The 72,089-nt window shown below is 34.1% G+C and overlaps 1 protein-coding gene across 1 annotated transcript; it reads left to right on the forward strand.

Moving 5' to 3' along the window:
- The first annotated feature begins 9,466 nt into the window (after nucleotides 1–9,466).
- Nucleotides 9,467–9,908, forward strand: LOC150007532 (dynein light chain 1, cytoplasmic). Its single transcript, XM_090280568.1, has one exon. The coding sequence runs from the start codon at nucleotides 9,573–9,575 to the stop codon at nucleotides 9,840–9,842; it is 270 nt and encodes an 89-aa protein (XP_090136694.1). The 5' UTR covers nucleotides 9,467–9,572; the 3' UTR covers nucleotides 9,843–9,908.
- The last annotated feature ends 62,181 nt before the right edge of the window (nucleotides 9,909–72,089 follow it).

A 72,089-nucleotide genomic window follows, 5' to 3' on the forward strand; every position in this document is an offset into this window, starting at 1 on the left:
ACTTTGTTTGGGAAGCACTTCATCTGCCCTTCCATTCTAAGTGATAGCTTTCTTCTACAGAGTAGTCTTGGTTGTAGGTCCTTGCTTTTCATCACCTTGAATACTGCTTGCCAGTACCTTCTCATCTGCAAAGTTTCTTTTGCAAAATCAGCTGATAGTCTTATAGGCACCCCTTTGTAGATAACTCTCTGCTCTTCTCTTGCTGCTTTTAAAATTCTCTCTTTATCTTTCACATTTTGCATTTTAATTATGATGTGTCTTGATGTGGTCTTCCTTGGGTCTAGCTTGTTTGGACTTCCTGTGCTTCCTGGACTTGTATGTCTATTTCCTTGACCACATTTGGGAAATTTTCCTCTATTAATTTTTCACATAAGCTTTCAATTTCTTGCTCTTCCTTTTCTCCCTCTGTCACCCCTATGATTTGGATGTTGGTATATTTAAAGCTGTCCCAGAGGTTCCTAAACCTCTCCTCATTTTTTTTCAATTCTTGTCTCCTTATTCTGTACTGGTTAACTGTTTTTTCACTCCTTATGTTCCAAATCATTGATTTGAATCCCGATTTCCTTCCATTCACCATTGGTTTTGTGTGGATTTTCCTTAATTTATTTTAGCATAGCCTTCACTTCCTCTCTTATGAGTTTGCCATATTCAAGCATATCTGTCAAGCCTGTGAGCATCTTTATCACCAGTGTTTTGAACTCAACATCTCTTAGGTTGGCTATTTCCTAATCGCTTAGTTCTTCCAGTGGAAACTTGATCTTTTCCCTCTTTTGGGCCTTACTTCTCTGTATCCTCATCTTGAAAGACTCCTGTTTTTGTTTGCCTCTGTGTCTTAGGTAAAGCTGTTGCTCCTGTTTTGTTGTAAGAGGTGGACCCTTAGGTATTTGTCAGTGCAGGGCAACCCTTTTCACCATATTGTGGCACTGTATGTGGGGGAGAAGTCTGAGAGGGAACAATGCTGCTTGCTCAGCACACTCCCCTTTTCCATGCACTTCTCCCACTTCTCTATGGGACTGGTGCCTCTCTAGCTGTTGCCGTGGTCATTGTTCCCAGAGTGGGTGGGTCTGCAGACATTATAGGACCATGGGGACTCTTTAAACAAGCAGATTCTGCTGAGAGACCGGCAGTTTCTTCCTCCACCCCAACCCCCACTGGTTTTCACAGTCAGAAGCAATGAGATTTTATTTTGAGCTTCATGGTCTGGTCTGGTGCTGGAAGCGCTCACCAGTTGTCCCTCTCTACTTTTTAAAATGTGTGACTGCACTTTCCACCAGCCTGCCACTGACACAGCTGCTGCCACCACCACACTGCATCCTCTCCACTCCGACTCTGCCTCTCCTACCTCTTTGGCTGAGTATTTCTTCTGTATATCTTTGTTTGTTGGACTTCCATGCAGCTCGGTTTTCTGGAACTTCTGGTTGTCTCTCATTTTGAGGTAGTTGTATCCCTTCTTAGTTGTGGAGAGAGATGTAGAGTGTCTATCTAGGCCTCCATCTTGGCTAGAAGTCTTTCCTCTAACTTGATTATACATGTGTGGGAGTGTTTATGCTGTGTATATATCCATTAGTGATATATATATATATATATATATATATATATATATGCACACATCACACTATCACAATAAATTAAGACTAGACAATTAGTACCTTGAAGCCTATATACCTGCAAGATTATTTTATTATCTAATGTTATATTACTCTGGACATTGCCCAACTCAGGTCTCAAGGCCTTGTATAATTCGATGATATGATGAGTATATTGTAAAAGTATTTTTGAATCTCTTGTTTACCTTTTTCCCAGTATAATTTCTGGGTATGAAATATATATTGCTAAACGTTTTGGCATCATAGATAGAACAGAAAAATGCTTTCAAGCACTTTATAACACTAGTACATTTATTATATGTTATATAAAAGCTGGTTGGTCTATTTTGTCTTTTTATATTATTATTTTACTGAAACCAATATAAGATCTAGTATCACTATAAGAAATGTCAATGTGACCCTCTCCTTTGATTTGCCTCTACAAAAGTGAAGCACTTACCACATTAATATTCAAGTCTGGTATAAGTCTTAGTGAATCTCTCAATCCATATTATTATTTTGTTCATACCCAGACTCTTGAAATGGACTTGACAGATAAGGCTAAGAAAGACAAAATAATAGATTTGTTTATGTAAAGATTATTTTAAGCTTGCTGGAAGCTGTAGAAACACCTCAGGGGAGGAAGTAAGAAGCAGACAGGCGATCTGCATGCCTCTCATGTTCCTAGAGATTATGTGTAAGAAGATTAGGAGGCAAAACAAAATTACAATTGAAAATCTTTCTAATGAAAACAAATTTACCATGTTTGATTGCTTATATTCCTCATCACTTTTTAACAACAGCATAATATTGAGAGATGATTCAATACAATAGAATTATTTGCTATATAAACAGTTTGTTTGGGACAGATTGACACAGTTAATGTTTTCATAACAGTTTTAAATGACTATTTTATTCTCCAAACATAATTTTAAGAAGAAATGACAAAAATAAAACATGGTTCCTAATAAATGCAGGCTATTGTTAGGTAATTAATTGTTTATAAACATTTGACATAAAAATATGCAGTGCAAAAATTTATGTATGTTAATCATCAATGACTAATTTTTTTTTCTGTGTACCTACATTACAAGCTACATGATGATATGTTTTTCTAAATTTTGCTTACTTCCAATTGATATTACAAGTAAATATGTGGGGAATGAGAATCAGTGAGTGTATAAAAGAATGAATGCAAAGAAAGAACTAGCTGTGTCTATTGTTTTAGGTACAGTCAAGACTCAGGGTATAACCTCTGTTGTGTTAAATCCGATGACCAGTAAACAATTTGCATTTTATTTGGAAGGTAAATAATACAGTGCCCATAAATCTCTGTTGTGGTAAGATGGTGATAAGAGAGAGAGAGATGGGTTCTAATCTATGTTCTTGCTTTTCTGCTCCATGCCCAGCTCTTCTTTCTGACTCTGGGTTTTCCTTTGATGTACAACAGCATCCACACTCCCAACCAGTGGAGTATACAGAACAACACATTCCCATAAACAACTGCACAAGCTCCTCAGATGCAGTCTGATTTTGACTGTGTGTTGTTGGCTTTCAGCTTTATCACAATAATGCGCTCACTCATGCATCATGTTTTGTTCAGTTTTTGGGTGAAACTTCAACTCGCTCAGGTGACTCAGGCCACCTATGGCTCAGATTTGGTGCCCTGTAACTTCTGGCTTTTCCCAAAACTAAAGTCACCTTTGAAAGAAAAGGGATTTCAGACTGTCAATGAGATTCAAGAAAATATGATGGGGCAGTCAATGGCGATTGGGAGAACTGTGTGAGGTCCCAAGGTGCCTACTTTGAAGGGAACTGAGGTGTCATTGTCTTATGTACAATGTTTCTTGCATTTTGTATCTTCTTCAATGAGTGTCTCTATTTTTTATAGTACATAGCTGCATACTTTCTGGACAGAGTACCTATCTATATCCTGATAATATAATTTCCATAAATTTAAATTGTCATGTTGTTTTAGGTTTCTCTTTATTTCACCAGCTTAGATTACTATGAATAGCACATTTTTATTTGCTAAGTAGTAACTGGAACTAAATAATTCATATCACTGAGCTATTCTATAGTATAATCATGCCTCTAGTGTCATAATTCAATTAACTTTTTTCAGAAGACCAATGTATTTAATATGCATTTTGTTATTGTAACTGTCAGCACCAGATCGATCCTTCTTTTGGTACTAGACCTTCTTTATTAGGTTTTAATTGGGTTCCGTCCCTTTAAATTACCTAAAGTTACTCAGTACCATACTTTTCATCAACATGTTCTAGTACTCTTTTGGTACATTGCATTGTCTTTAATACTTACATGGTATACAACATTGCAATAATTCCAAACTCAATATTTGTGTTTCTACCATTGTTTCAACTTTCAGAAACTTTTTTCCAGTTGGCCAGAATTATGAAAAGTTTGGTATGTTGGAAGGCCTATTCCTCAAACTTCAATTTTATGATTTGTGGATTATACTATAATTTCAATACTGATTTTTTTAGCATGGAAACACATAACGTAAGTAAGTCTATTTTATCTGAATTCAGTGAAATTTAATTGTTGAAGAATATTTTTAAAACTTAATTATAAATTTCAATTTTGTCATAAGAGGATCTACTCAATGCACAAAATTTTGCTAGACTTTGTGCCAAACAACACCTTATATAGATTTCTCCAAACTCAAAATTCAGAAAATAACTCATTTATTCATTTATGCTGATTTCTAAATTTGTGTTATAATTAGTGATAGTCTCTAGAGACAAAATTTTCATTAAATCATGGAATTTTCCTCATAAAATATGCATAATTTTGGGAATAACAGACATAAAAAAATATTACTCAACTTAGCATGTTAATTATCTGGGATTAATTTCTAGGAAAGTGAATTACATAGTTCTATTGAAGATGTCATCTTGATAGTTATAAAATAAGCAAGTGAAATAGATTACATGACTTACATGGACATATATATGCGATACAGCTAATAGCAAGTCAATATGAACTTGCATTAATGACACTGAACAGCAAGTTGGGATTCCACTGACCCCCACCTCTCTAGGCAAAATTCCAGAGACAGGGGTTTGGTGATAAAGGAAATGAATCTTTATTCAAATGCTTACAATTTTGGAATAACAGCTTTCCACGTGCATTAGTCACTAAAGTCTATCAATTAAGGCTATTCTCTAACACCTCAGTTCTCTCAGCATTCCTCCTATTAGTTATCATATTTCTACAGGGTTAGTTTACAAAGTAAAACAACATAAAATATAAAAGTTTGGAAGAATGGCAGGTTTGAGCCTCAAAGCTCATTCTGTCTAGGACACCAAGAGAATAAACCTGCCGCCCTCTGCCATGCCAGCCCAATGCTAGGCTGTGCCCACAGTTCCTCTCCATCTAAAGTGTTGTTCATTAGGAAATGCAGGCAGCTACAGCATGATCACCCAGGCATCCTTGAGGAAGAAGAGCCTGAGAGCCAGAGAGAGCCAGCCCAGGAGTCAGAGAGCCCACCCTTTTTATTTCCATGTGCTCTGAAGGCATTCAGCTTCTCTATCAATCCCATCCTAGATAGTTGACCAATACCTGGGCAAACTCTTCCTGTGGCCCTCCATACTTCTCCCCAGTGATCTGATCAAATCTCTCTGTATCACTAAGATACAAGAAAAGATTAAGTACCATAGCATAATTTTCAGCAATACAATGATGATATTATATGATGATCATCAATTGCAGTAGATAAATCAAGCACATAATCCATTAATTCATTCATCAAACCATTACAGAGAATTCACAGTGTGTAGACAGCATGCAAATACTGGGACACTGGATGGGAATGAAGGTCTTGTCTCTTTACATCCATGACCTTACTATTTACAAGCAGACTGTAAGGTGATGTAAGTGAATGTAAGGTGATGTGACCTGTAATAGGAGAATAATGGGGGGAAATTACCATTTTACTCAAGAGAAAGTTAGTTTAATTGATTTGTATTTTGGAAATACAGGTGAACATATTACCTGCTGAGCCTCTTAGGATGAATGAGAGTAATCCTTAGGATAATAAATGCAAGTGTGTTTCAGAAGAGAGAAAGAGCATTAATTAAATACGCATATGTGCACTATATGACAGAGTCAGGGAATTCAGAAGACTTAGTGTGTTGCTCAAAAGGCACCTGGGGATAAAGATGGGAAGGAGTAGAAACCTAGTTACAAAGGTGTCTGACTTTAGGTAATACTGTAGAGTGGTCAAGAGTGTAGTCATCATAGTTAGTTCAAAGGCAAGTCCCAACCAACACTTTTTCTTTGTAATCTAAGAAAAATTACTTAACTTCTTAAAAAGTGGTCTTCTTTTCTGTAACATGGGAGCATCATAATGTTTTCTTCATATGAATTTTGAAAGTTTAAATGAGATAATAGTTTCAATGAAATTAGCAGTGTTCACACTATGACTAGTGGTTATTATTAATATTAATATTTTCATACCTATTCTCTTCATCTCAGGACTCAGCTTGAGATAGTAAGAGAAACTACATTTTTCTACTGAATATTTTGGACTCTGTTCACAATTCAAATTCATTTTCAAAATTCTAAATTCAGTAAGCAATTTATTAAAGACTAAATAGTATTTCAAATAATAAAAGATTTGCCTGCATTTAATTTTAAATAGATTATGTGAATACAGCTACATTTGAACAAAACCACTAGTTTTACATGAAGCAAAGTTCACAAACTTTTTAATCTATATATGCTCTATTTTTTTTTAAAGATTGGCATGCATGTGTGTTGCATAGAAATAGACTCACATGAAAATTTATTTACCCAGTCTTCAATTTTTTTTTATTCTTTTTCTCCCTTTTGGTATCAACTTCTCAACAACATTGTTGCAATAGTTAAGGAGCCTATAGAAGCTTAGCACAATGCAACTATCTCAATATACAGATTCATATTCATAAGCAAAAATTGAAGGGAACTACTGTGTCACAGCATGTGAAACATTCTTTTACAACACAATGATATACATCAATCTCCTTTTAAGTAGCCAGAAATAAGCACTAAAAGCAGCATGTGGTCATTCTCTGAAATTCTCTTTGGACACAAAAGTGTCTTAGTCTCCGCTAACATGTATCACCTCATTGCATTCTACTACTGTAGGTTATGCATCAATGCACTTAATTTCGTTTTTGATTTTTAAATCAGGTAACCAAGGTCTACTTTACTAATGATTCTTGAATGCCTTTTTTATTTATGGTTTGAGGCTATTTGCGTGGCAGTCATTTAGCAAATTAATGTAGATGAAAAGCAATAATTTTACAGATGTTTGTTGTAATCATGCTGTCATCCCATATTTAAAATGCTAATCTATTGACTTCTCCTCATTAGAGATAGGCTCCACTTACTTTTTAACATTAGTAGTTTATAACCTGGGGTGTTTTAAAATAAGATGAAAGTCAAAATTTTAATCATCCCACTGAGAGTGTATTTTTAAAGGGTAAATGAATTTTATTCTTTATTACCTTAAAACTATTTCACCCCAAATAGCTATTGCATAGTCTTTGATTAACTCGTTGCACACTGTCCAACACTGAGTAGGTGTTTCTATTAATTTTGCATTTCAAGTGATAGAAAACTGACTAGCAACAGAAAAACTGGCATTCCATTGACTAACAAAATCCTCAGAAGGTTCAGCAGTTAAACTAGATGTGGTGGGGCCCAGAAAGGACTAGGATTAAAATTGAATGTCACCAGGATCTCTTTGTCCATGGTTAGAATATCTCTGTGTAAATCAGTTTTATTTTCCCCGGAGTTTTGATGCTGTTGTTTTTAGGAAACCTTAATACTCTTAGGAAGTGATTAATTTGTCCAGACTAGATCGAATGCACACTTCTGAACCAATCAAATGGGATGAAGTGAGAGGAGACATAAAATACTGTAGTTCACTCTGGAGCATTGAGATGGGTATACGTGGAGGTGGGGAATATTTCTCAGAAAGGAAATGCTACAGGAAAAGTCACAAAACTCAGTAAATATGAGGCACTAATTTATATAGAGCAGATCTTCATTTTCACATATGCTGTTTGAGATGCAGATGTCTCAGAATGATGCAGTGTTTTTACTTTCAAAATACATTTTGTTATTTTTAAAAACTAATGCATGATTATTATGCATTATCACAAACATTCCAACATGTGCATATATGCATACACACACTTACACATGTAAATATATCAATATTTATATAATTTTAGCTGTATGTAATTAGGAAATAAATATGTTTAAATTGGTACTCTTTTGGTGCTTTAAATATGGTACTTAATTTATAGGTTTGCTTAAAATATGTACTAATACAGTATTTATGTTTTTTTTCTTTAATTAATTGCATTTTCCTTTACATTCTTAAGTCTACCCATTTTGAGTCTGCAAAATTGGAGAGTGGGTAGATCAACATGGGGGAAGATGGAGAAGATGATAAATTTAGCAGTCAGGTAAATTGATATAAATACAATTTTAATTTTTAAGTTAGGCAAAAAAAAAAAAAAAATAACAAAAACCTACCTTGTTCTTTTTGACCACTGGAATACTATCTTGTATTTAATATGTGTTGATTTCTTTTTTTTTTTTATTATTTTATTTTATTTTTTATTTTTGGTTTTTCAATTACAGTTGTCCCATTTCCCCCCCATTTATCTCCCCCACCCAGCCCACCCCCTCTCCCGCAATCATATTGTGTTGATTTCTTTTGCCTGCCATTATGGAAAATTTTCTACATTAACACAAACTCTCATAATTGGTCTCTCCACTTTCTTTTATTTTTCTGACTAAATTTCCTGAAGCTTCTGTTTGTATTTGTTACCCTATTTTAACCATGAAGTCTTCAGCAATTCTGAATAGAGTTTAAGTTAAAACCCAGAACTCCTTAACTTGACTTGATATAACCTGTACAAACTTTTTTCTTGTCTATAGTTTAAACTATATTATAAATAAATTGAACTAAGCACCATAAGGCCAAGAAAACTTTTTCTCCAAATACACAATTCACATCATTGATGTTATAGGATGCAACAGTATTTACTGGTTATAATTCTAGCTCTTATTATACCTGAAATGCATGTTTTGCTGTCTGACACAATAAAAGCCAAATTCATGAGACAGGTACTGGTGCAATAGGAAATCCAGGTGTGTGCCACCTGGGAGAATAGAGAACACCTGTCTCAAAAACCACCCCTGCTTTCTGCTCAAGCCCACAGGCACTTATAGGGTTAGGGAGGGGAGGGCTTCTTTTTTTCTATCTGATTATCTTGCTAGCTTTAGCATGTTTGGGCCCTGTCTGTTCATCTTTCTAGCTTTTGGCAAGCTTGTACTTAGTGTAAAAACCTCCACCTATGCCATCTTGGCCAACTGGGAAGACACACCAGTGCTCCCTGTCTATGGTAAAATTATGTTTAACATTCCAAGGTTCAAGTCAGCCTTGGACACTTATTAACTGAAAACTTTGTTCATTTATTTGATTTTTCTATTTATTTGTCTTTCTTATCTGTATTAAAAATGGAAACAATAAAAACAGCAACTTAAATTTATCAGGGTTTGATCTATCATTTTGCTAGGCAAAATGCTGAGCACAATCTTGGAGTCTCTTTCTAAATTTCCTCCTCTTTTTCATGTTCTTCCTCCTTCTTCTTCTCCTTCTCCTTATGTTTCTTCTTTTCTTATTTTTTTCAACCATTATATATCTGCTGATTTCTGTTGGGGAAAACCATGCAGTAGAATTAATTAGTACCTTTTCAAATACACCTTAAGAACTAAGCCAAGCAAAGAAAGAAGAATACCATATGATATCACCTAATGCAGGGAACTAAAGAACAACATAAACAAATGAACTAAGATGCGCCACGGCTTCTGTAGCGACGGGTTCTCCCGCTGGTTGTGAGCTTCGCTAGGCCCTCCCCCAGGAGACAGTTGCAGTTGGCCAGCACCTGCTCCACTGTAACCATGTGCGACCGAAAGGCAGTGATCAAAAATGCCGATATGTCGGAGGAGATGCAACAGGACTCCGTGGAATGCGCTACTCAGGCGTTGGAGAAGTACAACATAGAGAAGGATATTGCGGCCCATATTAAGAAGGAGTTTGACAAGAAGTACAACCCCACCTGGCACTGCATCGTGGGGAGGAACTTCGGTAGTTATGTGACACACGAAACCAAACACTTCATCTACTTCTACCTGGGCCAAGTGGCCATTCTTCTGTTCAAATCTGGTTAAAAGTGGACTATACCACACACCCAGTGATCCATCCAAAAATAAGGATTGCGGCCTAAAATCCAAATACCAGAGACTGAAATCTTCAGCCTTGCTTAAAGGAACACCTTGATCTGGAACCTTTATTGTGTTGTTTTGTACAGGGCATTCTCTGTACTCATTTGTTGTGGTTATAAAACAATTAGCAGAGCAGCTTACATTTGTATTTATTTTCTATTCCATACCTCTGCTCCATGTTTTTCCTCCTCAAAATCCATTCCTTTACCCCCCAAATAAATCTGTTGGAAAAAAAAAATGAACTAAATAAGACACAGAGCAGAATAACAGTCAATAGGGGGGAGGGGGAGGGAGAGAATGGAGATAAGGAAGGGAAGGGTTTAGTCAAGGAACGTGTATAAATGACTCATGGACATGGACAACGGGGAGGGATATGATTGTGGGAAAAAGAGTGGGCTGGGTGGGGGGAGCAAAGGGGGAAAAATGAGACAACTGTAATAGAAAAACCAAAAAATAAAATTAAAAAAAAATTATTTCTGAAATAGTAATGAAATATTTCTCCTTGAGTTAAAACAATCTACTTTTTTTTCTGATTCTTTTATTTTTAGTTATTGACATTGCATAGGTAACATGCTGAGGAAAGAGTTATCTAAATGTTATGTTTCTAAATTTAGACAAGTGGACAAGCAAACAAACAAAGCCATATCTACATACATTCTCATTACCTGATTAAATGGAGAAAAATTTCCTCTTCCTGGAAAGTTTTCCTATAGGAAATTATCTTGATTCAATTTTTAATTCCTTGAAGTACAACAAATACTTAAGTAACATGAAATTCTTTAGATCTGTGAGTATTTGTGTGCACATTACTATTGTGAATAATAAAACCAATCTTTTTTAGTTTATTTCTTCCACATGCATACTCAGTTTCTCCATTTTCTTTTTATGACCATGAACAATATCTCTGATACTGTCTCCATATTTACAAAAAGCTTTCTTCCATGTTTCTCTGCTATATTTTCCCAGGAATATTCTTGGTAAATATTTTTATTGAGACCTTGAAGTTTTTTTCTCAAGCTCCATGATCTCTTCAGCACTAGTTTACTAATTCTTGGTCCTCTTAGAGAGCTGTTGCCTACTAAGAGGGATTTGTCTCAGAGTTCACAGATGCAAAATTTTAGATGTGCCAAATTTCACTCATTTTGTAGTCCACACTTCAACTAACTGATCCATGCTCTCTTCTAAAACAAAACTGGAAGAAAATCTCTCAACTCTGTATTATACATTGTCATCTGGACCACACGGCACCATTGTTTGTACCTTACTTGCCATATGTTCCCAACAGCTTTTCTGGATAAAACATAGTAATTCTTTATAATCCCCTCTTCTGCACTCATTTACTTATTAAGGGGCCAGTATGGGGAACCTATTTCATAGAATTTTTAAAATTTCCACTTTTCTCACAATTTTGCTCCCATGTGGTTTTGCACAAAATTTACATTCTTTCAAAACGTCTAAAAGTTTCTACTACTTAGCCTTCTGAATCCAAAGAGAGATTTAGCCAAGACCTACTAACTTGCTCCAGTAATTCATTATGTTATTACAAGACACAGGTGAAAGATTTAAATAACTAGCCCTTGCTTAAATAATGTGCTTGTTCAAAAATGCATCATCTCTTCAGCATTACCATATTTACAAAAATAGTTACTAGGATATTTCACTACCATGCCTTGTCAATTTCAAGGTGTTTTTTAAGTAGACTTTATATTTTAGAGAAGTTTTCAGTTTGCAGCAAAATTGGGTGGAAAATAAAGAGTTCTCACATACCTCCATCCACCAAATACGTAATTCCTCCACTACCAATATCCCCACAAGAGGGTTACATTTTAAAAGATCACTTGGCATATATTAACACATCATTATTACCCAAAATCCATAGATTACTTAGGATTCATTCTTGGTGCTGTGCCTTCTTTCGATTTTTACAAATGTATAACAACATGTGCCCACTATTATAGAATAAGATAGAATCATTTCACTTCTCTAAAACCCCTCTGTGTTCTGCTTACTTGTACCCCCCTATCCCCAAATCATGACAATCCTAATCTTTTTACTATCTCTGTAGTTTTGTCATCTCCAGAATACCATATAGTTGGAATCATACAGTATGCAGCCTTCTCTGACTGGCTTCTTTCACTTAGTAATATGCACTTAACATTCCTCTATCTCTTTTCATGGCTTGATAGCTCGTTTCTTAACACTGAATAATATTACAGTGGGTTAATGCATCCATTTACCTACCAAAGGACATTTTTGTTGCTTCATGTTTTGGAAATTATGAGTAAAGCTGCTATGAACAGTCATATGTAAATTTTTATGTAAACATAAATTTCAACTCATTTGAGTAAAAACCAAAGAATGTAATTTCTGGATCATATGGTAAGATTATGTTTAGTTTTGTAAGAAACTGCCAAACTTTTCCTGAGTAGCTGTACTATTTTGCATTTATACCAGCAATTAAAGAGATTTTCTGTTGCCTCAACCTCATCAATACTTGGTGTTGTCAGTGTTGTGGATTTTTGTTTTTCTAATAGAAATGTAGTGACATCTATTTGCATTTTTCTAATGGCATATGCTGTTGAACATCTTTTCACATGTTTACTTCCCAACCATATATTATTTTTGGTGAGGTGTCTGTTTAGAATATTTGTTCATTTTTAATGAGGTTGTAAAAATGTTTTCTATAAATAGACTTATTAATGATATAGTTTTATTTTTATTACCTTTGATGTTACCATGTAATAAATGTGACTTGTTATGACACATTAGAGAAATCAGAAAAGCCAGAAGGTTATTGCAAATACTAGAGCAACAGTAAAGAATAGTCCCATAATTTACTCTATAATTACAAAAATATCATCTTCATGCATTAAATAATTTTTATTGGATATTGTTGACCCTGAGAATATATCTTCCAAGAAGGATTTCTTGTGCTTAATTGAGCCCAAATTCATAACCCTAGTCTAGCAGCCATTGTTTACAGAGGCCTCGCATGTACACTGCACTTCAGCGAAAAGCCACAAACTGGGCTTCCAAGCCTCTTGCATGTGCTCCTGCAGGTTTAAGTCTATCCATATGAGAGAGCACCTAGGTTTGAAATTTGACAAGGAGGACTGAGAAATCTGGCATACAATTGGATCTGTGAAGCTATTTTCTTATTTGCATCTTCACCAACTGATCAAAGTGGCTCTACTCAAACAAACAGAACGGTGCTCTTTGCACCAAACTAGGAGATTCTGTAGTCTTCGTTTGCATGGAAACGGACCAATCAGGGAACATGGTTGGGAACTTCTCCCTATATAAGTGAACCACTCCTCTGTCTCTATCAAGTACACTTTTAGTTTTCATTGAATATTGTGTTTTTCCTGGTGGAGCTGTAACACCAGATCAGGAGATGTGACCCCAGAGATGAGTGGAGCTGTCTTGCCAAATGGAGCTGTGTCACTGGAGCTGAGCTGTGACACCAGAGCTGTAACCTCAGAGCTCCCTCTCCTGGGCTTCCTTTCCCAGGACGACTCACCTGAGTTGGTCCACAGCCATGCTATTTCACAACTGAGCTGTCTCACAGCTGAGGTCTTCCTCAGCCAAGCTATTTTACAATAAGGCTATTTTGATTGAATAAAGTCCCCCATTTCGCAGCATCCCAAATTCTTCAGTTGGCATTGAATTGGCAGTGACAGCCTTTAGTTGACAATATATACTATGTGCAGCCTTAGTTTGTGTCAGCAGTAACAGGTGGTGAAAAGATTAATATGTAATGTTAGTTAGTGAATTGCACTATGGAGAAAAATAAAGCAGAATACAGGGATAGATAGTCATAGGAATGTGCCATTTTAGACAGTAAAATTAGGAAATGTGTAACTAAAGAAATGTCTTTGGAATAAAGAAATGTTGTATACAATGTGTTAGATATCTAGATGTACAGATGAAGCATTTTCTACCAAACTGAAACAATAACTGAAAAGTCCTCTAGTAAAAGTGTTTGGTATGAGTTATAAGATCAGTAAGGAGTTCAGTGTGATAAGAAGACAGCGAGTCAAAAAGAAATTCTCCAGGCATTAGTTTTTGTGCAGCTTGCATATCAGAATAATTGGATTATATTTTCAATGTAATGAAAGTACTCAGATGTTTGGAGGATTTTTTACAAGGGAATGTAATGATATATACATTTTTCAAGAGTTATCTTGGCTGCTGTATGGAACATTTACCGTAGGAGTCTAAAAGTGGAAACAGTGCAATCATTTATTAAAGCATTAGAGTAAACCAGAATGCATTGATAATAGCTTGTGCAAGAGTGGTCATGATATTGGTGACAAAGTTTAGATTTAAGATGTGTATGTTAATTGGGTAGAACTATTTGTGGATATTTAGGGTTTAGGAAGTGAGAATAAAAAAAAAAATATATATATATATATATATATATACAGAGAAGGAAAACTCTGATTCCAAAAAACCTCCGCTGCCTTGCGGCATACCTCTTCAGGGGAAAGGCTAAGGGAGTAAACCCCGACAGAAAATCCGGAGCCGGAGTCCCTAAGGCGGTTTGACGTTGTAGTCAACACCGGCAACTCCTGCGGCGCACCTGAAGCCAAGCTGTATTGACTCCGTCTTTCCCTTGGATCCTTCAGCTGCGAAGAGAGGGGGGGTCTGCTGCATGGGCAACAGCAGACCCTCCATATCACCCTGCCCAGGCTCTGTAGCTTCAGCTTCACTGGAGAGGACACTCCAGCGTCATCGCAAGATGTCGATTCAACACGGGAGGAGACAGATACCGTGTCACTCCCGAGTCGGACTGCACAGCCATTTTCGGCGGTGCAGATAGACTCTTAAGAAGCTACACCATCGTCTCTCAAGACGGACGGCTGCCGACCGATATATATATATATATATATATATATATATACACTGAATGCAGAGGAAATACAAAATAAGAATGTAAGACAGTGGATACAGAATCTCACTAGCGATGCTTCAATTTCTTATGATGGTGCATGTATCAATATATTTAAACTGACAGGGCACAGTCTGCAGGGGATGAAGAACTTCCCAGGCTGGAGGAGCTGAGGAACCAGGAACTCTGGATTTTATAACATTAGAGAAGAAACACTCTCATTTGGTGCCTAAGGATGTAACTCATAACAAGAAGAGGAGTTACTCAGAGCTTCACAGTTACACCTTTCTATAATCCTGTGATCTTTTTCACAGAAAGCTATTGGATTTCCTGTCAGGGCATGCCATTAGTGTCACTTAAAAAAAAACCAGGTATATGTGGTGTTCCAAAAGTCAAGTAAGAATACTATTTTAAAGAAAAAGCTATTATTGAATCTTCCAAGAACTGTGGGAAATACATTTGACCATTTAAGTTGACAAATTGGAAAAATATATTGGGGATCTTCTAAATTCACAGTACTTTTACAACTTAATAGAAAAATTCTTCATTAAAAACTAACATTAAACACATATCACTCACTTGTATACATGTATTTGCACACACAGTTTAAAATACTGCTGGAACTAATTAATTTTTGAAACAAACTAGATAGAAAATGGAGAAGATGAAGTAATTTGGGTACAATTAGAATTTGTAAAATTATTGAAAATAGTTAATCATTAACATTTTAAGTGGTCTATTTCAAGTAAATGTTTAGCCATTATTTATCAAACATAAAACTAACACAAATATAATGAATGATTTTGGAGGAAAGGTAGAATAATTGAACATAAAATAGTAAATCCAAATAAACTTCATCTTGGAGATAAGAAATATTTTCAAATAAAAAGTTATAAACAATAAATATATTTTCAAATAAAAAGTTATAAACAATAAATATGCTTTATATTTACTTGGGTCTTATACATAAATAATATAATACATTCTATGTAGTACTGGCCCTAATAACAGATCAATCAACCCATAACTGAGTCACTAACAGTGGTATATCTGTTGCAAAATAAAATGAACATTTTACTTGCCTAGCTCTAATTTGTTTTAGTGAGTCAAACAAATATTTCAATTAAACAACCTTAAGTAACATGATGAAATGAAACTCAATAAAAGTTAATTACAAAAATAATGTGATAAAATTAAAATGCCTATATTAAATTAGAAAATGGCCAAAGGAGATACATGGCTTCGTAGTTAAAAAAAAAGAAAATTGATATTGTAATGACATTATGTCCTTTTTGGAAACCATTGGGCTTTAAAGAAAAAGTCTTGTAAGAGCCAATTGAACAATAAATATCTAAGATGCTCTTTAAATTATAGTCAGTAGATTGACACAAAGTTTCTTCTTCAAAAGTAAGAGATTTATACAATTTTAGATCTAGCTCTCAAAAAGAGCAGACATTTCTGTTAGTTTTTTTCACTGATGTATATACCAAATGCCAAGAACAATTGCTGGCACATAATAATGCCACTTAATAAATAAGTGGAGAATTCAAAAAATAAATGTTTCAAACAATAAATATGAAATGAAATAAACTTCTACATTCCCCAATAATGCTTAATGACTTATTCATGTATCTTTAATAGTTTGTTGGTATGCCTGTTTAGAACTATAAAAGAATATTGTTCTAAAAAATATACATTCAATTTATTGCCTCAAGTTTCTTGAAGTCTTATAAAGTCGATGAAATATTTAGCAATTAAATGGACAGCCCCAAAATGGAGAAATGACATTTTGGAATAAAAAAATTATAATTTCAATTTGAAATTTATGCATTTAAATATATTTAACATGTTAATGTCGATAAGTATATCATAACACATTATAATTTATTTATATCACATATTTATATTTTAATATATTCGTTTATATTTATATTATTTATGATTATCTTGAGATTCCATATCACTTTATTTAAATAAGCAACATTGCACAGTAAGCAGTAGGTATCTAAAAAGGTCTCCTTCCAGAACCCACAATCTTGACAAAATATGAAACCTCAGAAGAAAAGATATCACTTAAGGTGATTTTCATTATTATAAAATTATATTTATTTTCCATGTTCTACAATGTAGTTTGTATTAATTTCTTCATCTGAAAAATTCTTATATAAAATTGAAATTTCAAACTGAAAACTGCAATTTATGGCTGCGGTAGAAAAACTGACTTTTATGCTTGTACTAGGAAATTCTATTTTATGATAAAGTGTTACAAATGGTACTTCTTATTCACATAATTTATGCATTATATTTCTTTGGAAATAAGGTGTTTTAATAAAAGTTTAGGTACATTGCATATCTACTTCACAGATGAGTATACCTAGGGAAAACTAGAACAGTTATTAGTGATATTTATTAATTATATTAATATGTTACACCAATAAGTATATCAGTTATATTAATTAATTTATTGCACCACAGTCTATTAAATGCAGTCATCAAAAATTAAAACAGTAGTGTTACATATTTTTACTTTAATGCTGCAATCCAAATATTTACTATGTTAAATATTTTGGTTTCTTTTTAAAATATATATACCTGATTTTAACACTGATGTAACTACCTCTTTTTAACCTTTTTCATTATTTACATAGCTGTCAGAGAGATTTGTAGACTTGAGAGATTTGCAGATTTCTCTTTTAGAAATTCTACAAAGTCACTGTTTGCATCCCTTTCAAATTCATTAGCATGAGATTTATGGCCTAATATTTATTCAGGTCATTCTCCCATATTATTCCCTGCTTTAACCCTAGCTACAAACTTTACCAGCACCATATCAACAACTTACAGTTTTCCATAATATACAACCTTATTTTAAAAACTCTGCCACTCTAATAAACATAACATTTCCTCATTTACATATAAATTAATGCTCTTTTCCCTTCAAAATTCAGTCTAGTGTCACCTTTTCCTGAAAATATGATTTAATTGCCCAAATTTCATGCTTTTTCTGTCTATAAATACCTACATACAATTTTTATACATTTTATTACAATTATTCTATAATAATATATAAATCTTGTGCATTCGTTTTCTGATACCTAACATGTTGATATACCTACAGAGTCATCAAAATATTTGCTATTACTGAATAGAAGCATAAAAATCAATATGTTCCAAAGATTAAGCTCTGTAAGCCAAGAAAGAACTGTAACAAATAAATAAAACGGGTCTTGGTGAAAATAGATCTATTTGCATATGGTATTATTCTGAATAAAATTTAAATCTAAAAACAACAGAAACATTGCTAATTTCCTAATTATTAACCAATGCAAAAAATCCAGAGAATTAAGACATTTTTTCTAGCTGAACCATGCAATGCAGTTTTGTATACTGGGTCACAATAAGAAAATAAGAAGATAATGTGTGCATTTTTTAATGATCAATTTCTTCTTCTTTCACAGATTCACTAATGTACCTTCTGCTAAAGTAAATAAAACCCTTCGCTTTTAATATCCCTCATAAGGGAAAACATTTCTTCTAATTAAGCTTATAGAACGAGGTACTCTCATTTAGCTAGGAGATATAGCAGCTATTCATGTAGTGATATAACCAACAATTTTATTTTGTTGAGTAACATTAAACTTGGAATGTAAGTGTACATGTTAATTGGAACGTAAATGAAGATAGTTTGAGATTAACATAAGAGTTAGAAATCCCTCTCTCTATTTTGAATGTCTTTTCAAACGTTAAGTGTTTGTGGTTGTGATAATTTAATTATGGGTGCTTTGGCTTCCTTACACAAATCACGAATACTCTTCCAGAAAACAAGCCAACTCTGTGAAGGTGTGAATTCCCACATGTCCTAGAGTGCAATTATCTCTACTTCTCACCACACTGTGGCACCTGCAGACAATGAAGAAATCTGTTACAAGAACTATTTCCATAGCATGAATATGCAAACACCAGAATTAGTGTAATTCATTCAACTGTAGATCATCTAAACTCCAGCCACAATACATTTTATTGCCATGTGTCAGCTCACTGACAGCTTCATAAATCCTGCTCAATAAACATTAAGGGTTTGCTTTCATTGTCTAGCAAATAGAGAAGCCTTGGGAAAGTTTTCCAGGATACTGCTATGTAGTTTTGCATTCATACAACAATCAGAATACTTCTCACCTAAAGCTAGAAGTAGTTTATAAGTGTACACAGTTTAAATATTTGAAAGGAATTATTTGGAAAAACAAACTTCTAGCAGTATATAAAAGCTGCTCCTTAAGAAAGAAAGCTAATGTTATTATTTTCCCTAAAATATGAGTTTGAGGTCTGGGTCATAATTCAATATACATGTTGTAACAGACAAGAGAGAAAAAAAAACAAATACATATTAGCATATTTGATTTGAATCTTAACTATTTGTGATTAAATTTTACCTCAGGATGTTAAAACTGTTTCCCTGAGAATTGCTATTTTTACCTTGAAAGGCTTGAGTGCATTTTGTTAATTAATATACTAAAATTGAATGTGAATAAATTTTCTGTTCACAAATACCTCAAAATCAAATATAATGCAGTCTCCTATACTAATTCCTTCCAAAATGAGAAATAAATCTAGACATTAGCTTCAGCTGTGAGGCAGCTGAACAAATACTGGCTCTCTCATAGATTTATAGATGTTAATTTCTTGGATGACATAGTCTGTATGTAGGGCAACACTTATTGAGGCCTTTTCTTTGTGTCTTCCTTCAGACCTTGGTTTGTGTTCTATACAATGTTTCTGTGCTTTTATTCACCAGAACATAACTCTCTCTGTGAGTCCATGCAGAATAATTTGTCTTACTTTCCCATTTGAATTTCAGGAAAAACCTATAAATTACAAAACTGAATTGGGGTAGGGAAGTATAGTCTTCTGATCCCACGATGTTTTCTCATCAACTATACTGTGCCCTTTCTGGTCCTATTTTCAAAACAATGTGGCTCTCTCCCAAGTTGCTGATTCTCCTGCTTTTATAAAGGACATTCACCAGTTGATCACTTGGCAGAAACTTACTGTGAGAAGTGAGTTGTAGGTGGGGGACATGAATGTGTCTGCATGGCTTCATGCTCAGAAATGATTCTCCTTTCCATTTGTGTACCACCCAGGACTGTGAGAGTTAGAAGGAAAGAGTTTTGAGGCGTGAAAGGGAGAATTTTAATGCTAGGTCCGATGGTATTTCCCTTTTCTGAGTCTCCTTGAAGAAGTGATTGAAGCCACAGTCTTACATTTCTAAAATGATAATGTAAAGATGCAGTTAGCACATTTAAATCCAGATCATTAATCTAATGGACTCTCACGGACATTTCTAGAAAAAAACTAGCAAGCTCCCCTTCCAGTTAGTAACTCTCATTAACATATGTAAGTTAAGGAAGTATACATAGGGTATGTTTTCACAGTTCGGAAATGCCAGTTAAACTTCTCGCTTAAGGAAAAAATTGGAAAGCCACATACAAATGAATGAAACTAGACTACTGTTTGTCCCCGTATACAAAAACAAAAAACAAAAACAAAAAAAAAAAAACTGAATATGGACCAAAGACATAAGTATAACACCAGAAACAATAAATTACATAGAAGAAAACAAAACATATGTAGCAAACTATGGACCTAGGTCTTAGAGAGGATTTTGTGAATTTGGCCCTAAAGGCAAGGGAAGTAAAAGCAAAAATAAACAAATAGTGCTGCATCAAACTAAAAAGCCTCTACACAGAAAACAGAACAAACAAAACCAACCAAACAAACAAAAATGCTAGCAAAACAAAAAGCCAACCAATTGGGAGAAGATATTTGCAAACAACAGCTCTGAGAAGGGGTTAATATCAAAAATATACAAAAACTTATACAACTCAGAAACAAACAATCCAATTAAAAAATGGACAGATGACCTAAACAGACACTTCTCTCCAGAAGGCATACAAATGGTCAATAAATATGAAAAGATGTTCGGTTTCACTAGCTATTAGGGAAATGCAAATAACAAAAACAATGAGATAGCACCTTTCACCTGCTACAATGGCCATTCTATTACCAATAAGACAAGTAATATCAAGTGCTGAAAAGTTGTGGAAGGAAAGGAACCCCTTTCACTGCTGGTGGGAATGTAAACTGGTACAGCCACTGTAGAATATGGTATGGAGATTCCTCAAAAAATTGAGAACTGAGTTATCATATGACCCACCAAACCCTCTTCTGAGTATCTACCCTAAATTTTTGAAAATATTTATTTGCAGCATTATTCACAGTGGCCAAGACATGAAAATGACAAAAGTGTCCCTCAATAGGTAATTGGGTAAAGAAGACATGATACGTATTGAGGCCTGTCCAGAAAGTATCCATCCATGTACTATGAAAAATAGACATTCATTGAAGATGATATAAGATCCAAGAAACATTGGACAATGACATATCAGTCCCCTTCAAAGTAGACACCTTGAGACCTCACACAACTCTCCCAGTGTCTCTTCCACTCATCAAAACACTCTGAAAAATCCTTTTATGGAATAGCCATCAGCTGCCCTGTCGTATTTTCCTAATCTCACCCATTGTCTGAAATATCTTCCTTTTCTATGGTGATTTTTAGTTTTGGGAAAAGCCAGAAGTTCTAGGGCACTAAATCTGGACTGTAGGGTGGCTGAGTCACTTGGATGATTCGATGTTTTGGTAAAAAGCTCTGCACAAGACATGATACTCTAGTAGGTGCATTGTTGTGATGAAGCCATTGCCCATAGCTACAGCCTTCTGAATTATCTGAATAATTTCTGCAGAGGACTGTTCAAACAATGCAACATTTGATGCAGATTCATTTCTCTGCTCACTCAGTCATTTTGAATGCAACAGCCACACAGTGCATACACTTACCCAATGGCATCTACCACACCCACTGACTAGTACTGTAAAATTGTCATTATTCATGCATGCACATTCCAGTCCACTCTCCTTGGCTGACAGTTTACATCAATGTTGTGAAAACTGTTCTCATTATATTAACCATGACTGGACTTTTTCTAGACATACCTCATATGCAATGGAATACTACTCAGCTATAAGAAGATGAAATACTGCCATTTGTAACAACAGGATGGATCTTGAGAATATCATGCTTAAATAAGTCATACCGAAAAGGTTAAGAACCACATGATTTCACTCATATGTGGGATATATAACTGAAAGCAACAAATGAAAAAACAAGAAAAATAAATGAACAGGAACTTACAGACACAGACAACAGTATGGTGGTTACCAGAGGGAAGGGAGTAGGTGGTAGTAAAGGGTAAAGGGGATCAAATATATGGTGACAAAAGATTTAACTTTTGGTGGTATGCACACAATAAAATATACAGATTATGTATTATATAATTGTACACTTGAAACATATATAATTTTATTAACTAGTGTCACCCAATTAATTTAATGAAAAAATAAAGTTGTATTTAAGGTTTGATAGGAGTATCTTAACAACAATATGTGTAAGAAGAAAGACCTCTATTAGTTAAGGTTTTTTGATGCAAGTAAACAAAACTGGTTAATATAAACAAAAAAGAAAGTCAATAGAGGACAATGGATACATTCAGGATAAGAGAGGGCAGGGAAACTTTGTTAACAGTGAAACTGTCTCTAAGGAAGAAATATCAGGCTGATAAAGTAAAATTTAGTTGCAGTATTTATGTTGAAGAGAAACTTAAGATAGATTAAACAGAAGAGATTTGCTTCACAGAAAACAATAAAATTTCACAAAATCTCTTCTTTGGAAAATACAGTTTCAATGAACTCTGAAGATCTAAAGACTGAATAGGTTAAAATGAAAGAATATCAGTAACATTTGTGGTTCTTTGTAAAGACTGCTATTTAGAACACTAGTCAAGCTAGACAACATAAATTTGAAAATAACAATATATTAAAAATTCTGATGAAAACAAAAATTTTAAATAAAGAAAATATGAAGTTATCAAGAAAGAATTAGGTGATTAAAATAATTCACAAGGCATTAATAAAATACACAAAGCAAAATTTAGAAAGAAAATCCCAAAAAACAAAACAACTATTTCATAAATGATATGACTAGCAAACATGAAACAAACTTGGCAATTATTTGTAATAAATGTGTTGCACAAAATGGTAATTCTTAAATACACAAAATCTTAACACGTGGTATAAAAATAAACAATTTAATCACCCACACCAAGACCTATTATAATTAAAATGTAAAAATTAAAGGCAAGTAGCAAATATCAAAAGCAGCAAGAGAACACAACATGTATAAGGAAATTCCCATAAGTCTATAAGCAAAATTTTCAGCAGAAACTTTGCAGGCCAGAAACCAGTGACATGATATATTCAAAGTATTAAAAGAAGAAAACTTCCAATCAGCAATACTCTTCTCAGCAAAGCTATCATTCAGAATTAAAAGAATGATAGTTTTCCCAGACAGAGGAAAGCTAAAGGAGTCCATCACCACTAAACTGACTTTACAAGAAAGGTTAAAGGGGGTTCTTTAACGTGAAAATAAATGGTACTAATTAGTAACAAGAAAACATATGAAGGAATAAATTCCACAGGAAGGGTGAATATATAGCAATGGTAGTGTATTGATTACTTATAAACCTAGTCTGAAGGTTACAAGACAAAAGTGGTAAGAATAGCTAGGATTACAATAATTAGTTAAGGGAATACACAAAAGTATATAAATGTAATATTATCAACCACTTAAAATATGGGGTGGGGGGGAGGAGAATAGAAAATTTAGGTTTAAAATAGGATCCAATTTAAGCTGTTACCAACTTAAAATACACTGTTAAAGATACATGTTGTTATATATCTATTTATAGATGTGTGTTATATCATGGTAACTACAAAGGAAAAATCTATAATAAATACAGAAAAGATAAACAAAATGGAATATAAGAGTATCAGTAAAGAAAATCCTTAAAGTACAAAGGAAGAGAGCAAGAGAAGGAGAATGAAGAGAAGACATACAAACCAGTCAGAAAACAAATAGTTAACAAAATGGCAATAGGTACATACTGATCAACACTATCCTGAAGTGTAAATAAAATAAATTATCTAATTAAAAGACATAGTGGCTAAATAAATTTAAAAGAAATTAAAAAAAGATCCATTATAATTTACTTATAAGAGACTCACTTCAATTGTAAGGACATACAAAGACTGAAATTCAAAGGATGGAAAACTATATTCTATCCAAATGGAAACCAAAAGAAAGCTGGATCAGCTATACTCATATTAGACAAATAGACTTCAAAACACAACTGTAATAAGAGACAAAGATAAGAGTTACATAGTGATAAAGGGGCAACCAAAAAAAGGATATAATATTTATAAATATTAGTGCACCTAAGATGGAACACTAAAATGCATAAAGCAAATATTAACAGACCTAAAGGAGAAATAAACAGAAACACAGTAATAGTGGGGAACTTGAATGCCTCATTACGTTAATGTGTAGAGCATCCTGACACAAAATCAATTAGGAAACATTGGCCTTAAACGACACATTAGAGGAGATTATCTATCATCTAACTATCTATCTATCATCTATCTATCTATACATATATCTAAACATTCCACGCAAAAGCAACAAAATACACACTCTCTTCTCAAGTGAAAGTTGAACATTCCCCAGGATAGATCATATGTTATTCAAAAAACAAGTCTTGAATTTAAGAGGACTGAAATTGTGTCAAGGAAAATTTTTTTGACCTCAAAAGTATAAACCTAGAAAGCAATTACAGAAAAAAAAAAAGATAAATACACAAACACGAGGAGATCAAACAACATTCTACCATGAGCCAATGGGTCAGAGAAGAAATAACAAATAAATTTAAAAAGATTGGGTTGGCTAAAAAGTCCATTTAGGTTTTTTTTTTTTTTTTTTTTTTTTGTAAAATAAAGAACACATTTTCATTTTCATCTGTAATTTTATTGATTTGGATAATTTGAATATGTTGACTATCTCCAGCAAGGTATAACATTGATTATTCTCAGTTAATGTCTTGATTTGATCTCTATCAACTTCAACTTGTCTACCTGACCCTGGAATATCATGTGGTAAGAAATCACCATGAAACTTCACAAACCACTTTTGACACATTGAATCAGTCACAGTACCTTTTCCATACACTGCACGTCTTTTTTTTTTTTTTTTTTTTTTTGCATTTCAGTTGAGTTTTTATCTTTCTTGAAATAATAAATCATAATATACTGAAGATGTTGCATATTTTCTTTTTTAATTATATTTTATTGATTATGATATTACAGTTCTACTGATATTTCCCCCTTTGCACCACTCTTTGGGCAATCCCTACATTATTGGTCATGTTCATGGGTCATGTATATAAGTTCTTTGGCTACTTCTTTTCCTTTACTGTACTTTACATCCCCATGGCTATTCTGTAACTACCAGTTTGTACTTCTTAATCCCTTCACATCTTCACCCATTCCCCTACACTGCCGTCCCATATGGCAACCATCAAAACACTCTCTGTAGGGGGTTTGGAGGCTTACTAAGGCTGGCTGTTGCTTGTTTGATAAATTTAGGAAGTTGTGAAGCATGAGCCAAGACCACTCATTCATATGGAAAAATCACTAGGTAGGCCTGTAAGTTGGGTGGAACTGAGCCTTAGAGGATCTCCAGGGCAGAGAAAACAGTGTTAGCCAGGTTGATAAACTCTGAGATATGGAACCCAAATACTGGCGCTATGAGGATCTGTGTGGGGAGGACTTTAGAAAAGGGACAATAGTTTTTGCTCACCTTTCTGGGAGAAAGCTGTCCCCAGCTCCTGCCTTGATGCCAGCCATGTCAGTTCCTCCCTGTATACTATTGGTGCCTTTCAAGCTGCTACCCTGGTGCTGGAGCTTAGAGGGAGTGAGTTGAGTAAATCTATGTATGGATTCTTTAAGGGGAACTGCTTGGGACTCCAGAAGTTTCTTCTACTGACTCAGTCCCTGCTGGTATTTGTAGTCAGAAGTGATGGGGACTTATCTTCCTGGTACTGAAACCCTGGGCTGAGAGGCCTTTGTAGGGCTGGGACTCCTCCCTCCCAAGAGGTCCCTCCTTAATTTTTATCCAGCACATGTGGATCTGCAACCAGCCAATTCTACTTCTTTGCCCCTCTTACCAGTCTTAATGAATGTGGTTTCTTTAATTCTGTAGTTCTCAGACTTCCATTCAACTCTTTTTCTGATGGTTTTGAGTTTTGGTTATTCTATATTTTAGTTGTAATTTTGATATGGCTGTTGTGTATTTTCTTCCATCTTTGATATTAAAATGGCTACAAAAATTCACCAGTATTGATGAGATTTTTTTTTAATGTATGCTGATATGACAACTGTCACAGTAAAATCTACCAAAATTGTTTCAAGTGAAGTTAAAGACAACTAAGCACTAGAGCCATCTATGGAAAAAAAGAAACAAAACATGTACTTTTTGGCCAACACAATACCTTGAGACAAATTAAAGTTTTAATATAGCGCCAAAATTTCAGGATGCAGAAGAAGTGCTTGGGTTTCCTGACTCCACAGTCCTCTGACCGTGGATGAAGAAATTGACCCAGAGACAAATTGCCTTGGGGAGGAAGGGAGAGTGCCTCTCAGAGGAGGACACTGCTGAATATTTTTTAGGTCTGAGTTTTTGTTAGGATATCTATGCGCAGAAATGCATGACTTGAGGAGGCAGCCCTCCTCCTAACTATCATTAGCATGGACAAAGGGAAATATGAATCAACATATAGTAATAAGTGGTTCAGACTTTCAGGGCCAGAGTACATCACAAAAGTTTAGACCACACTCCTGGAGTTAGACATTCTGTTGATACAGATTTGGAGTTACACAAAGCAGAGCAGGCAGAGCAGGCTTTACCAGTGCCGAAGAGCACATTGCTTTCTTATCTATTTTCCTAAGACTCTCTGGAGAGTGGGAATGGTAGTGTGGCAATTGGGGCTTGCTAACCAGCTGTCTTTAAGGCGTATGGGCCCATATGCTGTTCCCGGCTCAAAGCAGCGGTCAGGTTCCAATACCATTCAGACCAGTCTCCCACATCTCTCTTTTTTTTGTTAACAGAGTGGGGTATGATAATCCCACTCTGCTACTTGCTTTTCATGGATGTTATCATGAGCAAACAGTTTACATAGGCATCTTAGTACACAGAGTATAACAAAGATTCGGATATATCCTACAGTTCCTATTGCCAAAATTCTTAGGTTTAGTCTATTAAACCAGTTCTTAGGATTGAACCAATGCAAGTTATCCTGCAGGGTTTGAAAAACCTTTTGTTCAGTCGATTTTTTAACGTTCTGTAGTTGCTAATGGAGTTCGAGCTGCAACTGAACAACTTAACCTTTGAGATTGGTGGAGAAGTCCCCCTTAAGATGATGTTGAACCACCTCCCATGCATGTTGGCTGGAGTTCCGTTTCATGGGAGTGACACAGACAATATAGGGACCAGTCTACTGTTCAGCTAGCAGCTGTTCAAGGCCTTGAGTCTTCCTAGTCTTCAGTAAGACTTGATCCCCTGACCAGAGTGGATGTAGGGGCTTGTCAACCTGCAATGAGCAAACTTGAGCAAAATGGTTAATTCACATAAAAACCAACAAGCTGGTTTTTGAGTCTGTAAGACTGTGGAGACACCCAGTTGCAGGGCCTTGGCTGGAATGAGAGCATTTTTGATGTTGTTACAAACCCAGTACTTTCTGTGTATAAAGCAGAGACAAGGCCACTTCTGTAAAATACCAGGGGAACATTAAGGGGTTAAACAGTGGCAGCTATTCCCTGGGAGGGAGCTGGGAGTGTAGAGTGCCCCTCCCTTCCTGCTCTGAGGCTAGAAAAAGATTTTTAAAAAATCGATGATTACTCTATTCCTTTAGTGTGTTTAAAAGTGGGCTGTTTTATTATCCTGTGACCTTGACAACTTTCACAGATGCTACAGAAGTAGCTTGAGAGATAGCAAGCTTGGCATGGCTTGTTCCTGGGACTACAGTTCCTAGGTCTAAAATTTACAATATTTCAAAGAATTATATGCTTACTTTTTTCTTTTTATTTCTTTTCCACTTCTATTTCCCTTCTTGAGTTACCTACTCTAATGTCCTTCCTTCCCATGCCATGCATGAATATGGCATGTATCTCTTTCCTCTATTCTTTTCTTCTCTTCTTCTTCTCAATTGTTCATTTTAATTATTTTTTCTCCTTCCTTTCCCTTCATTTTCTTAATTCCTTCTTTTTACCTTCTTTTAAAAAATTTATTATTAATATTTTAATTTACATGCACTATTTCTGACTTACATACTTAGATGCTTTGTAATATATGTAATTTTGCAATATAACATTCTAAAATAATTATTAAAATTATAAATAATTAAAACTTTGTAGACTTGGGGATTCTTGTAAAATTTTTTAATTGACAACAGTTTTCAAGTATTTCAAAATGTATTAAGCCTGGTTGGTCTAGAATTTTCTTTTTCGTAAGGAGAATATAATAAATCCTTGAGATATCTCAAGGGCCCTTTGAAATACCTCAAGGCTATAAGGAAGTCTTTACATTTTTAATTTTGAAAATTTTGTCAACTAAGGAAAATATATTATGAAATGATATTTGACTATTTAAAGTGATAAAGGTATATAACATTAATATAGGCTGACAAAAATTCAGCTCTTAATATTGGAAGACATGAATTTTTGAATATTAGTTGAGTATTTGAATAATATGCCACAATATATAATTATTTTACTAAATAGAACTTTAGTTTTTAGACAATTATAGGAAAAACTTTTTTATAGCCTTTTCGTTAAGGTTTGGGTCAGGCAGGAATAGGCAGACCTGTGTTAGTTGGTGGGGGTGGTAGTATGTAGCTTTAAGACCCCCAGAATGTCTTGTCTTTTTTTCCTAAGATCTTCTGGAGAGTGGGAACGGTAGTGTGGCATTTGGAGCATCTAACCAGCTGTCTTTAAGGCTTATAGGCCTATATGCTGTTCCTGGCTCAAAGCAGCGGTCACAGTTTCCAATACCATACAGACTGGTCTTCCACACAAAAGTACAGTATTCCATCTATTATCACAGGTATTATGTTCCAGACAACCCCCCCGCAAAGTAGGAATCTTACATTTATTCTACGGTCTTAAACCGATGTAACTTTAACAACATACGTATACAGTACCACAAAATCCCACTATATAGTGAAAAATACACAATAAATAATTAAATATAATATTTAAAAAAATCCCATGATACAGTGAGGCCATGATAAGTGAACCACAATATAGCGAGGGGCTACTGTAGTTCAAAGAGGGAAATCCATACCAATAAATGCCTACCTTAAGAAATAAGAAAAGTCCTAAATACACAATCTAATATTAGACCTCAGGGAACTAGAAAAGAAACAAAGCCCAATGTTAGTAGAAGGAAGGAAATAACAACGATTAGAGTAGACATAAATGAAGTAGAGACTAAGCATAAAATAGAGAGAAGATCAGTGAATATAAGAGCTATTTTTTTAAAAAGGCAAACAAAATTGACAAACTTTTAGCTAGACTCATCAAGGGAAAAAAAGAAAAAGAAAAAGCATTTAATAAAATCAGAAATAAAAAAGATAACAAAAAATAGAAAAGATCATAAGAGAATACTATGAGCAATTATATGCTAACATATTAGACAAGTTACAAAATACAGATAAATTCCTAGAAGCACACAACCTACCAAGACTTAACCCTCATGAAATAGAAAATCTGAATAGAAGGATTACTAGATAAGCTATTGAATTAGTAATTAAAAACCTTCCCCAGAACAAAAGTCCAGAACCAGACTACTTCATATTGAATTCTACCAAAAACTCAAAATTTTCTAAAACTCTTTAGAAAAATAGAAAAGGAGAGAACTTTTCTGAATTTATTTATGAAACCGGTATACCCTGGTACTAAGCCAGATAAGTACACCACAAGAAAAAAGTTATGTCAATATCTCTGATGAACTTGTTAAATAGTATTTTCAAAAAGTTAAGAGATAAGTTTTGGCAAGTGTGTGGAGGAAAGGGAACCCTTATGTATTATTGGTAGAAATATAAATTGATATAGCCACTATAGTAAACAATATGAAAAAAAATTTAAAAAGATAGAACTGCTATATGATCCAGCAATTCCACTTCCTGGTTTCATATGAAGGACATGAAAACACTTAACTCAAAAAGGTCTGCACCCTTATGTTCATAGCAGCACTATTTACAATTGCCAGGATGTGGAACCAACCTAAGTGTCTTTCCATGGATGAATTAATAAGAATCATGATATATGTATATAGTGGAATGTTATTCAACCATTAAAAAAAATGACATATTTCCATTTGCAACAACATGGATAACCTCAATGATGTTATGTTAACTTAAGTAAGTCAGACAGAGAAAAACACATACCATATGATCTCTCTCATATTTAGAATATAAAAAAAAATCCCCTCTCTATACACCCTCATCAGTACTTAGAATATATATTTTTAAATTTGCTGTTTAAAAAAACTAAAAAACAGTATCTTGTTTTATGGTTAAGAAAGTAAAAATTAAAAATTCAAGCAAGTGTATGAAGAGGGTAATCACAAGAAGAAAAAGACAAAAAACAACAGTACGTGAAAAAATATTACCCTTCATTAACAAACACATTGGGAACTGAAACAAACATGAATACATGTTTAGCTTATCAGATGGGAAAGAGGTAAATAATTGATTATAAGACATAAAAGTATATGATGTTACAAATTGAAGCACACAGTTTAGAAGCAATTTGAAGATACCTGTAAAAATAAAAAATGCACGTGTGATTTGACCAATTATTTCTGATCCTAAATATTTACCTTAGATACATTTGCAAAGTATATATAGTTTCAAATATGTTTATTGTTAATTTGATTGTAACAGAAAAACAGCAGAAATAAACTAAAAATCAAGCCATACAATAATTATAATGTGTCCATTCATGTGTTTGTACACATATCAGACATTTAGAAGTGTTATACAAGCATATGGTTATTTTTGAAAACTGAGTTTTGAACAAGAGCCTTTTTCTGTACTTCTGGAGATTTTTTTAAATTACTTTACAGCAGTACTCCATTATTTGCAGGGTATGCATTACGCTGGTTGCCAGAAACCAAGGATGTACCAAACTCCATATATATTATGTTTTTTCCCCTTATAGATAAATGCCTTCGATGATGTTTAATTTATAAATTAGGCAGAGTAGGAGATTAACAATAAAAATTAATAGTAAAATGGAACAATCCTAAAATAAAAATCATGTGAATGATATCACTATCTCTAAAAATATTTTATTGTACTGTATTCACCTTTTCACTTAAAGGAAGTATGTTACAGCTTCTCTTTGGCATATCTGAACTGCCAGTGTTACTACTTTTGCACTTGTAGACCATTATGAAGTAAAATAAGGTTGACATAAACACAAGCTCTGTGATACTGTGACAGTTGATCTGATTACTGAGATGGCTACTAAGTGATTAACAGGTGAGTAGAGTGTACAGTATGGATATGCTGGGCAAAGGATTGATTCATGTCCCAGGTGGGGTAAGGCATGATAGCATGACATTTCATCATGATACTAAGAACCATGCACAATTTAAAACTTATAAGCTGCTTATTTCTGAAATTTTCTCTTTAATATTTTCTGACTGCTGTTGATGTGGGTAACTGAAACCTTGGAAAGCAAAACTGCAGATAAGGTGGGACTAGAGTATTATAAAACGCAATGAGAAATAATGTTTCATATTCCCAATACAATTTTGAAGTATATAAAGCATATGTGCACTTTATATAAATATTTATCTTATAATATAAATATATCTTAATGTAATATAAATATATTCTATAAAATTTAAATATAATGTAACATAGCAAGGTAAAAACCTAAAGCAAAGATAAATGGCTGAAAGGCATACACACATTGAAAGGAAAATGTCAAGATTTTTTTTATAAGAGAAGATAAATAAAATCAGAATACAGCTTTCAAGCTTAGGAAAAAGAAATAAGGATGTAGTCATGATGATTTAAAAGCATTAAATTTTTATTTTTTATATTATGGTGTCAATAAATATTGTCCATAGACATTATATAGAGTTTAAACATCATCCCAAATAGAACTAGATATATTTGAAGGTAATTGCCTTTGGGGAATGGCTGTGGATTTGAGGAGGTGTGCATTATGAACCTATTTTTCTGAATCATTAGCTCTTGGGACTATATTACTTTGATATTATTTTTAATAAAAAATAAAGTAATTGCCACATGCCACTAAGAAGCCTGCCTGACTTTTTTCTTTCTAACATTCAGTTACTTCCTCTTCTATATCTATGTACTTCCCATATCTATCAGCATCCCGATAGTTGTCTTGGAATTATTTACTTGCATTTATTAATGCATAACGGGAGAATATAATATATATGCATAAATAGGTATGTAACTAGATATATAGATAGAGGATTACATACATGTATACAAAAATTATTTCCAGAAGAAGATAAAAAGAAACATCAGTTGCTTGTTGAAAGGCAATAGAAAACCATGTTATTTAACGAATCATTCATTTTAAAAATTTGCTCTGCCTTTAAATATACTTTTTTCAAATTAATTAAAAGAATGAATAAAATATGGCCCTATCTAGTAATTTGGTATCATATTACTCTAATATTTGTTAGCTTTCATTTGATATATCATTTTTAAACAACTATTACATAGATATTAATACTGCCAATTTTAAGCTTTTTTTTTTTCTGAAACCTTACAGTTTTATAAAGGAAGATAAAAATATTGTTTACAGTTTAGTTTGTTCTGCAATCATACAACATAACCTCAAGCATAAAGCATAATTAAGTGTGAGTACATTTAAAATCTGCAACTTAAGAATAAAACATCAGGGAAGTAGGTGTATGTATCATGGAAATGGGGAAATGTGGAAATTTTCCTTTACTTCAAGCTCTGAGTTACTTAGCAGAGAGAAAATCCATTAGCAAAGTATAAAGCATGATCCTCCCTTCTTAATTTGACAGATGAAGAAAGTGCTTATCAAAAATATGCAGACCTTCAATATTTCATTCCCTGTGCTTTCATATGCAGTACCTATTCTTCAATTAAACCAAATATCTTTCTAAATCTTATTTGAAACTTCATAGGATTTCAAAACATCAATCAGTAAAACACATTATTTACATTTGCTTCTAGCTCTTTAAGAGACCTGCAAAACAAAAGGAATTTCAAAAGTTGCTGTGAGCCAGGGAGGTGAGGATTTTTATAACAAAATTATGTAAAACACAAAATGACATTCAGTAATAAATAGTATTTCTGATTCATTATTGTTTGTAAGATATATTGTAACATTGCACACTTTCTACTATATTAATGTTTAAATCCTCATATTGTTTCACATTCCATATACCCAATATTAAGAGTACATATTGACAGTGATAAATTACAAACATAATGTCCTTAATTACTTATATTTCAAATGATCATAATTTGTGCCCTGTACACACTATAGACAATAGTCCATTTTTTTTTGTATTTGTGTAGACACTAATTTTCTCTGACCCATATGATGTTTTTATGATCTAATTTTTTATATTTGGAAATTTTTGATATATACAGGAAAGCATATAGATGTAGAAAGATTAAAATGTTATGTAAGAAAACACCCTGAACTTATAATTCAAAAAACAGAAAGAAAAAAATAATGTAGTACATACTGTGGTACATTATCAGAATTTTCCCTTCAGAACACAGGCACTTCCTCTGTCAGCTTGCTCCTCACATGTAGGTCTGACCCTCACAATTCCCAGAAAATGAATCTTGATCTAACAAACAGAAACCCAGTGCACTTGTCTCAATTCAGGACAATTTTGAATGCAACTAATGAAATTTATTTGATACCTATGTGTGTACATTTTGTTCCTACATTAGTTACACACTTGACAATATTTAGTATAGTTTTCAATTCAAACAGCCAAACCTTTTTTAAAAGAAATTAAAAGCAACTTAAAAAAATTTACTTAGGTATTTATTATTTCTGGTGCTGTTCAATTCTTTTGGTAAATTCAGATTTCAACTGGAAATTATTTTCCTTTTATTGAAGAACTTTCAACAACACGTTTTTGATTTTTTTAATTTTTAATTTTTGTTATTTGTTGTTTTTCTATTACAGTTGTCCCACTTTTTCCCTCATTGCTCCCCTTACCACCATCCAGCCCACCCCTTCTCCCACAGTCAGTCCCCACCCCATTGTCCATGCCAATGAGTCATTTATACTAGTTCCTTTACTAGACCCTTCCCCTACTTACCTCCTTCTCTCTCTCCCCAACTCCTTCCTGTTAACTGTTAGTCTGCTCCTTGTTAACATGCCTCTAGTCCAATTTTGCTCGTTTGCTTGTATTGTTTGTTAGTTTCCTGTATTAGGTGATATTATATGGTATTTGATTTTCATTGCCTGGCTTATTTCGCTAAGCATAATTCTCTTCAATAATATTTTTTCAATGCAGGTTTATTGGCAATTTAATTTTTCAGAATTTTTTCTAAAAATGTCTGGAGACTTAATTTTATTATGAAGTTATTTAAATTTAATTGAACTAAAATATTTTACACATGTTTACATTTGAACAAGTGTGACACATACATAGACATAGGAAAACATGAACACAAGAAATATAGTGAACATTCCCATCACTTGCAAAAGTTTCCTTGTGCCTTTTTCCAGTCCTTATGAGATTCTGAGATAAATTCTAAATTACTTATTACTACAGTGCAGCTTACATTTTTCTAAAATATGATAGGAATAGAATTATACATAAGCACTGTTGTTTGCTGGTTTTGTTTACTCAGCATAATGATTTTTAGTTTTATTCATTGAGTGCATCCATAGTGTTACTGTTGATTGCTGAGTGGTGTTTCACTATATAGATATGCTACAGTTTGTTAAGCTATGCAGTTGTTAATTAGTTAATGAGATAGTTGTTTTGGTTTTGACTGTTGTGCATAACCAATATCACATATGTGTTTGTGTTTGTGTGTGTGTTCTCATTTAGAGTTGTAGGTAACCAGGTCTTCCTCCAGCATTTTACAGACACCAAGCCAGTACCTCCTGACTTTTATTTTTTGATGATGATGGTTCAATCATCATTTTTATTTTATTTTATTTTATTTTGAATTTTATGAAGTTCAAAGAGCTTAATAATTCCATATGCATCTTAGAATTGTATCACTCATGGCAACTTCTGTGCAGGTTTCTGAAACTCTTATTCTGTGTAGCTCCTTCTCTAATATTTTGCCTCACAAATCCAGGTACCCCAGAATCATGAATTTTAACTTCCATCCTCTCATCTCAGGGAGACTACTGTTCCCTACATGTATCCCCCTCCTGTTTCCAGAGTCTGATAAACATCTTTGGGTTTAAAGCAGGAAAATCAGGACTCAATTTCTTGTTTCATTAATTCAGAATGGTGGCCCTGACTGCCTTTTTTCAGTGTCTGAAAACATTGTTTCATATACTCATCCATTAGTTTTCTATGGAAGAAGGGCTAGTCTAATCTCATGTAAAGTGGTAGAAATCTATCTCAATCAATTTTAAATGTATATCTTCTGATTACTAATGAGGTTGAATATATTTTCATATATAGCATTTTATATAAATATTTTATATAAAATAGGGGACGTAGTGTACCACATGGTGACTATAGCTAATAATGCTGTATTGTATATTTGAAAGTTACTAAGAGAGATCTTCAGCCACTGCAGAAAGAAGTATGGACTTCTCTCAAAAAATTAAAAATGGATGGGCCTTTGACCCAGTGATCCCACTTCTGGGAATATGTCCAAAGAAAACCAAAGCACTAATTTGAAAGAACATAAGCACCCCTATGTTTATTGCAATGTTATTTACAATCAAAGAGAAGGAAAACTCTGACTCCAAAAAACCTCCGCTGCCTTGCGGCATACCTCTTCAGGGGAAAGGCTAAGGGAGTAAACCCCGACAGAAAATCCGGAGCCGGAGTCCCTAAGGCGGTTTGACGTTGTACTCAACACCGGCAACTCCTGCGGCGCACCTGAAGCCAAGCTGTATTGACTCCGTCTTTCCCTTGGATCCTTCAGCTGCGAAGAGAGGGGGGGTCTGCTGCATGGGCAACAGCAGACCCTCCATATCACCCTGCCCAGGCTCTGTAGCTTCAGCTTCACTGGAGAGGACACTCCAGTGTCATCGCAAGATGTCGATTCAACACGGGAGGAGACAGATACCGTGTCACTCCCGAGTCGGACTGCACAACCATTCTCGGCGGTGCAGATAGACTCTTAAGAAGCTACACCATCGTCTCTCGAGATGGACGGCTGCCAACTCAACTCAACTATTTACAATCACCAAGATATGAAAGCAGCTCAAGTGTCCATGAGTGGATAAAATATCTATGGGACATTTATACAATGGAATACTACTTGGTCACATACAAATAAAAGTTTTAGCCTTAGCAAAAGTATGGATGGACCTAGAGAACATTATGCTAAGTGAAATAAGCCAGTCAGAGAAAGACAAATACCATATGATTTCATTCATATGTAGACTCTAATGAACTAACTGATCTAACAAGCAAAATAGAGACAGACTCACAGAAAGCAATATGACAGCTATTGTTCATGGGGAGGGGAAGGAGTGGTGGAATTGAACAGAAAGGAAAAAGAACTTACATACATGAACAACAGTGTGGTGATTGCTGGGGAAAGGGACTAAATGGTATTGGAGAAAAATACAAAAAAAAAAAAAAGCTCTTACCAAGAAACTTTCATGTTTTCTCTTGTGTAATATGTGTTATTTTTCCCCTTGGTTGTGTTTTGTCACTTAAAAAATTTAGGGTTCTTTATACATTTGTTTAAAAATCCTTTGCTTTTTTGTATGTTACAAATACTTCTTAAACTTCTAGGTGTCATTTTACTCAAAATTTTAAATGTAAAACATAATGTCTACTTCTAATTCTCTTAACTCTGTCTTTAAAATACATTCAGTGTATGATTACTTCTCATCAATACAGTGGCCGCCATTCTGGTCCAAGGTCTCAGTATTATGTCAAAACCATTCTGCACTTCCTGCTTCCATGTTTGACCCTATAGGTAGAATGTCCATTTCTCTTGATTTGCTGGGCTCCATCTTGATTGTTTTTTTGCTAATTATTAAGTACTACAATTTTTGCTCTTAAAGTTGCCCTTGCTTACATAGGTAACACATTATAAAAACAAAACTAAACTAACTTGGCTCTGAAGTCTATGTTATTTCCCCCATGTCATGCAAATCCTTCAAATATGAAATTTGAGGGAACCACAAATATTAAAAAGTAGTCAAGAACTTACTTTAAATAGAGTTTGTATTATTTGAGAGTCTTAGGTGGAGAAAAATTCTGTGTTGCTCTAGTCATTATGTGAGAAGAATGAACAGAATAATTTGTAAAAGAAGCAGAACTCAACTGCTAAAATTAGGAATGAAATAAAAGATGCCTTAGTATTTGAAGCTTTGACTATATAATTAAATTTATATAACCATAAAATAGAGAACTTTCATTTAAGTTAATATTACGTAACACTTGGTTTGTTTGATATTTTGTTCCCAGTACAGATAAGGGAAAATAATAAAGTGACAACTAAAAGAGTTATTTAGAAAAATATTAAGAGAAAGTTTGCTTGTTTCCAATCTTCCTTGATTTCCTCAGAGAGTGTGACTCTCTAACAATTAATATATGTCACCAATATCAAGGGATGTCTTCATGATACATATACAGTATGGATAAATCTCAAAATAAGTGTGCTAAACAAAAAAGCCTGGGTGAAATTGACTAGTTTTTTCTTTAAAGAAATCTAGCTGGAAAAGATTTGCTTCGAAGTTTACTTTTTATTAATTCCAAAGATTCATATATATTTTTATTTACAAAACATGATATACTTATTCACTTATTGAATTATTTTATAAATACTTATTAAGGTACTGAGCTATGTTTGAAAAACTAATTTGAATATGTAAAAGTGCTCATAGTCTATTGACAAAGACAGATAAAAGTAAAAATTCCTGTAAAATGAAAATGCAAGAAAATTGACAATCTGAAAAAAAACATTGTCATTAGTATAAATAAACATGGATACTATGGTTCACTGATAAATAATATCTAATAAAGACATAGTGAATTATTGTAAGGACTTCCAAAGTACAAATGAAATTACACTAGGATTTCGTGCTTGTTAATTACAATAATTTGTATGGAATATAAAGCTATTGAATCAAATTAATTTCCAATGAGAAAATATGTAGAAGGAAAGTATTATCACCTAAATTCCAGACAAAAACTTAAAACGAAAGAAATATAGTTTACTATGTATTCAAAATGAAGTGATTAAGTCAATTTTCAGAATCGACATAGAAAACAAATGCTATAAGAGACTCTCTTCATTTTGAATCACTTCCTAGAGTTGTTCATGTTGTGATACAATATGTACTGCTATATACATTTCCATTTTTCCCACTTAGGCCAACTGTTTCAGCTACTGTTTTCAATTTCTAATAACCAGTATGATCAGCAGTAAATGCTGAGTAAATCAGTGGGGACCCTATTTTGTTTCTAAACAGACCACTTCAGTGACTGATTGGGAGGACCATCTTATGTACAATAGTTGCACTTGACTTGTTCCACACTTTAAGTTCTTTAGGGCACTTACACTTTTTTTTTATATTTCACTATCTGCTAAGCAGATATCAAAACTATATACATACAGGCATACCAAGATAAGATCAGATAGTATTCCTTTTACTTATCTCAGAAAATACTAAGAAAGGATGATCTTAATGAATTTTAACTGCATTTTACCAATTGCTCTATTCAAAAACCTGTCCTCTAACTCCACATTCTAACAGCACACCCTATTAGCTCTATCTTAAAAAATATATTACAAAAATGACTGCTTTTCACCATTTATACCTCTACTAGCCTTGTTTTAAGCCACCATTATCTCTCATATGGACCATTTAATGAGGCTTTTACTTGGTTTCTCATTTCCTACCTTGTCCTCCTACAGTCTGTTTTCTACAGAGTGGCCAATGTGATAGTTTTAAACTGTAAATCAAAGAATCATATTCCCTTGCTTAAAATTATTTAACTTCTCATATTTCTCAGAATAAAATTTAAACCAATGAAATGACCTGTATTCCTGCTACTTCCCTGACATTATTTCTCTCCCCTACCCCATTTGAGTCACTCTATTCCAGCTTCATTGGCCCTGTTTTGTTTCTTGAACATGCCAGCCTTACTCTCAGGCCCTTCCCATGGGTAGCAGGTCCTTTTATCACAGAAAGCTTCCTACAGGCATCCACATAGTGCATGCCCTTGCTTTACTTTAATCTTTGCTCTCATTTCATTTCCATATTGAGTCTCTGCTTTGTTTTACTTTAGAACAATTATCACTACCTAAAATAGTATTTATTTATTTATTTGTTCTATTTCTGTCCCCTTCCTTCAATCATTAAGAATAAGCTCCATGAAAATTAAGACTTTCTTTCTATTTTGTTTACAACTGTATCTCCAACAATGAAAACAGTGCCTGACATATACTAGACATTCGGTGATCATTTTATGTATGAAATTCAGAATGAAGAAGTATTTTAGGAACACCTTTTATGTATTAACATGTATTTAGTTTAGGCAATGTTAAGAGTTCAAAGTTTTCCCTTGTTGATCATTAAGTACCAGGGTCTACCTGCTGTTGAGAAAAAGCCATCCTGGGGAAAGAATTGAGAGCCCGAAAATAAACAATTTGACAATTTCTACATATTTTTGTGCAGGTTCCAAAAGACCAAGTCTAAATAGGACAATTCTATTTTGTTCTGAATGAAAATTAAAATAAAGTTGAACATTTTAAGCTAAATAAAACATAATTTGATATTAAACAGTCATTATAGAAAATGACTATTCACTTGACTTTTGTGGATTAAAAATATATAATAAAAGGATGCGCATAAAAGTATTCTGGGAAGAAATAACATTTAGTATCAGATATTCTGAATTCAGATTTTAAGAATTTATGACAGTGTCATCTTGGTCAAGTTACTTAAATGCTCTGAACCTCAACTGAATCAATTGTAAAAACATGAATTTATTACAGTCTATATCTTAGTCTTATAATAAGTATATTGTGTTAATATACTGTAAATCATTATATGAATCAGTTAATATTATTAGTGGCATATATAATTTTGATAAGTATCCATCTTGTGACTCGTTTACACTTTGCTATTTGTCAAAGGACTCAGGTCTACCAGAATAACAACGTAGAACTTGCTATTATTTATTCTTGTCTAATACTGGAGATTCTTGTATTAACACTTGTGTCTCAAGAGCTCTTCTTTAGAGGATCTTAAAAAAACTCACTGAAGTACAATCACAGACACAAGTAACTCATTTTAACTTGTTTTTATATATTTTAAAGGTGCTAGATTTATGTGACTCTTTTTTCTTTGTTACGGGGAAAGCCCTTTGAAAGAGAAGTAAATTACATATAGTAGACAACTAATTATTTTGTCAGAATTGTCTAAAATTTCCTACATTTATGTAAACTTGTCCATTTCTAAAGTTAATAACCCTAGTGGTTTATATTCACAGAGCCAAATGGTTATAAGGTAAATTAACACATCAAATTTTAAGTGATAGTGGTCCCATTGAATTTGTGGGTGCTTAGTCTTAAAGTGTAGGTACGGGCAGGAATTTGCTTATCTCTCTCAAGATATTTAGAATATTATTAGGTTATGATTGACAAATAAAATGTTTTTAAGTAGAAATTTTTATTCCCAATGTACTTTATATATTTTTATGTTTAGTATGATAAAAAGAAAGTAGCTAATATCTTATTTCTAGTTGTATGCAAGTATTTTTTAAAACTTTATGTGGTTAATACTTTAAAAATTCATTGCCACAAAATTATTTAAGATAACAAGGTTCATACTTTATAGAAAATAGATTATATTATTATAAATTTTTGGAGGTTTATTAGATTATTTATTTCCTATGAATACATAAAATAAAAGTTGCAAAAATTTTGCTAGCTGATAAAAGTTTATGTTAAATTGTTAATTATGACATATATCAAAATATTTATTTTGCTTTTATTATAAATACTTGCAAACAAGATTATAATAGTGTAGGGGAATGTATAGTCTTTAAGAAAGTGAACACTTGGAATTATCTCAGTGCCTTGTTTAGTATTCAGCTCATTAATATAATCATACTAAAATAATAACACAAAATGAACGTTTAAAATATTTTCAAAATGATGCCTGCTTAAAAATATTATTATACTTATTTAACATTTTTGAAATATTTTCTCATATTCTAAGTCTTTATTGTGTGCATTTTTCCATGATGGTGATAATGTCATTGCAGAATTTTAACACACAAGCAAAACATATGACCTTGTTCTCTAACCATGATAACTTTGGTTTAATATTTATAAATTTCTTTTTTTAAATTTCTTTGTTTTTACCTGGAGAGACTTTGTTAATATTTATCTTGTCATGAGGCCCTTCTTTACAAGTGATAATAACATTATGTGGATCATTTGTTAGTATTTATAGAGGGATCCTGGAGGTAGATTATGCAAAGGTGTTTGTTGAATTCTATTCAAGTTCCCCTCCATGAAATACGTAGATTGCTTCTAATTCTTCTGTTTTAATTTTCTCAAGAAATATTTGTTCATTTACTTTTAGAATTTGATGTTTGGGGTTTCTAAATCTGAATGAGACCTGTTCATGCAAATAATTACTTCTACAAATATAAAGCAGGTAAATTTTAAAGAGGTGTGATGCACTATCTATATATTTTTATAAGCAATATAATTGTGTATGACTTCTGTAATTATTAAATAGTGGAGTCTTTGTATTTTTATTGCTGTGCTTACTTTTAAATCTTTAAATTAAAAAAAATTAAATTGATATATAATTAACATATTATCGGCAGCCGTCCGTCTCGAGAGACGATGGTGTAGCTTCTTAAGAGTCTATCTGCACCGCCAAGAATGGCTGTGCAGTCCGACTCGGGAGTGACACGGTATCTGTCTCCTCCCGTGTTGAATCGACATCTTGCGATGACGCTGGAGTGTCCTCTCCAGTGAAGCTGAAGCTACAGAGCCTGGGCAGAGTGATATGGAGGGTCTGCTGTTGCCCATGCAGCAGACCCCCCCTCTCTTCGCAGCTGAAGGATCCAAGGGAAAGACGGAGTCAATACAGCTTGGCTTCAGGTGCGCCGCAGGAGTTGCCGGTGTTGACTACAACGTCAAACCGCCTTAGGGACTCCGGCTCCGGATTTTCTGTCGGGGTTTACTCCCTTAGCCTTTCCCCTGAAGAGGTATGCCGCAAGGCAGCGGAGGTTTTTTGGAATCAGAGTTTTCCTTTTCTGATGTGCCCTGACTGGAAGATCGAACCAGCGACACTTAGCTCGCAGGCCGACGCTCAATCCACTGAGCCAAACCAGCCAGGGCTAATTAACATATTACATTGAGTAAAATAAAACACATATGTTGATTTGATGCATTGCTATATGGTAATGTGAGTACCATCATAACATTAACTAACACTTACATTATGTCATAAACCATCATTTCTCTTCTTTTTTTTGTGGTGAGAACATTTAAGATCTAGACCATAACTTTAAGATATACATATAATACAGTATTGTTGACTATAATCACAATGGTGTGCATTAGCACTACAGAACTTATCCATCACCTAACTGCATGTTTGTACCCTTTAACCTGCATGTCCCCAGTTTATTCACTTCTTAGTACCTTGCAAAGGCCATTCTGTTTTCTGTTTCTACAAATTTGGCATTTCCTGATTCCATATATAAGCAATATCATACAGTATATGCCTTTCTCTGACTTATCTCACAACATAATGCCTTCAAGGTGCCTCCATGTTGTCACAAATAGCAAGGTTACCTTATTTCAATTGGCTGAATAACATTCCATTGTATATATACCACATCTTTATCTATTCATTGGTAATGAACATCTGGGTAGTTTTCAAACCTTGGTTATTGTGAATAATGCTGCGATGAACTTAGAAGTACATATATCTTTTGGGTATCCTGTGTTTTTTCTTTTGCTATATACCTAGATGTGGAGCTGCTGGATTGTTGGGTAGGTATATTTGTAACTTTTTGAGGAACCACCATACTATTTTCCATAGCAGCAGTGCAAATTTGCATCCTTATCAAAAGTTTTAATCAAGTCTCCTTTCTCCACATCCTTGCAGGCATTTGTTATTTTTGTTTTTTTATAAAAGCCAACCTAACAACTGTGAAGTGATAATTCATCATGGTTTTCATTTACATTTTTCTAATTAGTGATGTTGATAACCTTTTCATGTGCCTTTTGGCCATCTATATGTCTTCTTTGGAGTAATTTCTATTCAGGTCATTTGCCAAATTTTTATTGGGTTATTTGTGTGTGTGTGTGTGTGTGTGTGTGTGTGTGTGTGTGTGTGTGTACTATTGAGTTGTATGTGTTCCTTATATATTTTAGTATTATTTTGATCTGGTAGATGGTGTGCAAATGCTTTGTTTCATTAAGTAGGGTACCTCTTTACTTAGTGATTGCCTCTTAGAAAAGAAGCTTTTTAGCTTGATGAAGTCTCAGTCATTGATTTTTGCTTTTGTTGTTTGTTCTTTTAATGTCATATCAAAAAAAAATTATCAAGACCAGAGTAGAGAAGTTTTTTAAAATGTTTTCTTCTAAGTATTTTAGGTATTATGTTAAAATCATAATCTATTTCAAGTTAGCTTTTGTGAGTGGTATAAAATAAGTGTTCAAATACATTCATTTGCTCTTGAATATACAGTTAACCCAACACAATTTATGGAAGAAACTGTCTTTACTAAGGAATCTTGACTCCATTGTTAAGTATTAGTTTACACTATATGCATGGATTTATTTGTAAACTCTCTACTCTGGTTCATTGTCTATGTTTCTGTTTTTATGTTACTGCCACATTGTTTTAATTACTAGAGCTTTGTAATATTGTCTGAAATCAGAAAATTTGATGCCTCCAATTTTGCTCTTTTTTGCAATTGCTTTGGCTATTCAGATACTATTGTAGATCCATAGGAATTTTTAGTATTGTTCTCTTTCTGTGAAAAATACCATTGGAATTTCAACAAAGATTACGGTAAGCTTTGGGTTGAATATACATTTGAATGATATTAATTATTCCAGTCCACAAACATGGGATGTCTTCTTCAATTTCTTTCATTAATATCTTATCATTTTCAGTGTGTAGATTTTTCACTTCTTCGGTTAAATTTATTCCTAGATAGTTATTTTTTCTTGTATTTGAAATTGGATTTTTTCATTTATTTTACTTTATTGTTAGTGCATATAAATGGAAATGATATCTGTATATTGATTTTGTATCCTGAAACTATTGAAAGGTTGAATTGTTGATTTGTTGATTGTTTCTAACAGTTTCTGGTGGACTCTTTAAGATATTCTATGTACAATATCATGTCATTTGCAAACAGACATTTTTACTTTTTCTTTTCCAATTTTGATACTTTTTATTTCTTTTTCTTGCCTAATTCTTCTGTCTGGGTCTACCATTTGGCTATATTTTATATTTTTTTCTTTGTTTAACTTCTTATTTTGTTCTTTTAATAGTCTCCTGATATTATTAAAGTATTTACCTGTGTTGTCTTTTAGCTCTCTGTAACATCTTTAGAACAATTCTTTTGAATTATTTATCAGGCATTTTATGTATATTTTTCTTCAGAATCAATTACTGGATATGGATATATACAGTGTTCCTATGGTGGTGTCATGTTTTCTTGATTATTTATAATTCCTATAGCTTTGTGTAACTATATCCACAAAGTGAAGGCACACTGGATCTTTTTGTGACCCTCGGTCTTGTGGTGCATGGCAAAGCTACCATGTGGTAGCTTTGGATCCAGAGAGTTGTGATAGTTCATTGGCTCAGACAACTGGATTCCATGACATTGAAAACTGCATGGTCTGTGGAGAGGGCTGCTGGCTCCCCATAGCTTCTAGTATGCCTGCAGTTTTCCCTCACTTTTCTGTTGGCCCTGGCCCTCGCCACTATGTGTGTGTCTGAAACTGACCCCTGTAACCACACAGGCCTATGCAGCCAACTCTCACAGATGAATGTGTACACACCACATCCTCTGCCTAGTATCAATGACTTCCCAGGTTTCTAATTTAGCTGCTGGACCTAGAGACACTGATGAGGACTCAAAAGTCCTTGCTGCTACTTCAAATCCACTGAAGTGCTCACAAAGGAACACATGACTATCCATGTTATGGATCCTAGTAGCCTGAGGCAATGAAACATCACACTTCCTAATACATGGAGCTGCTATAGGAGGTCACAGCATACCCTGCTGGGGAGGCCTATGATGGGAGTTGAACTAGCAAGATGCTTGCAGGTAAACCAAGCAAGGCATGCCAGTGATAAGAGGCAGGTCTGAGCCCAGAAGTAGCTGTGGGGCCCTGGCTGGTGGCATGCACTATCATGGTTGAAGGATTTGGCTACTGGCACAGAGACAAGAGTAATGGCCAGTGACATACAGGGGCACAGCTGTAGGAACTATCCCCTATAGCCTGCAAATCACTGATTTGTTCATTTGCTTCATCTAACCTACTGTTTATTCTTTCCATTGTATTATTTATTTCAGATATTGCATTGTTTATGTTTTACTGGTCCTTTTATATGGTTTCTATGTTCTTTTCATGCTGTTGAGCATTCTTATGATCATTATTTTAAACTCTATATCTTATACATTGCTTGCCTCTATTTATTTTAGCTCTTCTTCTGGATAATTCTCTCTCTTTTTCATTTAGAGCCTATTTCTTTATCTTCCATTTTGGCTATCTCTCTGTGTTTGTTTCTGTATATTACATAGAGCTGTAAGACTCTGGTGCATACTTATGTCAGATGCTGCCTATTACTGTCCATGGGCAAGCAATTTAGAGCTATCAGTGATCTACAACTGATGGTTCCCTCTTCTGAACCTGGTACATGTGGAAAGGACCAAGCTATACACCAAAGCCACTTTTTACCAGCTCTGGTACTGGGATCAGCAAAAGTTTCAAAACACAAGGAGATATGTCTTTGCCTGTAGGCTGCCTATTAGGCTTAATCACTGAAAGAGCCTACAGCTTTACTCCTCAGCAAGGCTTAAACTCCACAGAGTGGGGGAGAGGGATTGCTGTGGGTGGGGGTATTGCTTCCCCCAGGCTGACATCATATGAAGGGATGTGCTCTGCTTGAGAAAGATGGCTTCTGCAACATAAGGAGGGGTTTACTGAGCAAGGGATCCTAGTGGCTGAACCTTCACCTCTCTCCCTAGAGCCACCAACAACATAATCTTCTCACATGGCTCTAGTCTGCTCTGCCCTCCCTCCACAGGTGCCCAGGGTAAGTGACTGCAAATGTGTATACTGTAGTGGTTAAACACTTATATTACTTACACATCGATCCCCCTGAAAAGTCTAGTACCGATATCCCACCATACATAGTTATTATAGTATTATTGACTGTATTACCAATGCTATACTTTATATATTCATGACTTTAGTAATAGCCCATTTGTACTTCTTAAACTCTTTATTTTTTTCAACCAAGTCTCAACCACTTTCCTCCCTGGCAACAGTTTTTTCTCTGTGTGAATCAGTCTGTTTCTGTCTTGTCTGTTCACTTATTTTATTTTTAGATTCCACATATCAATGGAATCATATGGTATTTATCTTTCTTTGAATTATTTTACTTTACATCATAGTGCTCTTTAGGTTCATCCATTTTGTTATAAATATATGTCATTATTTTTTACGGCTAAGTAATATTCCATTGTATATACGTACCACATCTTCTTATGTAGTCATCTATTGATGGACATTCAGGTTACTTACATATCTTGGCTATTGTAAATAACACTGCAATGACCATTGATAAACATATATCTTTTGAAATTAGGTTGGAATTTTTGTGGAAGCAAAGCAAGAAAAATATTTGATTAGCCATAGCTTAAATAGTTGCCTTATTTGGAAAAGCTTAGTTGATCCTTTTGTGGTGGGTTGTTCTTAATTTTTATTTAGTTGTACTCAATTTTATTGTCTCTGGTTTACTTTTTGGTTTGCTTACATAGATTACAAAGGCATTAGAGCCACCTCAGTCTAACGGTCTCTGTTCAGTTACTTAAACAGCAAAGCCAAAATGAATAAAGGTTATACTTATTATGTACTTTTCTTACCTTATCATTTGTAAAATGTCTAATTGTTACCATTTTAAAAGTCAACAAAATAATTAAAAAATAAAGAAAGCACATACAGGTGTACATATTCTTTTGAAAAAGTCAGGTTTCTTTGGGTGAATTCCCAGATGCAGAATCACTGGGTTATGAGCAGTTCCATTTTTGAACACACAATACACTATACAGATGATGTGTTGTGGAGTTGTGGGCCTGAAAATTGTATGGCTTTGTTAAACAGTGTCATGCAACAAATTCAATAAAAAAGTAACAAAAAGAAAACAAAGTATTAACAAAATAGTAACTATTCTCCATTTAAAAAAAGGAATTGTCTTGCCCTGGTAGAGTACTCTGTTGGTTGCTGCATCATTCTGATAGCCAAGATTGTGGGTTTGATCCCTGGTCAGGTCACATACAATAAGTAACCAATGAAAGTGTAAATAAGTGGAACAGCAAGTTGCTCCTTCTCTCTCTTTCTTTTCTTTCTCTAAAATCAATACATTTTAATAAATAAATTTAAAAAGAATTGCCCTAATTATTGGAAATCATGAAACAAATAATTTAGATGTAAATATCCATTAAAAATATATGTGTACTATCTTTCACTGTGCTCAAACTTATATAGATATAATATAGACATGACTCCCAGGCAAACTGATATGTAGGGCATGTAGGGTGGACATATTTGAAATGGTTAGTAGTCTAGGAACGTTTTACAAGTTCCCATCAGCTATGTTTCTGACAGTGCAATGATAGCAGAGACTGTGGTCTACGGACACGTAAATATATCCACTTGTAACTTTTTTGGAAGCATAAAGTGGATGTTGGGCTAGTGACAGTATTAGGCAGCTGGAGTTGTCAAAGCTTTCTGACAAAAATAAAACATGGCAAGATACATGTTTCTTCTATGCCTGCTCTGTCCAAGTCCATGCGTGACACTGAAGAGGACAGATGTTACATGGCTTTGTATTATGCTCATACTTGAGAGCTTACAGGATTCTGAAATATAGTATTACAATGAAAAATCAGTGGAAATAATTACACATGCATGTTGATATATTTTAGTTTAATAGTAGAATATTAACTGCTCCAATATGAGCCAAGGTTCTTTGAACATTATATATTCTCTTTTACCTGTAAAATATGGGAAAGTGTTCATTAGTGTTCTTTACTGTGTTAGACAGCAGACTAGCCTAACAGATATGGTTATATATCCCAACTGCGCACCACATAGTAGAGAGCTAATTCAAAAATTATTGAAACTCTCTAAGCCTCAGTAATCTCCTCTCAAAAGTAAGGATAAAGGGTAATTATATGCACTTCATGTTGTGGTAATGAGAATTAAATGATATAATATATATAATCTACTTAATAGAGTGGCTGACACATTGTAAGATTTCAAGAAATGAGCTATGTAGAGAAAAGATTGTACTCTACCCTCACACTGGCTGAGTTTAAGTCCTTGCTTCCTTATTTCTTAGCTGTGTCACCATTCAGCGATTGGTCAGTGTTTCTCTGACTCACTTGCCTTGCTGCGTTGCTGGTACCATAAGAGCAAATGCCTCTGGGGATGGTTGGAAGATTTAGATATTTTACAAACACATACACACACAGATCATTTACAGCATATTACGGCATATTTAATAAGTGCCCACTCAATGCTATCTATTATAATTCAAAGGACATTATTAAATTCTTAATTGATTTTTTAATTCTATGTATATTTGATTCATACCTTTGACTCCAATTCCACAAGAAGTTCTCAAGTAAGTTTGAATGGTTTTCAATTATTGCCAAAATTAAAGAATTTAAAATAGTTTTCTAATTACTGATAAAATTTAAAAATAAAGTACAATTATACCTTGGAGATGTCACAGGTATAGTTCCAGATCCTCTTTATGAAGTGAATATCACAATTGAGCAAGTCATATAGAAGTTATGCTTACTCTATACTTTATTCTAGTAATTTAAAAAATAATTTGTCACTACAAATGCTAACCATGCCCTGAGCCTTCAGCAAGTCATAATCTTTTGCTGGTGGAGCATCTCAATTAGATATTAAAGGTTGCTGACTGATGAGGATGGTGCTATAGGTTAGGGTGGCTGTGTCAGTTTCTTAAAATTAGACAACAGTCAGGTTGGTTGACTCTTCCTTTCAGTCATGAATTCTCTATAGCACACTATGCTGTTTGATAGCATTTTCCCCGTAGAGGATCTCTCAAAACTGGAGTCAGACTTCTCAAACACTGCCACTGCTTATCTACTAAGTTTATGTTGTTTTCTAAATATTTATTTTCATTTCATAATGAAACCAGTCCTGGCTGGTTTGGCTCAGTGGATTGAGCGTCGGCCTGCGAGCTAAGTGTCGCTGGTTCGATCTTCCAGTCAGGGCACATCAGAGAAGGAAAACTCTGATTCCAAAAAACCTCCGCTGCCTTGCGGCATACCTCTTCAGGGGAAAGGCTAAGGGAGTAAACCCCGACAGAAAATCCGGAGCCGGAGTCCCTAAGGTGGTTTGACGTTGTAGTCAACACCGGCAACTCCTGCGGCGCACCTGAAACCAAGCTGTATTGACTTCATCTTTCCCTTGGATCCTTCAGCTGCGAAGAGAGGGGGGGTCTGCTGCATGGGCAACAGCAGACCCTCCATATCACCCTGCCCAGGCTCTGTAGCTTCAGCTTCACTGGAGAGGACACTCCAGCGTCATCGCAAGATGTCGATTCAACACGGGAGGAGACAGATACCGTGTCACTCCCGAGTCGGACTGCACAGCCATTCTCGGCGGTGCAGATAGACTCTTAAGAAGCTACACCATCGTCTCTCGAGACGGACGGCTGCCGACGATTATAATATTTAATTACACAGTTTTGCAAAGCTATTATTTTTTTGAATAAAGAAAAATAAATTTAGGATCATAGAGAATAGATAACTGTTTTTTGCAATGAAAAAAATAAATGATCTGAGGTATTTTATTTATGAAAAATGTGGACTTTTACTACAATCATATTGAAGGAAGTATATATTAATAAATTATATGATAGAAAAATAGGTAAATATTTTGTATATTATTTTCAACAATAATAATATTGGCAATACAGCTATTATTTTTCTTTGAGAAATTAATTTCTACAAATCATTATTATTCTGTTGTTTTGTCTTAAGTTTATTTGTGGGCATACATCATCTTACTGCATTTTGCTCCATTGTTTCATGGATTATTTAGTTAGTTAGTTAGTTTTACAAATTGAAGGTTTGTAACAATCCTGCATTGAGCAAGTCTGTTGGTGCAATTTTTCCAATAGCTTTTGCTCACTCTTGCCTCTCTGTTACAGTTTCATAATTCTTGCAGTATTTCAAGCTTATTCATTATTATTATATGTTTATGATCATCTGTGATCAGTGATCTTTGATGTTACTATTGCTGTGCAGGTTTTTGAAATGAAAATCGTCGGCAGCCGTCCGTCTCGAGAGACGATGGTCTATGTTTTAAAACAACATTAAATGAATACCTCATTCACAAAAAATTCCTCACTAGTCATATGGGGGGACATGAAGCCTGGATGACTCTCCAGAGTTGTCCCAGATTGAGGAAGAGGACCAGGCCTTGTAGTGCCCCATTCCCATGTTGAGTGAGCAATATATGTGGGCTTGCCCAGGTGAGGAGCATATAACCTGAAGCAAGGAAGCTTCCAAAGGACAGGATCAATTCATAGGGAACCTAGGTGACAACACACCTGGCAGCTGAGAGATGTTGAAATTCAAATCTGGAGAGATACAAACAGCACATTCAGTGTGGAATTTATCTGTTCAGCATTTGGAATCCAAGTGCTGGTATGTGAAATGGTGGGCTGCCAAAATAATTTTACTGATACAAAAAATGGCATCAGTTTTGTGGTTGTACAGCAGGTAGTGAGAAAATTGTTAGAGATTAAATAGTCATGTAATTTAGTGCTAAAACATATAGTAAGTTTCCCTCTGCTGAAATGTACAAAGCAAACAATTGTAAATAACTCTAAGGGCAGAGTGTTAAAATAGTAAATAAGTATTATTGAATGGATTTTGAAAGATATGAAAGATAAACTCAGAAAAGAACTAAAGAGTTTTTAAGCAGGAATAACAGACAATAGAGGCAACCTGAAATATAAGGTCCTTACAGAATTGAAAAATCCACGTAATTCTAGACTTCAAATCATTAAAAAAAAATAGAATTACATAGACCTCTATAGACAAAAGTCCAGTTAACCCATCTAATTCAAGTGTTTTAGGACAAAGTTCTGGATCAGAGTGCTGTTGAACCATGAGACAAAATGGATCAACTAGGTATGAATGTATGAATATTTTGGGCAAATTACATTGCCAATACCAACCAGATTGAAATTTTTCCAATTGTGTAACAAATATAAGAAGGGTCTCTTACTCTACTTGAACAGAAGGTGAGTTGTAAAACTATGCTGTCATTTGGGGATGGCCTAATCCTCAGCCTCTAATAATAGATGATAGATAGATAGATGATAGATACTAAGAAAAATAGACAGACATAGACAGGTTATTGAAAAAATTTTGTAATAAAAATGTATGGGGAACAAACTGGTTAAATAAAATATGGCATATGCTTAAATACTAAAAGCTAGGAGGTGGTTTAAAATGATACATCTTTGTAAAAAAGGACATAGAAGATTCACCAAAATAAACTTTAATTAAAAAATATAAGTGCCATAATTTCATGTAAAGATAATTTCTTGTCTTCTTCTGTAATTTGCTCTTGAAAATATGTTGATAGAAAATTTTCAGATAACTTGAGCCTATATACCATGATTTTAAATGAGTAAATAGAGCACATTCAACATTACATTAGTATATTTGTTACTTTTCAAATCCAATTCACTTTATTCTTTTTGATTTATATATGTATATCATTAAACTGTGAGCTGTAGCATATTTTATAAACTATTCATCTAGAGTATTTGAATGAGGCCAATTTAACTAAATCTCATTTTTTACAGTCTATTACTCTTCATGGGTTTAGAAGAATAAGCTTTTAGTCTAAGACAAGTATTAAATAATCCAAAATAGAAATACTGCTGCACAGACAGTAGAATTTTATGCAACTAACAATATATTTTTATACCAGGGATATATCCTCTTCTCTAAGTAGACACCAGACTGCTTGACCAAAGCAAAAAAGGTTGAAAAATCTTCTGAGGCTCAAGGCCATGGGGTTGTTTTCCTCCTTTCACCTAGTTTATGGACAATTCTATCATTGTGCTAACAAGCGCGTTTCACCTTATCACTGACTCACAAAATTAGTCTTAATTTCCCTGCCTCACTTTAGTACATTGCAGGCACAAGTTGGAATTCTAGATGATACACAGTAAGCAGGAAAAAAATGTGTGCCATTTCATAAAACTATCCTATGTGTGATTTCTATGCTCCTTCCCTTTCCTTTCATGTAGATTAGAATGTGAAACTTGAAATGGCTGAACTACAAAATGAAAGGAGCTGGAATCTCAAATTATTACTTCGAGAAGAAACATTCATGGGTCAGGAACACTAGTTTTGGGCTTTGAGTGAAGAATAAACTTTTATTATTTCTGATTGATGACACATTGTGAAGCTTGTTTGTTATAGTTGCTAGCTTGAACTAAACCACCGCAAACTAGGAAGCATACAAATCCATGTGATGAATTTCTGTTCTTTGGTTTTATTTTCTTACTAGTTGACAAGCATTACAAATTAATAGTGATATCTGAAGCTGGATGTTAGATAACCACTAGAGTCTCCCATGTAATTGAAATGCCTTCAAAATTTGGCAATTAATGACTAAAAAGAGTTAACCAATTTCTGTAAAGTGTTCCATTATGCTTTGACTCTAGAGCCAAGTTTTTAACATACAATTGCTTTTGTTTATTATGAAAATAAAGGATTATTTAACACCAAAGTGCAGGAATAAAATTTATATATCACTTGGAGAAAAATGTTGTAGAGTTTTAAATGATTAAAAATGGATTAGTGGAAAAATATGGTTAGTCTTTTTTTCAGAAGTCTCATATACTAACTTCAATCTGTTTCTCTCACTTTAAATAGACAGTCCAGCATCTGTTCTTTACTTCCTCTTTTCTAACAAAACCGCAAAGTTTTATGTAACCACCTCCTCCCAAACTCAGCCCATGTCATCAGAGACCATACCCAGTAACAGGAAAATATTTCCAAACACAGTGCATAATAATAATAATAGCTAGTTTTTATTTTTTGGAAGCACATAATGTATGCCTCTTATAACAAGTTAAGAGTATGTATTATTATTGTCATTAAACTAATTCTCTAAGGTCAGTTGCAAAGCAGTTTAGAACTGAGGTAGTTGGATACTGGATGTTTCATTTTTCAGCTTTTCAGGGCACTGCTTTTTGGTGGTTGTCAAACATCTGGAAATCAGGGCACCTTTTGTGGACCCCATAGAACTTTTACATGATACATACCTATGAAGATTTGTAATATTAAAATATACAACTAAAATATTAATTCATTTAAAACAATAAGAATACATTATTATTCATATTATTCATATGTTAATGGATGTTATATTTTCATGAAAACGTATTTTACAAAACAAAAATTAATGAGAAATGTAGCAATATTTTAAATCTTTCAAGTATCTTTTATATGTTGCTTATTAGAGGACAGCAAGATTCTGAAATCTGCTTCTCTGTTCAGTCTGTTGAATTATGTTGTTTTATGTAGGAAGAAAACCTAACCTCATTCAGGCATGCACTTAGGAAAAGAAGGCACATTTATGATAGATTTTAGATAATTATGATACCATTATTCAGTACTACATCAACATTTTATGGCATATTTCCTTTTTAAGAAACTTAGTTGTTCATTTTTTTAAGTTTTTATTGTTTAAGATTTTATTTATTTTTAGAAAGAGGGAACTAAATGGAGAAAGAGAGGGAGAGAAACAACAATGTGAGAGACTCCTCAGGGACCTGGCCCACAATCCAGGCATGTGTCCTGATCAGGAATGGAACCGGCAACGTATAGATTTGCAGGACAATGTCTATCCCACTGAGCCACATCAGTCAGGGTGATGGGATATTTTCTTAAAAGTTAGTAGAATACTGACTCTGAAACCATATCAAAGACAATTGTATAATCTGTGATTTTATAACCTATTGGCCTATCTCAAACTTTGAATTAGCCTCGTACTCATGTGTAATTGTTTAACATCATATTTTTGTCATTTGGGAAATATTAGTTCTTGCAGTTATATCATTCTTCTAAAATTTCATACACTTCCTGATACAGTCTTTAAGTATCCAGAATATTTTAAGTTTACTGTAGCTGTTTTTCAATATATTTTCAACTAAATTTTTACTGTCGGCAACAAATACAATCATCATTTGTTTTCATTAAAGTAACCATTCATTTGTAAGAAAATGACTGTGATGCACCCACGTCTGAAAAACTATAGTTTTCTTCTGTCAATATTTCTTTCACTAAAAACATAATGTTTGGTGTAAAAGGCAGCTAGTTCTTTACCCAACTAAAGCAATTGCAATAGTGATTTTTTTCTCCAGATATGTCATTTGACATGCAAAAGAGGTGATTTATACATACTTCTTATTAAATCAAAGAGAATGTATTAATGTTCACTTTTGTATCTTAAAAACTTTTCTCCTAATACCTGGGTTCAATAAGTTAAAATTCAGTAATTTCGGTTATTTTCTCTTATAGAACACTTCACTAAGATAATAAAACTAAGAAAATATATTAAAACAGTAGGTGATTTTTTTAAGGCAACAAAGTAATACAATTTGAAACATAAAATCTGACTTTAAAGCATTTGAGGAGTAAATTGAATATAACTTTTATATTAGTATCTACAATTATGATTATTTCAGCCAACATTTTGAAAGAACATAGTATATAGCAAGATATTTTAGTCTCAAAAAAGAGAATAATCTTGCTATGTATTGCTGTTGAATAGGTTTGTAGAAGAAACAAACTAAAGTACAGTCGTAAGTATGTATTATATTATGTGAGAATGAAAAGTATTTATGAAAAATGGACACTCTAGTTTTATACACTGTATGTACTTATAACCATGTATTAGTTAAAGTGTTTTAAAAACTATAGGCAGTTTTATGTTGGGGATATTAGGATCGCATAGTTCAGGGGATGATTGTTGAATTCCAGACCAAACAAAAGTGTTACATATAGTGATTAATAAAAATATCATTCTTATAATGCTATTCTTACCCTTTAAATAATATTTTACCAAAATAATATTGTATCAAACACATATGGGTTATGGGCAACATTTAAAAAAAAATGTTTCCATCATAAAGTTTGCCTTTGCCAAATAACAGTGTTGAAGTTTCCGTTTCTTTCCTGTCTTCTTTAAATCTTTAAATATAAATTTTTCATCTTGCTTTAAGTATGTAAGCACATTTTTTCGCAAATATAAAAGCAACAGCTTATAATCTAGTAAGGACAGAAAAACCATATAATCATTTAAAAGCCATCGAAATGGTTGTAACTTCTTCCAGATAAGATGCTGTAGAGAGCAATAGATCTAAGTTCCTAAAGACTACTAGAGGAAGAAAAAAAATTATTAAACCATATATTTAAGGCCATTAGCAACTTGTCAAAGATATGCTAAAATTTTACAGATAAGAGTCGTTAACAGAAGAAATAATGACAAGTAGACATACTTGGATTTGTTTTGTTCTGTTTTCTGGGGGCATTTGCCAATTTGTCCCATGGACGGAACCCGGAAGCTCAGCTAACTAAGAATTTGGTGCTGGGGAAAATAAAAACAACAAAGCTATTAGAAGTTGTACAAATTAGAGTGACGAGAGAGAGAGAGAGAGAGAGAGAGAGAGAGAGAGAGAGAGAGAGAGAGAGAGAGAGAGAGAGAGTTAAAGGGTCTGATGTACACACATAGTTTTTATTTATTTACACTTTTGCTGAATTCTGAGACTATGCACAAGAGGCTAAATAGTTAGATCCAAATCTTCTGTGCTGGGCAAAATACATTTAAAAAATGAAATAAAATATCTCAATAAAGAAACTCTAATGTTCAAAGTGCTGAGAAGTTAAAAATATCTAGACCACATTACAAAGAACCTAATGAAATCTATAATTGAGTACAATATTTGTAATTATAAATAGGTGAGTTTAACAGCAAACTGAACACAATACAAAATGAAATTTGTTAGTTGGAAGTAAGGTTAATAGAAATACCCTATTTAAAGCAGAGAGGAATAAGAATAAAAAAAAAGAAAAGAAAAGAGAACCCAGAACATCTTATAAAGGTGTGTGAAACATATTCCAAAGTTTATTAATATAGATATGTTGAAAAATGATCCAAGATAAAAAGTGAAAGGGTTAACATTAGAGTAAACATACATAAGTATTAATGATAAAATGACAGTCATATTATCTTATAGATTTTAAATATATCAAAAAGTAAAAATATGTAAACAAAATAAGATCAAATGTAGGGTAGGTAAATATAGTAAAAGCTAACAGAAGAAAAAATAGAAAAACTGAATAAATATTTTTAAAGAAATTGAATATTAACATGAGTATTAAAATTATTTAAGGAAAATATACAATCTCAACAGATGCAAGGAAGGGATTTGATAACATTTCATCATATTTGTCATAATTCTGAAATTATGAATTGTACTTTCTGAATAAGAGAAATAAACATATTTATTTATATCTAATCAAATCTTTAGCAATATTATTTCCATGTTAAAATATCAAATGATTTTCATAAACATCTGAATTAAGACAATCCTCCTTTATCATCAGTTGTCGTCGGCGATGACGCTGGAGTGTCCTCTCCAGTGAAGCTACAAAGCCTGGGCAGGGTGATATGGAGGGCCAGCTGTTGCCCATGCAGCAGACCCCCCCTCTCTTCGCAGCTGAAGGATCCAAGGGGAAAGACAAAGTCAATACAGCTTGGCTTCAGGTGCGCCACAGGAGTTGCTGGTGTTGACTACAATGTCAAACCGCCTTAGGGACTCCGGCTCCGGATTTTCTGTCGGGGTTTACTCCCTTAGCCTTTCCCCTGAGGAGGTATGCCGCAAGGCAGCGGAGGTTTGGAGTCAGAGTTTCCCTTCTCCTTAGCCTTTCCCTGTCAAAGTCTCAGAGATCCTTTGGCAGCTGATGTAGCCTGAGCTCGAGCAGAGGGAAGGCAGATCATCAGTTGTATATAATATTTAATCAAGAGACTTTTCAAAAGTGCAAGAGAAAATAGAAATAAATAAGAGATATGTATATCTGAAAGGACAAATTAAAGTTGTCATTTATAGATGGCATGATTGTTTATATAAAGATCCAGAAAAATCTATAGATGTCCTAAAATAATTAATAAGTTAATTTATCATGGTCACTGGATACAGAGTAAATATAAAAATAAAATTTAATTATCCAACAAACAATAGTTTCTAAATGATACAATTTACAATAGTATAATAAATCTATTGTCTAAGAATACATTGGAAAATTATCTCTAAGAAGTCTTTCTTTTCCTAAGAAGTCTATTTTGCAAGCTAAAACTTTATTAAGAAAAGTAAGTATAAGTTAAAAATACATGAATGCATTATTATAATATGTTTATGGGGTAGTAAAATCAATAATGTTAAAGATTATTTCAGTGAAAATAATTAACATGTTCCAGTGCTATTTGAAGTCATAGAAGATTGTTATGCATAAGTTGATACATTCATGGTACAACTGGTATAAAATATAAAGTTCAAGAACAACCAAAGTAATAATGAAATAAGTAAATAAATAAAGTTGAGATTACAATACCAGTAATTGGAATCTATTTTATAAGATGCAGCAACAAAGACTTTGTCTTGTTATAAATATAAATAAATTTATTAGTTTATCATAGGCAGTTCATAAATGCTCTACTTGCATCTAGTTCCACTACCTACACACATACAATACAAACTGGTTTATTGCAAAGTTGATAGGGCAGTGTAGTTGAAGAAAGAATGGCTTTTCTAATAAAAAATATTGATCCAAGTGTAAAAAAAGTGAAGTATAACTTTCACCTCAAACTGTATACAACTATCAGTTTCAAAGATATCAAAATAATATGTTTTAGGAGAAAATATAGATTACCTCCTTGACTTTGAAGGAGGGAAAGATTACAGGTACAGAACAAGCACTATCTATAAAAACAAAAACAAAAATGATGTATTGGACTAGATCAACTTAAGAACTGCTGTTCATCCAAAATAAGAAGTAATTATTTAACTTCCTTAAAGACTTCATCATTTTTAGAGGTAATTATAGGATTTTTTCTCCTTTCATACATTAATGATATATCATCTTAATGGATTTCCCAATATTGAACTGAGCCTCATTACAGAAATAAATGCCAATTGTTTATGCTGTATTATTTTCTTAAAGTGATGCTAAATACTACTTGATAAAAATTTACTTAGAATCTTGTTAATTTGTAATGGTTAATTTTATGTATCAGCTTAAATGATGTAAGAGATGCCCACACAGCTGATTGAGCATTATTTCTGAGTGTGATTGTGAAGGTGTTTCCAAAAGAGATTAACATTTAAATCAGCAAACTAAAGAAGACTCACCCTCACCGATATGGGGAGTCATCACCCAATCTGTTGAGAGACTACATAAAACAAGAAGGTTGAGGAAGTGCAAATATTCTCTATCTCTTCTTGAACTGAACATTTACCTTCTCCTGTTGTCTCATATCAGGGTTTGTGGTTCTTGGACCTTTGGACTCTGGGACTTATACCAGAAACCCCCTTCCAATTCCCACATCCAGGTTTCCTAGGTATTTGGCTTTGAACTGGGTGTTATACCAGTGGCTTCTCTGATTCTCAGGCCTTCAGACTCAGATGATTTGCAGCACCAGCTTTTCTGGTTCTTCAGCTTAGACACAGCAAATCATGGCAAATGTCAGCTTCCATATCATGTGAGTCAGTTACCATAACAAATTATCTATCTATCTATCATCTATCATTTTCTATCTAATTTCCTATGAGTTCTGTTCCTCCAGAGAACCATATACAATTCAAATATTAGATCTTTCATTGTAATATTTTATTATTTTTTTGGGTGCTTTGGAGGAAGGATTGGGTCAATTCTGGTATTTTTGTGTGGGGTTGCTCTCTTTTTCTCTGTAGAACCCCAAATTCCCCAGTTTTGTCTTCCATTTCCATCCCCACTAAAATTTTAAGCAGATATCTTTCCTTTTCTTGTACCTTTTTCCTTCTCAGCCATTATGCCTTTCAAAGCTTACCACCACAAAATGCCCCCACTTTCAATTCCCTCCCCAGTGTCTAGTCCTGTGAAAAGCCACATTTCTTTTCCAGAATTTTTACACCAATGATTTCATTTCTTTCTGTGGCAATGATTTTAAGTGAATCTTTCTTTAGATTTCTTCTTTTCTCTTCTGAAAAGTTCCCTGGATAGTCCTGCTTTATTCAGAGGTGTGATCAGGAAGTGTGAGAAATAGTTGCACTAAGATTTGGCTTAACTTTTTATTTTTAACTTACAGGTATATATATAAAGAATTTACACAGAAAAATGCCTGTCAATGTATTTATATAGGGCATAAAACAAAGTTTGTTGTGAAAATCTTACTATCTCATCATGTAAGTTTCTAATGTTTGTTTGTTTATTGACTTCATTGGTGGGACTAGAAGACTCAGCCCAGCCTGTGTGGAAACAGTATAGCAAAGATAAATAAGGAGGAGGAGGGGAAGGGAGAGGGGAAGAATTATCTTTATTTTGTCTGTAGCCATCCTAAGCAATAAGCTCTCATAAGTACTAAATTATTATTACCATAACCTAAAGTAGTCCCAAAATATAGGTTCTGAGAATAATTCTAGCATTATTGAAGGATGAGTATTTTACTGTGGTGTTGAAATAAAAGGCAGATAATTAAATTACTTAAAACATCAGCTTAAGCCCTTCCTTTCTTCCTTCCTTCCCTCCTTCCTTCTTTCCTCCCTCATTCTTTCTTTCCCTTTCTTTCTTTCTTTCTTTCTCTTTCTCTCTCTCTCTCTCTCTCTCTCTCTCTCTCTCTCTCTCTCTCTCTCTCTCTCTCTCTCTCTCTCTCTCTCTCTCTCCTTTCTTTCTTTCTTTCTTTCTTTCAGAAAAATGTTTCAAGCATGTTCATTGAGGTTGCCTCTGGGACTTCTCCCAGGTGTGTACTCACTAATATGGAGTTTATATGAGAAACATGTTCCTTGATGTCAGTTGCCTGCCCCTCTTCCTGTTTTTCTCTTTTTGTTTAGATGATTACTGGATTGAATGTTGACATCAAATTCTTTGAGTCTTGTCTCACATATCCACTTATTCATATATGGTGCTCAAATGTTGAGAACAATGACAGCTATATTCATGAACTCTTTCTATGTAGGGATATATAAATAACCATTTGACCTTTAAATACCTTGATAATCACTCAGCAAGCCAAAGGCATAGATGTCACAAGTTTTAATGCACACACTGATTTGCTCTTGGATTTTATCACTTACAACCATTAAGAATTGAAAGGATAATTTATTTTGAAGGGTGAAGCATGTGTCTTTTAACTAAGTGTTATCTAGGGACAAAAAAAGAACCATAAACAGATGGATTAGTTTGCTGTGCGCTCAATCTCAAAGGATACTGAGCTACATGATATGTTCGTTTTGTTTTTGTCCCTAGCTCAAGGTCACAAGTGGAAAATAGTAATTCTTCTCTGAAAACCTCATACCCTAGAAGGGCTGATTTCATTATGACTATGATATCTTTATAGTAATAGTTTTCTTTTTCTGAAATTATTCAGAAAAATGTATTATTAATTATATTTATATTAGTTTGTTGCCTTTTCCATATTTAGGCATTTTTAAAGGGTTGCTTTATTAAAATAATACCCAGTAAAACTGGGCAAATGCATAGTGTTAGGATAGAATAAAAAACAAAAATAAATAACATTTATTGAGAACATGTATTAAATGTTATTTACTTTAGATAAGCTAGCTAATTTAATACCTACATTACTCCTATAATTTGGTTAATTTATGGCAACTTTTACAGAATAAGAAGTGGAACTTATATCCTCTATATAACTTGTACAAACTCATAATTTTGTTAGGTAAAATGGCCCCGATTAAATAGCAGGCTGATTTGGCATTTTCTATAACTTGATACTTAGTACAATATTAATATATATATATATATATATATATACATATATATATACATATATATATGTATATATATATATATACACACACACACATACACAATCCAGTATTTATAGAAATGCATTTATCATGCACCATAAAGTATTATAAGTACCCTATTGGCAAGGGAGGAAGATACATAGATTGATGGAATAAAATATAGAATCCAAAAGTAGACCTACATGTATATGATTAAGACATTTTGACCAAGAGTTAAAAGCAAATTAGTGGATAAAGGATTTTTTTTCAAAAATTGAGACTGGAACAATTAGACATCTGTAATCTAATAACTAAAGTCAATCTAAAACTCATTTTATAGGTAGTCAAAGTGGATTGTAAATATAATTATAGCATGTAAAATTATAAAACATCGGAATAAAAAAACAGGAAAAACATCTTTCTTGTCTGGTATGAAACAAAAAAGTTTTTAAATGTGACAGGAAGCAAAAGACTAGGAGAGAGTATTTGCAAATCTCATACCTGAAAAAAGAATTATATCAAGAATACATAAAGAACTGTCAATATGCAGCATAAAGAAAACCCCAAATGGGTATAAGACTTGAACAAATACTTTATCAAAGAAGATATATAAAAAATACATAAAAGAAGGGAATGCAAATTAAAATTATAGTGTGACCACTATAACACCTTTTAGGATGGCTAAAATAAAAATTATTGACAGTATCAATTGATAAAAAGATGCAGATCAATTGGGACTTTTATGCATTGCCAGTGGCTTTGGGAAATCGTACAGCTACTCAGAAAAGAGTTTGGCATTATATTATAGACACATAGTTACATTATGGCCCAGTAATCACAGAGCTATATATTTATCTTAAAGAAAGAAAAATTAACCTTCCAACAAAAACCTATACATGAGTACTCACATAATTCACAATTTTAAGGAAACTAGAAATCATCTAAATATTCTTCATGGTGGATGGATCTCAAAGGCATTATTCAAGTGAAAAAAGCTAATCTCAGAAGTTCACATATTATTTGATTTTATTTATATGGCAATCTAAGGAGACAACTCCATAATGACAGAGAAGAGAGTCATGGTGTGACATAAAAAGGATATCACAAGGTCATGTTTGGGGTTAACAAATCTGTCTGTTCCCAGACTATTGTGTTGTTATATGCCTCTGCACATGTGTTAACAATCAAAGAACTGTATATCAAAAAATATAAAAACCTACAGTGGCCCTCAAAAAGACACAATAATAATGTTTATGATTTCAAAGTTATTAACCATAAAATGCAATTTTAAATAACAGTACAGGTTATTACATAAAACATAATTCCATACAGGAAAAAAACAAAACTGTTCTCTGAAATATATCAGCAATAAGGCATTAGGGACATATTAAGTTAAGAACCAATTAAGTATGTAAACATAAATCAATAGAAATTATTCTGCTTAAGTAAACTTTAATGTTAAAATAATAAAAATAAAGAATGTTTCAAGTTTTCTTTAATGTGTTTTATTGTCCCAGAAAATGATGATGTTCAGTTTCTTAAAACTTACAATACTAGCTACTCATGTTTCAGTTGACCATACATAGGCATGTTTTATTCTTTTTATTTTTTTCAAGAAATTTTATTTTTGAAAATAATTTTAAATACACTGTAGTCTTTTTAGTAAATTCATCTTTATAACAGAATCAATTTTCAGACAATAAAATCAACTTAGGGGGACTTCCGGCCAAGATGGAGGCTTAGACGGACACGCTCGATCTCCCTCTACAACTAGAGAGGAATACAACTACTTCAAAACAAAAGATAACTAGAAATTCCAGAAAATAAAACTACACGGAAGCCCAACATACAAAGTTATAAACCAGCGACGCTCTTTGGGCAGGTAGGAACAGTGAAAGTGGGCGGTGCTGTTTGCAGTTGCACGAGGGACAGCAGCAGGGAGAGCAATCCAGGCTGCAGTCAAACCCTGCAGCTCGTGACCCCAACGCTGGGAAAAGCAGCCACCACATCGCCTTGGAGATGGGGCCTGGAGGTCGGGAGGGTGGATCCCGGTCTCCTAGCGGAATAACTGCAGGAATCCATCTTGGACCCTCACCCCCACACAAAGCACCACAGTGCTGCGAAATAGGTTGCGGATTGCCACCAGTCACTGGATAGTGACCACAAAGGGCCATAGTGCAGTGAAAAAGGTTGTGGATCGCCGCTGGTCGCTGGGTTGTGACAAGTACACAGGCACTGCCCCCTATAGCTGGCCCAAGAAAGCAAAATGCAACTGTCAAAATGAGGCAGACAACTATAGAAATCCCGGTGGCACAGCTCACCAGGCAACAGATGAAGAACCTGACAGATGAACAAATAAGAAACCTGTCAGAGGCTCAGTTCAGGGCCATTGTTATCAGGTGGCTTACAAAAGATCTGGAAAAAGATGAGAAAGAATTGAAAAACACTCATACTGAAAGGAACAAAACCACATACAAGACAGATTGTGAGGAAATAAAATCCAGAGTTCAAATCAACAAACCAGAACATAGAGAAGGAATAAACAGTCAACCAGTGTGGAGAGAGGAAACAGGAAGCAAGGAAAATGAGGAGAGGATCAGAAACCTCTGGGACAGCTATAAGAGACCGAACATAAAAATAATAGGATTGCCAGAGGGTGAAAAAAAGAACTAGAAATTGAAAAATTAAGTGAAAATATAATAAAGCAGAACTTCCCTAACTTGGGAAAGGAAACAGACTTACAGGTCAAGGAAGCACAGAGAGTTCCAGAAAAACGGGACTCAGGGAGAACCACTCCAAGACACATTATAATCAAAATGTCAAAAGTTAAAGATAAAGAGAGAATCTTAAAAGCAGCAAGAGAGAAGAAAAGAATCATGTACAAAGCGGTCCCAATTAGACTATCAGCTGACTTCTCAAGGGAGACCCTCCAGGCAAGAAGGGAGTGGCAAGAAATATTCAAAGTAATGAAAATTCAAAACCTACAACCACGAATACTTTATCCAGTGAAATTGTCATTCAAAATAGGAAGGCAGAGAAAGTGCTTCCAGGACAAAATAAAACTGAAGGAGTTCATTAGATCCAAACCACTATTATATGAGATGTTAAAGGGACTGGTTTAGAAAAAGGAGGATCAAAACAATGAACACTAAAATGAAAACTGTATCACAAGAAACAACAACAGTAGCTAGAGAATTGAAGCAAAGGCAAACTAAACAGGCAACGACAGTGGAAAAAGAACTATAGGTATGAGGAGCATATTGTGGGGAGGTCAGCAGGGAGAGGGAAGGGGAAAGTGAGGGAGATGGTACAGGAATTAAGAAACATAGTAGGGAGGAATGGAGAAGATAGGAAGAGGCTGAGAAGAACTATATGCACAACCAATGGACATAGACTAAAAGGGGGGGACAACTGGAGTGAGGGGGGCCACCAGGTGTAGGGGAGCAGAGGGAAGGGAAATTGTGACAACTGTAACAGTATAATCAATAAAACACATTTAAAATAAAACAACTTAAATAATATTTTATTTTAACTGCATAACACTATCACTTCAAAGAAGTCTAGATTTGGATGAGATATTGTTTAATTTTTGTTTAAAGAAGTTAGTAGCAATCTAATTTTATTACTACAATACAGAGCATTAATTAATTTCTTCACACTTCTCTTCCATTCATCTAGCTAAAACTCTCTTAGGTTGAAATTCAGTTCTGCTTTCTCTTACTCTCTTTCTCTCTCTTTTTTTTTTTTTGCTTCCATGTACATCTCGTTTGTATGACCTTGTTGGCAATGATAAGTCCTAACCTAATAATTTTTTTTCTTTCTTCAGGGCAAGAAAAAGCCACACACAAACACACACACACACACACATACATATTACAGCATGTATCTAGCATATTGTTTTTGTCTACACAATGTTTGATGAAATTGTGATGGTCCACCAATTAATGGTACTATAATATGATTAACCTTCTTTCTCTCAGTATACCACTTAATAAATTAGAAAGCACAGGACGTTATAGAGAAAATGTTGCTGTATTTATATCCAAAATATGTGTCTCTTCCAAAGTAAGCTGTGAAATTTAAAGGTAACAGGTGAGCTTGAAAAGTTAAGCAGCCTGAGAGCTGACAGATGACCTGTCTTATTATAGAGGGATTTCCTTGGCTTGCTAGAATAAATCCTGAGAGTCCTCAGACTGACTTGCTTTTGTCACATAGCAGCTGAAAAAGTTCTCAGTTAGGAGATGTCAAATAACAAGTGTATCCACATAGCACTGACATGCCAAGTTTCCCATTGTAAGATGACAAACATCATGGAAACTAATGAGGAGTGGCCATTTCTATACATATATATGAATTTTAGTTTGATACAAACCTAGAAGAGATTCTTGGGTGAGGAGAAACAGACTTGAGTTTTCATATATAGATAAGAAATCTCATAAATCCATAAAGTTTAAGCACTCTCTAAACATGAATTAATATCCGTGTTGCCTAAAATATTCAACTTCATCCCTGGATGTAAATATTTACATTCCATTGATAGGAAGCTGACAGCAGCAGTTAGTTTACTAAAGAGAAGGAGGAAAAGTCTCCAGATGTTTAAGTGTCTGTTATTTATACATATATATTTTAAGTATATTTTATTGATTATGCTGTTACAGTGGTTTCAGTTTTTCCCCCTTTGCTCCCCTCTGCCCAGTACCCCCCTTGCCTCTAGCAATCCCACCCCCCCCGTTAGTTCATGTGCATGGGTCATGCATATACATTCTTTGGCTTTACCCTTTCCTATATTATTCTTAACCTCCCCCTGTCTATTGTGTATCAAAAATTTATGCTTCTTAATCCCTGAACTATTTCCCTATTTCTCCCCGTTCCCCCTCCCAGCTGATAACCCTCCGAATGATTCCCATACCTATGATTCTGTTCCTATTCTGGTTTGCTTAGTTGGATTTGTTTCTATTTCTTAGATTCAGTTGTTGATAGTTGTGAGTTTGTTGTCATTTTAATGTTCATAATTTTGATCTTCTTTATCTTAAGTAAGTCCCTTTGACATTTCATATAATAATGGCTTGGTGACGATGAACTCCTTTAGCTCTACCTCATCTGGCAAGCACATCATCTGGCCTTCCATTCTAAATGATAGGTTTGCTGGATAGAGTAATCTTGATTGTAAGTCCTTGCTTTTCATCATCTTGAATACTGCTTGCCAGTCCCTTCTTGCCTGCAAAGTTTCTTTTGAGAAATCAGCTGATAGTCTTATAGTCACCTCTTTATAGGTAACTCTTTGCTTTTCTCTTGCTACTTTTAAGATTCTCTCTTTATCATGAACCTTTGGCATTTTAATGATGAGGTGTGTTGGTGTGGTCCTCTTTGGGTCTAGTTTGTTTGGGATTCTCTGTGCTTCCTGGACTTGTATGTCTATTTCCTTCACCAAATATAGGGAGTTTTCCTTCATTATTTTTCACATAAGTTCTCATTTCTTGCTTTTCCTCTTCTCCTTCTGGCACCATTATAGTTTGGATGTTGGCACATTTAAAGTTGTCCCAGAAGTTCCTAAGTCTCTCCTCATTTTTTAAATTCTTGTTTCCACACTTTGTAATGGTTGACTGCTGTTATGTTGTAAGGAATGGAGCCTTAGGTATTCTTCAGTACAGGGTGACCTGTTTCACCACATTGTGGCACTGTATGTGGGGGAGGGGTCTGAGAGGGAACAATGCTGCTTGCTAAGCACTTGCCCCTTTTCCAGGTACTTCTCCCACTTCCATATGGGACTGGATCCTCTCTAGCTATTGCCCTAGCAACACAGTGGGTGGGTCTGTGGACATTCTAAGACCATGGGAGCCCTTTAAACAAGCAGACTCTGCTGAAAGACCGGCCATTTCTTCCTCTGCCCCAACACCCACTAGCTTGCACAGTCAGAAGCCATGAGGCTTTATTTTTCCCAGTGCTAGGACTGTGAGCTGTACAGTCTGGTCTGGTGCTACGAGCACTCACAAGTTGTCCCTCCTGGCTCTCTGCCCTGGCTCCACCCCTCCTACTTGTCTGACTGAGTATTTCTTCTTTATATCTTTGTTTGTCGGATTTCCATGCAGCTCAGTTTTCTGGAACTTCTGGTTGTCTCTAGTTTTGAGATAGCTGTATTCCTTCTTAGTTGTAAAGGGAGATACAGCATGTCTGTCTAGGCCTCCATCTTGGCCAGAAGTCTCTATACATGTATTTTGAAATGCAATGTTATTTCAAAAGTTGTGAATTCCTTTATAAGGGTTATTATTTTCCAAGTTTCCAATATCTTACAGAATTATATGCAGTAGATAAAATTTTATTAAATGGATGTTATATATGTGTGTGTGTGTGTGTGTGTGTGTGTGTGTGTGTGACTATAGTCAGTCCAGAAAACATCCAGCCATTTAATATGAAAAATAGGGACATTCATTGAAGAAGACACAAGATACAAGAAACATTGTACACAGGACAATGATACTTCAGTTCTCCCAACTGCCATCAGCTACCCCATTGCATTTTCCTGAATCCCATCAACAGTATGAAATCTCTCCCATTTCAAAGGCTATTTTAGTTTGAGGGAAAGCCAGAATTCACAGGGCACCACATCTGGGATGTAGGGGGGCTAAGTCACCTGGGTGATTTGACGTTTTGCCAAAAACTCTGCACCAGATGTGATACATGAATGGGGGTCCATTGTGATGATAAAGGTGACAATCATCAGTTCCCATAGCTGCTGCTTTCTCAATCATCCAGATAGTTGCCATGAGGAATGTTCAAGTTGAACACAAAATTTGATGCAGATTTGTTGCCCAGCTTGCTCAGTCATTTTGAATGAGAAGGCCACTCAGTACACATGCTCGTTCAATGCATCTACCACCCCCACTGACTAGTACAGTGAAGTCTTCATTGCTCACACATGTGCATTCCTGTCCACTCTCCTTGGATGCCACATTACATCAATGTTGTGTAAACCATTCTCATTACATTAGCAGTGGCTGAACTTTTCCATGACAGACCTCACATATATAATATAATTTTTAGTACTTGATTATTAAAATGAAAAATATCTTAAATACAGAAATAATTTTAACTCTCGCTTTTCATATCCAAGTGTAAGGATATCCTTGGCTATCTACTATTTATTCTAAGGTAGTTTTGAAAGGTAGAAAATTAGTTGGGATTAGGCAGAGTTCATGATGTAATATTTTTACATTGGTGGCCACAGTAAGATAAGGGTTTGAAGGGAGACTTGAGACTAAATTGTTAGGCTTGAGACATGAGCTAGTTTAGTTGGTTTACAGTCATATATTCCAGGTCCAATTATTTCTTGGAACACAAAGTTACTTTTGCTTTTAATCAGATTATTGAATACAAAGGCATGCTTTTCTAAACATTCCTGGTCACAGAATTGTTTAAACAAGGACAGGAAAATATAATTATTTGGTCTCAGTATTGATTTGAATAGGGATGGGGGATTATATTGGTTTTAGTTATTCTTTTTATTTTTATGATGTTGCTTCTTATTGCTCTGCTCAGTACTCATTTTTTGAATCTGGGTTACACTTATATTGAATTTCTTCTACCCATTCTCATGTCTAATCTTGCACATACTTTCTTCTTCTGTGACTGAGAGTTTCGGTCTGAAAGAATTTCTTGGATTAATGTTCACAATCAGGAAATCTACTTTCTATAAAATTCTATGTGTTATCTACTGCCTCTGTAGGATTGTTAAACCCTATAGTCATGTTTTTGTTTGTATTTTTGAAAAATAAAGCAATATTTTCTGATTTTGAACATTCTAACATTTCATATGACAGAATCATTTAGTTAGCCATCCAAACTGTACACTTTGTGTTATGTTAAGAATGAACATAATGGCAGATATTGGATCACTACTCCCAAATGCCTATATGCAAAAAATATAGTAATTTGAGCTTAGTTTAATATTATACAAATAAAAATATTATATTTAACAAAATAATTTATGATGGCTTGGAAATATTTTATTAAATAATCTAAAAGTATTCTATAGAATTAAATTAAATTTTAAGTGTATTTCAAATATGTCCTCCCAACATTACTTTGTTGAATTTTCAAGTGTACTTTTCTTTATGTGCTGAGGGAAAAGGAATATTGCTTAGTCTGGCACCGTTACATTTTCATTACATTGAATCACATTGCTTTCCACCTTTATTTTGTCCCAGTAGAGCACATCATTTTATGGCAGGTGAAAGCTGTGTCACTATTTGTTTCTGCCCCTGGAGCTGACTAGCTTTGTAATGCGGCATGTACATACACATGGGAAAGAGAACATACATATCTTAATTGCTTTACTTCGAGGGTAGGCAAACAAAACTTGTTTATTGAACTTTTCAATTGTCTGTAAAGCAAAACAAAGGCAACAATATCCTGAATTATAACATCATATTATGAGAATTATCAGATGAGATGGGCAACTTTACTCAACCAGAAAGTTTCTGAAATAAAGCAATATATGGAACTTTCCTATTATAAAAATTTACAACAGCTAGAATATAGTATTTATTTATTTATTTATATTTTTTGGTTTTTCAATTACAGTTGTCCTATTTTTCCCCTATTTCTCTCCCCCACCCAGCCCACCCCTTCTCCAATAATCATATCCCTCCCCATTGTCCATGTCCATGAGTCATTTATACACTTTCTTTGACTAGACCCTTCCCTTCCTTAACCCCCTTCTCTCCCTCCTCCCTCCCCCCATTGACTGCTCTTCTGCTCTTTGTCCTATTTAGTTCATTTGTTTGTGTTGTTCTTTAGTTTCCTGTATTAGGTGGTATCATATGGTATTTTTCTTTCTTTGCCTGGCTTATTTCACTAAGCATAATTCTCTCTAGTTCCATCCATGTTGTTGCAAATGGCAAGAGTTCCTTCTTTCTTTCTGCTGCATAGTATTCCATTGTGTAAATGTACCACAGTTTTTTGATCCACTCATCTACAGATGGGCATTTAGGCTGTTTCCAGCACTTGGCTATTGTAAACAGTGCTACTATGAACATAGGGATGCGTAAGTTCTTTTGAATTAGTGTTTTAGGATTTTCCGGGTATAATCCTAGCAATGGAGTCACTGGTTCAAAAGGCAGTTCCATTTTTAGTTTTTTGAGGTAATTCCATACTGTTTTCCATAGTGGCTGCACCAGTCTGCATTCCCACCAACAGTGCCATAGGGTTCCCGTTTCTCCACATCCTTGCCAACACTTGTTGTTTGCTGTTTTGTTGATGATGGCCATAGAATATAGCATTTAAAAATTATAAGGCATGCAAAAAAAAAAAAGCAAGAAAATATTATTTAAAATGAGGAGAAGGAGTCTACTGAAATTGACCCAGAATTGAACACAGGTATATCCATGTGAGCTCCATTTAGTAGAAAGTTATTCAAATACAGAGAGGGCAAGAAGATGTTGCAGGAAAAATGAAAAGTAATTATTTTTATCTTAGGCATGATTTTAAAGGTAAGGGCACAAAGGGAACATACATTGAGAAAGATTATCGATTCATAAAAGAAAAGTACACCAGAGTTTCCCAAGATAGTATAAAACATGAAATCATGAGCCTGGGATCCAGGTTCTTTATATTAGAATTTGCCTCAGAAAAACTTGGAATAAGTGGAGTGCATATTCGGGACCCAGGAAGAGATAATTGTAATTTTTCACATGCCCAACCATTCAAAGGATGTCCAGAGTAGTGGGAAGTCAGTGATATGGCCCAAATATGTTTTTCCAAGATATCAGTTTAACTAGAAGAACTATACAAGGGAAATTGGGCCAAGATCAATGCCTAAAGAATTTTCCTGTCTTGAGTGGAGTGTGCTGTACAGTGGCAAAGATATAAAATTCAAAAAAATAAGATTATTCACTATTTGCTTCTTTTATTCCCTACCATCCATCTTAATCTGGAAATCATTGAGTTTACTGACTGCAGCAATCCCTTTATCTTAGTAGATACTAGTAACAAATTTTGAAAGCAATTTCAATGTAATTTCAATCTTATAAGAAATTATTAATTTCCATCAGGTACAAAATTAATTTTAAATTCTAATTCAATGAAAACCAACATGAGTAAGTCAGTATATTCAATAGAAAAAATAAATAAACTATGCGTATGGATTGAAGAGGTAATATACAATACTAAGGAAACCAAATGCTATTAAATATATGAAGAAACTCTGACTACAACTTAGAAGAGTAAACATTAAAATTATAGTACTTTACACTTACCAGATGGCAAATATTAGAGCTTCTTAAGCTTTTGGAAAAAGATACCTTTCCTACATGGCTAAAGATAATATAAATGGGTAGATCCATAATGAATAACCATTTGGAGTATTGAAATCTGCTATGCATATAACCTGTGCACCAGTTATTCAGGCAACAGCCCAGGAGAGTGCCAGTACCATTGACGACCTGCAGCACCACAGTGATGGAGGTGCAGGGGTACAGTGCCACCAGCACCACCACTTCAGACATGTTCCCGAATGGTAGCTCCAAACCCCTCTACTCTACACCAGGCGGCCCAATTTTCAGCCTCAGGATCTTCAGGTGCAGCCTTGTTGGAGATCTCTTTGCTGACCTTCATTTACAAAGGTCAGTACACCTTACCAAGAAAGAGTTATCCCCCTGCAGGGAAGAGGCAGCACTATCCGGTAGGGAGAGCAAGCTCTCTTACAGGCAAAGTGCCGCAGCCTGCCTCACTTT

This window comes from Furipterus horrens, unplaced genomic scaffold, assembly GCF_987537825.1.
Source record: "Furipterus horrens unplaced genomic scaffold, mFurHor1.1.pri manual_scaffold_6, whole genome shotgun sequence".
NCBI classification, from domain to species: domain Eukaryota; kingdom Metazoa; phylum Chordata; class Mammalia; order Chiroptera; family Furipteridae; genus Furipterus; species Furipterus horrens.

Excerpts from the sequence above, each read along its gene's own strand:
- LOC150007532 (XM_090280568.1), top strand. The coding sequence starts at position 9,573 with ATGTGCGACCGAAAGGCAGTGATCAAAAATGCCGATATGTCGGAGGAG.